A 64,600-nucleotide genomic window follows, 5' to 3' on the forward strand; every position below is an offset into this window, starting at 1 on the left:
AATTCCATTTATATCCCGCCCTTCTCCGAAGACTCAGGGCGGCTTACAAGCTTAGCAGTAGCCTTCATTCTATGTATATGCCTGCTTATTAGGGCTTTCACACACACACCCAAGCGGCATAGTTTTGTTCCATACAGTATTAACCTTGTGAACTCTAAAGCTTCCTCCTTCCGTTATGTATTCAAGATGGACAGTGATTAATGTTACTTACCGGTATATGTAAGGGTGTAGGTTTATACATTTTGTATATAGTATGTTTAAATGTGTTATGTATGTTTATACTTTGAGAGCAAACAACTAAATTTCATTTTTAATGTGTGCCATTGTGCCCACAGTAAAAATGACAAGTCTATCTATCTATCTATCTATCTATCTATCTATCTATCTATCTATCTATCTATCTATCTATGTAATGTTGTCAGTATATCTCAAACTATTAGGTTCTAACTCCTGCTATTGTATTTTTTTCTTTTTTCCATTCTTATATTTGCTGCACAACTGTGGCAAGAAAGGTCGTAAAATGGGACAAAATTCACTTAACAACTTAGCAACATAAACGTTGGGCTCAACTGTGGTCGTAATTCGAGGATTACCTGTACAATTTTTTTAAACAAATATCCAACCCAGGCAATCTGCTGAAGCTGCCACCACTAACATCCACGCAGACAAATCGTTTCCCTTCTCGTTTGAAGCTGTTTATAAAATCTCAGTCTTCTGGAAAACAAAATCATGCAGCCGTAACTTCTTATTCCCCGTGAGACGCCGCCCTAGGCGAAGCTCAATCACTGGATACATTCTAGGAAATCACTTTACTACTCATTTCCTTGAGATTCGGAAGCGTCTCTATCATTCACTGAATCTATGACCATTTCCACTTGGTTCTCTTCCAAAGGACTACCGTAAGCAAAGAGCGCATGCGACGAGATAGACCCGGATGTTGTTACAGCTCCGCGGTAAGCGGGCTGTGCCACGCGTAGCGGTCTCCTAGAAGGGTCCTACTTGGGAGGGAGAAAGACGATAGAGTTGAGACTTGAGGCTCCACTTCCGTCCACCCAGTTCCGATCGCTGCCGGAGTTCTCTGGGCGAGAAAGGCTAAAAGGCGGAGGCAACCGGTCCAAGCAGAGTTTTCTCAAGCGCTCCCGGCAGAGTAGCAGGAAGGAAGTGGGTGACCGACGGTGAGAGAGAGAGAGAGAGAGAGAGGTGAGCCGGTTAGCGGCAGTCTTGGCTCTTCGCCGGGGATGGGAGCTGGGAAGAAGCGGGTGGCCGGGAGGTAGCGGGGCAGCAACTAAGTTTTCCCCGTGTCTGCGTTGCTCGTGGAGACGGTCCAAGGCTTGCGGTCGAGGAATGGGGGTGGTGGTGGTGGTATGCCCTTCCTCTGGCATCTTAATCTTATTAGCTGTAAGATTCCCATGAGGTCATCGGGGGCAGCTTTTTTTCTGCATGAAGACGGACTGATGGAGAAAGTTTGGCTCATTTCACAAACAGTCGCTTCTCACTTTTTTAAGAAAACAAACAAACCTGGACCTTTACCAGGAGAACGAGGCAATCCTGCTACACACCCGGATTTATTATCTACCCTGAAGCAGGCGGGGCGGTAATGATGCGGAAACAGGAGGAAGTACTGTACTCTTGTTGATCAGAGACCTTCAGCTTACTTGTGAATGCCCTGGATAGTTTTCCATCTCTTTCCTGCTTGCTTGCTTTGCTTTGCTTTTCAATTGCTTGGTGTTTAGGCATTCTGATCAAATGTTTGGGACTGAAATGTCTGTGCTGTAGTCCTCTTAAGTTGGCAGTAATTTTTGTTGAAAGGTGCAAAAAGTGAGTTGGCTAGAAATAGAATATGCTGTAATCTTACACCCAGTCGTTTCTTTGATTTTGGATATCTGTTACGTTATATAGTGCCAATATTAGCAACAGGTGGAAAAGTGCCTGAGATTCTCTTGGGTGGCTTATTACATTTTTGCAATGTGCCTGAATAGGATCTTAGCTTTGAAAGCTACTCTCTCTTTACAACACTGTAATACCATTATTTAGTGGATGTTTTGTGGGAGAGGTCCCGTTAGATCCAATTGTCAGTTAAATCTAAATTCATATCACTTGGAATTAATATGTCATCTGATAATTAAAGACACTATTTGAAGTAAAATCTCAGTTTGACATTAAACGGGGTGAACTGCAAATGATAAATTTATCTGTTGTGTCCATAGTCTAATGAACTAAGGTCAATTAACACTAAGGATTTAATGTATTTTTTAAAAGTTTTGTATCGGTAGCAACTTGGTGATTAAATATGACATTGCTTTTGAGATATATACTGATTAGACTTAAAACTAAGTTTATTTGAACTTTAATAAAGCTAAACTTCTGAATAGCATGTATGAAACTGTAGCTTTATTTGTATAAGGAAAGATGTACTGTATTATCTTGTCTGTACATTGTAAATATGTATCATGATTTATATCCTTGTAAAAGTATAAGGAAAAACTAGTGTAAAGAGAAAGTAGGTATATGCTATATATCTTTTTAGATTTTTAGACTTTATTACTAAGTCTGTTAAATATTTCAAGATACATATAAAAAAGTAAAAAGGAGATTCAAACTTTTTAGAGAGAGAATTTTGTGGATTTATACCTAGTGAAAATGCTCTAGTGGTTCTCGATCTTTTCTTCATCACGGAAACCTCTTTAAATACCTTTTGTGGTCATGGGCCATGGTCACCTTCAACCAAGACTTAAGATTTAAAACATAGCATTTTTAAAATCCTTCATGGACCCACTGTGATGACAGTGTGGTGGTTTGTGGATCACAGGCTGACAATCACTGCTCTAAGTACAATAATGATGTATATTTTATAGCAGGAAGCACGATGAGAACTTCCTATGGAAAGTAATGCTAGATAAATTGCTTAGAGACAGAGTGTGCTGCAAATTAATTCCAATTACTTGAAAATACCCTCAACATTCTGAATGAAATTGCATAAAGCTGTAATTTCACCAGGTTATTGTGCTCCTTTAATGCCTTTAATAAGTACACCAGTGACCTTTTTGAAAATGTAAGGGACTGTATTGTTTTGGTCCTCCACAATCAAAATAATAAAAAATAGTTTGGCATCAACAGAGCCCTATCGGATACTGTGCAGAAGTTAACTACTTCTATTACAACAGTTGTAATAATAGAATATTGCAAGTCTGAATGTGCTACCTTTCCTGTATCTTTTATCTACATGAGAATTTGGAGGAGGTAGACAGAGCCATTTGCATGGATTACAGTACTTTTTTGGTTTGGGTTAAGATTTGTTTATCTGATTGTTGCCTTGGTAGCAGATCTTCCTTTTGTCCTTCAAGGCCATCCTTTTTATCCACTACAATAGACCAAACTAAGCTAAACTTATAAAAATACAGCTAGCAAGTATATAGAATCTGGTAACAGTCAGAAAGCACTTCTTATTGATAAAATACAAGTAAACATCTTGTGTTTACTTGCCTTCATCTGCTCTGTTTCACACATAGCTGCAGTGGTCAATATTGAACAGTAATGCAAAAATGGCAACCCACAGGCTCAAGATTGGTGGATGATAGGTAAATGATCTTTAAAATAATTCTATAGTTTTTGATAGTAAAAAAAAATCAGACCTTCGGCACATCTTCCCACACCTTTCCTGACCCACACCCTTCCTGACCCATGCTGTGACCCACATGCACTGTCCATGATCTGTGCAGCACTTTTAAGCACTGCCCAGCACTCCCAGCACCTCCTAATCCACACCATCTCCAACTAGTGCAGTACCTCTCACACACCTCTGCAATCCCCAAGCATTCTTCTTGACCTGTGCTACCTTTCCACATGTTGTACTTGATCTGCGTTGCAACTCTTACACATCCCCGTGAGTCCCACGAGCCCTTCTTGACCTGCACCACCCTCTACCTGAACCGCACTGCACTCTTGTCCCAGGCACCCTTCCCGACCTTTGCAGTTTATATGCTCTTCACAACTCACATAGTATCTCTGGTGCACACCCATACACCCTTTCCAAACAAGGAAGATAGATTTCTGATGCTCCCTGCTAGCTTTTCATAAGGCACCTCAGTGAGGAAGCTGTTAGGAAGTTGGAAGACACTGCCATTCCAGCTGCTTTTTTGCCCACTTGCGATAATTCTGCTTTGCTCTTTATATAAAGAAAAATGTCTAAATGATGACCCAATGGGAATGAATTATCTAGTAATATTAAAAAAATCCTAATTTACTTGTGCTTCCATTATTAGTCGTCTTCTGAGCAGCTATAAAAGCCCAAAACATTTTAGTTTACTGTTTCTTGCCTCTGTGCTGCAAAAATGTTTTAAAGTCATAGTATTTAGTTTACATCATCCTGTAAATGTGTGTTGAATGGTTCAACCAATGTAATTTTATTTCTATGTTTCAGCTTCTAAGAAGTGTTTAAGTAGAAATTTACAGAGAAGTTTTTAGCTTTGAAAGAGTGTTGTTGCTGTGTTTAATTTTGTAACTAGTTCCTAGTTTTCATTTCATCCAAGGAAGTAAAAGGATTGCTTAAGGTTTGAAGTTTCTCACTTTGGTAATTGTAAAGATAGTAAATTAATTTAATATAGTTGCAAAACGACTAGCACGCATGTGCGGGGGAACCTTTACCTTTACTTTTTATATTTTAAGGATAGATATAAAAATGTCAACATAAAACATTTTTATATATGTTCTCAGGTGCATGCAGCATAATAAAAACATTGTCTAATACTTTATACTGTGGTAATCTCTTAACTCAGTTCCTGAACTCTGTTCTTTAGCTGGCAATTTAATTTTTAAAATGTGCTACGGTAGAAGCAGTTCCTGTACTTTGAAATTAAGACAGAACAGCTTGCAACTCATAAAGTATTTGTTCTAGCTTATCCAGCCTAGAATAAAGGCTTGTAATGGTGCTCAGAAATTGTATAAGAGCGAGTTCCATGAGAGGAAGAAGAAAGCAGGGGTTTTTCTTTCTAATCCTTTAAAACAGGGATCTTCAAAAGGGCCAAGTTTGAAGATCCCTGCTTTAAAACCTCATTTTATTCTAATAATCAGTAGATTAATTAAAGCTATTATTTATAGGCCTACATACCACTGAAACTCTTTAACCAAGTTGATAAATATCAGCATAAGTAAAGTTTGGAGAATTTCTGAAATCTTTCTGTATTGTGTGAGGGAAAATATAACCTTGTTAGTGAGCATGTCTTGATGTAAATTCTTTCTCCAATTTATTTCACCGGCTAAATAGTGTAAATCAGTACTCCACAATCCGTCCTAAGTTTGAGTGAGCTTGAGTACTCACAGTGGGACCATTACATTAAAAAAATAGTTAACTCCATTTAAGAGTCAAAAACCCAATCCACTCCATATATTAGGCAAAGTTCCAGGGGAGAAAATGAGAAATGATGGAGGCCGGCCTTTGAAGAGTGAATACATCAATGTGATGCAACAGGCAACCAGAATTTAGTCTTTATACACAGGCTCATAAGCAACTAATCTGGTCTTAGCTAATTTTATAATAGAACTTGAATTATCCTGTATTATTTAATGATGCTGTACTCTGGATCACAAGGTAATTTAGACAGGGGCTACTTTTGACTAGATTTTAATTTCTAAGTTGCTGTGACTTACAAGTCCTGTGGCAGCTCCCTTTGTGATAGCACCTCTCACATGGGTTAAGCATTGCATAAAAGGTAAAGGTTCCCCCGCACATGCATCCTAGTCGTTTCCGACTCTAGGGGCCGGTGCTCATCTCTGTTTCAAAGCCGAAGAGCCCGCGCTTGTCCGAGGACGTCTCCGTGGTCATGTGGCCGGCATGACTAGACACCAAAGGCGCACGGAACGCTGTTACCTTCCCACCATAGTTGTTCCTATTTTTCTACTTGCATTTTTATGTGCTTTCGAACTGCTAGGTTGGCAGAAGCTGGGACGAGTAACAGGCGCTCACTCTGTTACACGGCACTTGGGATTCAACCCACCAAACTGCCGACCTGATCGACAAGCTCAGCGTCCTAACCCACTGAGCCACCGCGTCCCTAGTATTGCATAAGTGAGCGTAAATCAGAGTCTTCCTGATCTATTGTGTAATGATTCTGGCTCAAATCCTAGGCTTAACCTTGCTGAGTTGGCTCAATAGGACTTTTGGCTCAGTAGGATTGTCTAAGAATTATTTTCAGATGACTCCATGATAGGAACTATCAACAAGGCCAGGCCAGCTGTTTGCAGTCAAACACTGGACAGTGTCCAGTTCAGGAAGATTATAAGTTTTTAAGACTCATTTTAGACAGTTTCTTTATCACTCCCAAAATTGCTTTTTGGGATATGTTCATTATTTAACATTTAATACTTAAACTAAAAAGATTTTTAGAACTACCAACAGAAATCATGGGGAAAAGAAATCAAGTTCCTAAAATAGTAGAGCATCTGAAGCAGAACATTCCTAACTTTATAACCTTGTATTTCTTGTATTTATTTAGTTATTTTGATATATTTTATTTATATTTTATTTTTATTTTATTAAATTTATATACCGCCCTATTCCCATAGGACTCAGGGCGGTTTACAGGGAAGGTTAAAAACATAACATACAAAAATTAAAATCAGATTAAAACAAGTAGATCTTGCATTTTTTTTTGGCTTTTTCCCCCAGTCAGGTTAAACAGATGGCACTGCCATAAACAACTTCCTCTACTTCTTTTTCCCCTTCCTTGATTGCTATGGTCTGCAACCCGCGGCTCCGGAGCCGCATGCGGCTCTTTCAGCCGTCTCCTGCGGCTCCCAGTCCTCTGCTATGTGTACTCCAAAAAAAAAGTGAGACTAAAAAATTTCAGCCAATCAATTCAAATATGCAGGGTAGGTGCATATCTCACCTTGGCTCCACTCTTCAGTCAAACTCTGTTCTGCGCATGCGCGCATGTATGCACATGCGCACACATTTTTTGCGGCTCCCAGTTTTTCCTTTTGTGAGGGAACCGGTTCCGAGTGGCTCTTTCACTGTTTCAGGTTGCTGACCCCTGGATTAGGGTTTAAAAGAAGTAGGGACAATATCTAAAAAGATTTTGTCTGTCCAGTTTGCAAATATTCTCCTTCCTCTTGGTCCCTTCAGTCATAACCCATCCAAAAGGTATTGCTGGAATGTATAATAATATTAATAACATAACACTATTACTATTGTATTATTAGATTTTTATCCTGCCTTTTTTATAAATTACTGAACATGATGAACCCACTTTATACTCTTTCCTCCTCCTATTTTCCCAAACAATCCTGTGAACTGTTTTGGGCTGAAAGAGAGTTTTTATGTACTTTTATGCCTAAGGGAGGCCTAGAATTCACAGGCTCTAGGACTGTGTAGTAATGACTACACCAAGCTGGCTTTCATATATGTTATGGTGTGGAGTGGCGAGGTGTGTGTTATGTTACATTATGTTAATACATACTTATATATACATATATATTATAAAGCAGATATAAGTTCTTGTAGGAGCTTATTAGAATACATTTAGTTACTTTAAAAAAAATAATACACACTCAACTTGTTTCATTTTCAGATGTCAGAACACAGCAAGAGTTCCCCAACGGTTGATGAACTTCATCAAGCTCCAGAAGGAATCCAGTCTGACTCTGAGGTGATTGGGTGATACATATAGTGATAGTTATTCAGAAATCAACCAATCCTTTAACAGGCTCAGACTGGAAAAACAAATTTAATTCAATCTCTATTATATGGATGTTGATCCAATATTCCTACTTTTTTGGGAGGAACTATTGGCATTACTGACAGGTTTGCAGAATGGGTGCATATTGATCTAGAGATGGTTTCAATGCATACCAATGAATTCGTTCATTCGTAGGTAACCACATCCTCTCTCCTACTTTGACAGGATTTTATGTTGCTCTTCTGGGTGCATTCTCATGAGGTAGATGGTTGGCTTTTCTCATCCCATGTTTGAGGAACAGTTACTTTTTCTGTAGGAGAGTCAGTTTCTCTTAGTTTGAAGAATAGCTTATTTGGTTCCTGTTTAGCTTCTTGCAAAGTAACCTAATGTGATGCATAGAAGACACTAGATTGTGTTACAGTATTAATGAACAGTTTTAAACATCATTCAGATTAAGCAAAAATGTTTTTCAAGTAATATACAGCATTGTTGCTATACAGGTAGTCTCAAGTTACAACCACAATTGAGCCCAAAATTTCTGTTGCTAAGCGAAGTATTTGTTAAATGAATTATGCCCCATTTTAATACCTTTCTTTCCACACTTGTTAAGTGAATCCCTGCAATTGCTAAGTTAGTAACACAGTTGTTAAGGGAATCTGGTGTCCCCATTGACTTTGCAACCATCATAAATATGTGTCAGTTGCCAAATGTCTGAATTTTGTTCATGTGACCATGGAGATGCAGTTGTAAGTGTGAAAAATGGTCATAAGTCACTTTTTTCATATTAATTTCAAATGGCCACTAAACAAACTCTTGTATGTCAGGGACTACCTGTATCAGTTGTGCTCATTGTGCCTAAATGTAAGGATAGAGTCTCTTTGATTGTGGTATTACACAAGGCTTTTATAATCTGTCTACTTAGGCGTAAACATATAGCATTTGGAAAGTTCTGGATTTCTTTTAAACATTTGAAAAATGTATTTATACTTTTAATAAATGCGGTTAGTAAATGCTGAAAACCATGGCTGGTTAAACTGGTATGATTAATAACACCGAGTGTATTTGTTGTTCTGAAAAAGCTTACCATAAGGTACCCAAATAGCTCCTGCACTATTTATTTTTAGGAAGACCATTACAATTATTCTGTTTCACCAAACATTTGTAATTCAAGTAAGAGTTAAGAATGGCTGCGGTTTTATTTCTTTATTTCTTATTTAATTTTTATATTTATTTTTAGCAGTATACTCTTAAAATTTTGGGGTTTAGAGTTTATGTACTATTTAAATTGTTTTTTTGATTGTGAACTTTGAAACTTGTCATTGTAACAAATCTTGTGATTCAGGTGAATATAAATATTAAAATTAATTATATTAATTAATTTTTGTGAAATATGTCCCACATTATGTCTATTCTAATGTTTAATTGTTTGAAATAAGATATATTTTTTCTAAAAGTAAATCATTTGGGCATATGAGCCACATGTTTGAAAATAATACCTGATTTACCACATTTCCTTCTAACGTGGCAATAATATGGAATAACTGGATAGGTAGAAAAAGCCAAAGGCCTAACTTAATGCATAGTCTTGTAAATTTAAAAACTTAATTAGTTGGCAGTTCAAAATTTCTTCTCTTGGGCATTGTAATTAGCTTAGCGATCCACCTTGCTGTTAATTTTAGTGAGAATATCATGATTATTAAAACCATGTAAACAGCCTAGAATGTCTACAGTAGCAATAACGTGTACAGGGCGTCTCCATCTTAAGAACAAATTTGTTCTTAAGTTTGTCTTTAACTCAAATTTGTATACAAATCAGAGTTTGTACTTATGAATGGATTGCCTATTACTAAAAATGGCAGACTTTTCTTCTTCCTTGAGCTGCAAAACTGCTGAATTGCTGAAAACAGGTTTTGTATTAAAAATGTGTGACTTCAGTGGTTCATGAAAATATTGCGTGGCTTTAGTGATTTATTGGCTTGAGGAAGGAGAATGCCATCCACCATTTTGAATAATAAACCTGGTCATATGTACAAGTTATCTATAAATCAAATGTTCTTAATACAGGCACTGCCTGTATTACAAAGTAATATTTTGGGAAATTCTGAACTCAAGGCAGGTTACAGTCTCCCAGTACCATACTGAGAGCCAAGGAGAAATGCAGTTCTCTCCAAAGACTTGAGTGTGGCCCAAAAGATTTTACTTAATTACAATATTTAATGTAATAGAATAGGGAAATTATTAAATACAGGGGGAATAATTTCATAATCTGTAATCCATATTATTCCAATAAATTGTTTGAATACAGATTCTAATATTCTCCTTAGCCTGAAAAAGTTTACCTTTGCTTTGAGTCTTCAGTTCTACCAATCTGAATTGTTCATTCTCTTTCCACTGAAACACTACAACTAATATTTAAATGAAAGCCCTTGAGTGTTCAACGGCTTCCACATGAGGGCACTCTGGGACCATTTAAATTGTTTTCAATTCAATATTCCTATGACCTTTAGCTGGTTTTAGCCCATTATATAAATAAAACATATAGAATTGTTTATGTGATATAAATTGTATACCAATCTAGATCCTACATTCTTGAAAAATAGTCATTGAAAGAGGAAAAAGGAATAGTAGTAATAATAATGATTGCAAATATGAGCTATAAAATACGTGTATATTTTTAAAATTTAAATAAGTAGCTTCATTTCAGTAATAAATTCAAGAGCATCCTCAATTATTATAAGAATGTCAGTTCAGTATTGTTGAATTGTTGAAAGACATGTTAAGCACACACAATCTTTGTCATTAGCTGCTTGTTTAGAGCAAATAATTACTTCTAGCCAAGTAGTTTGCCAAATATTTGTGCAAACCACTGCGATACATTCTGCTTAACACTAGAAAACTTTTTTTTCTTTCCCAAACAGGTTGGACAAACACATAGTTTATAATATGCAGTTTGTTGCTAATGCATATTTCCCCAATAATATTAGGGTGGCACTGAATAATTTCAAATGATACTTGTGGAGAATTCTAGCACAACAGGATTTTTTGCAATCTGCAGTTCTGTAATGTAGCCAACAGTACTGTATTTAGAATTACTTGTTTATAAGTTTCAATATATTTAAATGGAATATTTGTGTTTTTTAAAAGCAAAGAACTAGAAACTTGAGCACAGAGGTTCACTTGCATGAAAGGGATGGCTCCAAAATTCTGCAGGTGTTGCAAAAGAAATAAATAATGCTGAACAGAGTAGACTCAAAAGATAATGACTGTTGCCTGATTAAAGCTATAACAAAGTACAGTACCTCATACTATTCTTGGGAATTCTTATCTTTGTGTGGCATTTTTAAGAATTAAGTGTGAGATTAGGTTCAGGACCAGAGGATTGGAAAGTGACACAAACTTTATTTGTGTATATAACTAGATAGCAGTCTCAAAAGTATAGTAGATACATTAGTAGATTATCATTATTTCAGAGTGGGAAAAATAACATCCAAGTTATGATGGAATGTATGCAGAGTTTTGGAAACAGGTAAAACAAACTGGCAATTCTGAGAGTTATAAATTCAACATATCTGGAAAGCATAGGATCATGGAATTGGATAATGCCATCAGCATTAAACCTTTGTCCTTGTGTAGGCCACAGTTGGGACAAGCAACTTGGTTCTTAAGCAAAGTCACTAAATGAAAAATCATGTGACCATGACTGTGCTTACAATTTTGCACTTTCTTTTGCTTTACAATGCAGAAGGATGTGACCCAAACAGCCGAGTGAGCCCAAACAGTAAGGAGCAACTCAACTCATGAGGAAGCTAGGTGAAAGGGCAAATCCTACAGCCCCTTTTCCCAACCCCCTGCCCTTTGGAATGCTCACCCCAGCATTGGGATAATTAGCAAGAAAAGAATTAATGTTTGCATTTACCTTCATTGGAAAGGAAGGGATTACAAGAGACTAAGTCATACAGTGAGGTATACACATTGAAAAGAGTGTGCTACTACCAGTTGTTTGAACTGCTAGCCATTTAGGAGGCAAAAAAAAGTCTAGTATGAAACTGATTGGGTCAGGGAGGTTTCTAATTTCTCTCACAGAACTGAGCTTTTTAACTTGCCCTTGGCGCTTTTTAGGGAGATGGTTCTTTGTTTAAGAACACTTGTTTAAGCAATCTCTCTGCAAGATGGGAGAAAAAAACAAGTCAGGTAGAGGATAACAGATACTGGCTGACTGAAAATGTGAGTGAAAAAAAAGGCATTACAAAGATTGTAAATGTAGTCATTGTAACTGTTCTTAAAGTATCCCAGAGATGAAGAAACAACCACAAGCTCCATAGATAGGCTGTGTTACAGTTATTATCAGAATTTTTCATATTTGGATGACTATAACTAATGCCTATTAGTCAGTCCTCCCTCATGCTAGTAAGCAAAAAAAGCTTATTAGCAAGCAAGTAAAAAAAGGAAAAAGATCCCTGTTTAAGTGCATGTTTTGTGAAGTGAGCTATTACCACAAACAGTAACTGTAGAATAGTTACAGATTAATTAAATCTATTTTTTGTAATCTGTAAAAATATGGTAGCAGGATTTGGCTCATAAAATCAGCATATGTTAAAGAAAATATGATTTTTCAAGAAATTATTCGACTGATTGTATATAAACTCTTTGTAATTACATAGACAGGTTTTCTCCAGGATGGTACTCTGGCAACAGAGGCCTTGCAGTGATGCATGCATTGTTGGTATAGTCAAGCCCATCAGGCTCACTTCTAATTTTTCTCTTTCCCTTAGATGCCAATTTTTATTTATACAAAAAGTTACAGGGAAAACCATTGCCTACCTGATTCAGATTTTTGTACATACAGATACATTATGACATCTGAATTTTTTTGGAGCCCTCTGTTGATACCTGAGCAAGTGCTACATAGCATATTTCTTCAGTGCCGGTCCCTTAATGTTGGTACTGAATCTCAAAGAAATAAAAGAAGCAATTAAAAAAAATCAGACTTGGATGGGTTGAGAGCTAAATATTATAAAGAATTTGAGAAGAACTGTTGCAACCAATGACAAACACAAGGAATAAAATTAAAGAGACAAAGACAATACTGCCAATATGGGAAGAGGCATGTATGGTTATAAATTACAAAGAACAGAATGATCCAGAGGAAACACAGTTATACAGACCAATTTCTTTGTTGAATGCAGATTATAATTTTTTGCAACAATGCTAGTTGAATATCTAAAGCACAGGTCTGCAGGAGACGGCTCCCAGTCCTCTGCCATGTGCAGTCCCCCCCCACAAAGTGGGACTAAAAAAGTTCAATCCAATCAATTCAAATATGCAGGGTAGGTGCATATCTCGCCTTGGCTCCACTCTTCAAACCCTGTTCTGCGCATGTACGTGCATGTGCACACATTTTTTGCAGCTCCCAGTTTTTCCTTTTGTGAGGGAACCGGTTCCGAGTGGCTCTTTCACTGTTTCAGGTTGCTGACCCCTGATCTAAAGAAATGTATCCTAGATATAATACCCATGGACCAAATAGGTTATATGTAATCTTCAGTTAACTGCCATAATTGGGACCAGAATTCTGTCACTGTGTGATATCATATAGCATAAAAGTTACATGACCATACTAACTTACGATGGCAGTTCTGGTTGCTGTTGTTAATTGGACCATGGTTTATTAAGCATGATATCACATGACCATAGCTTGCAACTTCCTGCTGGCTTTATTTTTTAATTTTTTTTATTTTAATTCCATTTATATCCCGCCCTTCTCCGAAGACTCAGGACGGCTTACAAGCTTAGCAATAGCCTTCATTCTATGTATATGCCTGCTTATTAGGGCTTTCACACACACCCCAAGCGGCATTATTACAAAGTCAGCTTAATTGCCCCCAACAATCTGGGTCCTCATTTTTACCTACCTCGGAAGGATGGAAGGCTGAGTCAACCTTGAGCCTGGTGGGATGCGAACCTGCACTAATTGCAGGCAGCTGGTGTTACTTAAGGAGGCATTAGCCCACTGCTTTGCCTTTTGGAAGCTGCAATGAAGGTTGTGAATAGCAATCATGTTAGTATGGGGCATTGCAAGTGTTGTAATTATGCACTGGTTGCCAAGTGCCTGAATTTAAGGATTGGCCATAAGACTCGTCATTCAGCACCATTGCAACTTTGAATGGCCACTGAACCGGTAATCGCTAAGTGAGAACTACCTGTATTACTCAAAAAAAAATAGCAAGATAATAACGGTTTATAATTAGTGTAACAGACAATATCAACAAACAAAAAAGACAGAAACAGTACACCACATACCTGTTGTCATTAGTTTGGTTTTCTATGTTTTTAATCTTAATCCCATTTTTTCCACTGTGCTTCTTGATTTTCTGTCAGCTTTTTTAGCTCATCTTCCTTACTCAATATCTTTTCATTACTAGAGCTTGCAGATCATTTGCATTTTCATCATCAGCACAGAGCAGATTATTGATGTTTTGCCTCCAGTGTTAAAACCATGCTCATCTTCCAATCCAGTCTTCCTCAATATATATTCAGCATATAAATTGGATAAATAAGGAAAGAATATGTAGTTATATACTAGTATAGGCTTTCATAGCAGGCATCAATTAAATAGTAATAAGTTTTCAGGCTGAATGGCTGTTGTCTAAATGGCCAAACTAGACCATGGCCTTTCAGCCCAAAATCTCATTACTGTTTAAGTATGCATTCTTTTACCAACCTGGAATCAATCTGTGTTGCCAGGTTCTGCCTAAACAGTGGCTTCCTAACCTATGTATAAGTTTTTTTATGAGGACAGGGAGGCATTTTGGGATTCCCATTTTCATAAGGATATTCCATAGCTTCATGTCAACGTAATTTAACACCATTCTGTAATCAATTTAGCACATATTTATTTTTTCCTTTGGTTTTCTCAATTATCTAGTGTGCAGCTACAATAATATCTTTTGTTTCTTGTCCTTTTCTAAAACCATCTTGAACATCCAATATCTGCCTTTCCATACATGGGTCTAATTTGCACAGGAAGATACTAAATATTATTTTGATACCATGTGAAATTAATTACGGTATATGATAGTTTGCACAGTCTGTTAAGTCTCCTTTCTTTGGCATTGATATGTATGCTTACATCTTTTAATTGATTGTCCAGACTATCAGTCTCCAGATTTGTTAGCATAGTTTGGTCGGTACCTTGACTGGTTCATCTTCTGTTGCTTGCTGTATTTCTGTAGCCTTTACTAATTTTTGTTGTGAGCTGCCCAGAGTTGCACTCTGAGATGGGGTGATCATTCAAATCTAATAAATAAATAATGACTAGAGTGTTAATCTAACTTCATCTTCTGGAACTAGGTAAAGGTAAAGGTTCCCCCGCACATGCGTGCTAGTCGTTTCCAACTCTAGGGGCCGGTGCTCATCTCCGTTTCAAAGCCGAAGAGCCCACGCTTGTCCAAGGACGTCTCTGTGCTCATGTGGCCGGCATAACTTGACACCAAAGGCGCATGGAACGCTGTTACCTTCCCACCGTAGTGGTCCCTATTTTTCTACTTGCATTTTTACGTGCTTTCAAACTGCTAGGTTGGCAGAATCTGGGATGAGTAACAGGCACTCACTCTGTTACGTGGCACTTAGGATTTGACCTGCCAAACTGCCGACCTTCTGATCGACAAGCTCAGCATCCTAACCCACTGAGCCACCGCGTCCCTTTTTCTGGAACTAGAGCTTCTTGTAAATAAGGAATATCTTTTAAAGCAGAGTTTCTAAACTTTTTACGATCATACATCTCTTTAATATAACCTTCACATATACACTGTCCCTAAAAATCTAAATACCAAGAAGAGCACGAATGAAATCAATATTGTGAAACTTTGGGAAAAGTGGATTTATTATAATGATGTACTAAAAGGTTCTTCACACTTCCCCTGGCTGGACTCTTTCTACATCTCCTCAAGGAAAATACACCTCACAGTTTGGAAAACTATTTTAAGGAATCTTGAATGTTAACAAATTTATTGTACAGAATTTCAGTATACTTCTTCCCTCTTCATTTCATCTTATTGGAATCCCTTGCTATTTGTCTATTGGTGTCCTTTCGCATACCAATTTGAAGTTGAAAAGTCTTCTTGTGTTTGGAAATCTTTTGGAAATCCTCCCTCTTCCTATATTTGGTATCTTTACTTGTCTCTTGTAACAGCTCTCTGAAACTCTTCGTTAAAAATCCTCCCTGTGATCTTTATCTTTTTTGGCTTTGGTTTCTCTACTTGGCAATTTTCATAATTTATTATGATATTATATTTGCTCTCTTCTATTTCTTAGTCTTTTGTAATCTATTTTCATATTCATCCTTAACAACCTTGATTTCATTCTATAGTTCCTCTGGTTCTCTAATAATGAATTTCAGCCCTAATGTGGGGTTTCAAAATGTGTATATTGTATATACTTATGATAATATATAGGAAATTAATTGGTTTTGCTTTGTTCTGCTATTGCTTGACTTGAAACTTGCACATGATTACTTCATAATGTATTCCACTATCAGTCCCTGGCCATGTTTTTACTGTTAAAACAGCATTTCCACTTTCTTCTACTACTAATATTGTCATTTTTCTTTCGGTGTATACCTTCTAGTATATGTAGATGTCATTTTGATTGCTTGAATACTATAATAGCAATGAAGAAATAATTGAGTTGGCTTCATTTCTATTTCCTAGATCCATCTACATTTTCTTCCCTATTATTTCAAACTTTGATATTCCACTCTCCAACTACAAGGGCCACTTCTTGCTTGCATGGTCTGTTGACCATAAAACTTATCAACCTCCTCTTTTCCATCAGTGGCATATACTAAAGAGCTGTCCACACAATCTGTTTGATAATATTTGGTCATTGACTATATTGTCTCCAAGTAATGCCTTACTATATTCCACCTAACTATGAAAACAGTGCAGTTTCATCTTTATTTTTCATGTTCTGAATATTAAACTATGAACTTCTGAATGAAGATATCTAATTCCATTCTGATTCAATTCACTTCTTAAGATATTATTATATAATTGGTTCTTTTCATCTTAACTATATTTTCCAGTGGTGTCAGATAATAAGCCATTCTTACTCCTAAAGGTCCTAAGTTCTTCCTCAGTAGCATGTTGAATACTATGCAGCGGAGAGGCCAGTTATCTGGCATTATGTTGTCAGTTACTTTAACTCATCTATCCATGTAATTTTGTTAGTAAAATACAGGATCACTTTCTCCTGTTAATGCTGCCTGTTATAGGTGCCTGTCTGCTTTAGTTGTGTACCTAGGATCGCCTTCATGCCTTGGGTGATCCTGTTGGTAGTACATAGTTTTGATTTATAATCTGAGTATTTTTCACTCATCCCAGCAAACACCCTCAGAAAGACAATGAGGTAACATTTGTTGTAAACATTATTATTTGTTCAGACTGGGGCACTAAACCCTCCTGAGGTTTCTAATGTACATCTTTTATCAGTACTAGTCAGAATAGCTAATGATGAGGGATGCTGGAAGTTGTGGTTCATTCTAAGCATTCCAAGACTCACATGGATCAAGAGAACTATAGTGATCGTCTTTTAGTCCTCTGTAAGTTTGAAGCGAGAAATTGAGCAATACAATTTCATGGGCCATCGAGACTGTCTATTTTGCATGATCAGATATGCTTATAACACATAATTTAATTAACATATAACATTAATACCTATTACTTAATAAGTATTAAGTTATTAATACTTATGGTGTGATTCACTTATATACTTTCAGCATGATTTATTCATAACCACTGTGCTAGATTAATAATTTTATATTGTGATTATATGTTATCCTACATATGCCATATGCTAGGGGTAACTTTATAAATTTCATAAAGAAATAAATATACTATTGTGGTGGGGAACCCTGACAATGAATGCATAGTTGCTTATTTAGATTCCAGTAACATGGTAACAGAAAATCTGTTTGGTATAGTGGTTAAGGGATCTGGCTAGAAACCAAGGGACTATAAGTTCAAGTCCTGTGCTAGCCATGGTGACCTTGGACCAGACACTCACTCTCAGCCCAAGGAAGAAGCAATGGCAAAGTACTTCTGAAAAAGCTTGCCAAAAAATTAGTAACGACTAGTCCAAGCAGTCACCAAGAGTCAACAGACTTGAAGGTTCAAAAACAAAACTTAGTAATAGCATGTTTCATAACACTCTTATATAAGAGTCTCAAGATACACCTGGGATATAGCAAGATTTCCTCCATTTCCTGCCCCAGCAGGAAAAAAATTACTGAATATCCAAAAGCTGAATATTGATTATGCTTGAGGAAAGCTAATGAATTTTTTTCATATTGTAGGCGTGCTCAATGGCTCAAGAGTCCCCCAAAACTTCAGCAGCAGAGATTTCTGTGACAAGCAATGGAGAATTGGAAGATATGCATGAGCACAACTATAACAGGGTATGAATCTATAAATATCCCCTGAATTGCCTTGCAATAATCCAGTTTTACTAACGATTAAGCAATCCAAGAGCTGGAGAACGTGTGTCAGGGTAGCCAAGATTTCCCTGATGGGAGAAGCCTTATTCATTAAAAATGGGTATTTTATTTCTAGAGCTATACATAAAATAGAATAAACTAAAACTGGACGGCCATTTGTATTTATTTTGTTTTTAAAATGTAGAGGGTTTAAAAAGGAACCTTAATCTAGCAGCATGAGTGAAATTTAAAATAAAATTGATGATAAAATTGAAGTGAGAAATGCTAGACAGTTTCCCAAAGCAGGATAAAGGGGTAAAATTGAAAAGGTAACTTTCTGGATTAATTTTGAATTGCGTCCAAATAGGAACAACAGATTTAATTTGCTCAGTTCATTGTCATAAATTCCAGTTGCTAGCCCCCAACTCTATAAGTCATTGTACTTGCCCCACTGCCATTTTGCTGAACGGAGAAATTTCATCAACAGAAAAAAAAGAGTGCAGATTCTGTACAAAGATTACTAGTTTACTGTTCAAATACTTATTTTCAGAATGGCTGAAAGAAAAGGATTATTAGCATTGACTCTCAGAATATTTTAAACGATCTAAGATTTTTGTATCTGCGATCTACATAAGTTTGCATTGAGTTTTTGATACAAAGACCTAGTTTACAGCTTTAACTTTTCTATCTAAGCAATCACAGTTGTTTAATTAAACTATTGGATAATGGCAGTTTGATCCATAAATGTATCTGTGATTGATCTCAGCTCTTCAAATAGTTCACCCTGTATTAGGAAACACTTCTTGCAGAAGGCTTGATAAGAGTTAGCTAGATTAGTTTTTTTACTGGAAATAAGAAGCAATACACAGAATATCTGCTTATTGCACTAAGTAACATTCAAGGTATCAGTCTTGAAAAATGCCTTCCAGTTTGGAATCAATCAGTGCTCTAGAATTTTTCCTCCTGTTTTTTCAAAGGTATGCTGGACTGTTCTCTTTAGGGTCAGGGGAAGCGTCTAGACTACACAAGGGGTCTCTTAAACCTGGAAACTGTTGTAATTGAGCATTGTGTTGTCATTAAAATAGAACATCATGACACCATAAAATAGATTCCAAACTACAGAACACATTTTTCAAGATGACTTAAAGACTGCTATTATGCCTAAGTGTTCCCTTATTTGGGATTTTTACATGGATATTCCCTTTTATTCAAACATTTCTAAGGAGTTGAAGCGTTCTTTGCCAGCTGGACTTGGCTTGTCTGAAACACAGATCACAACTCATGGCTTTGACAGTACCGAGGAGGGGACTATTGGAGTTGGACCTTTTCAAGGTAACAGAATTCAGTGTGTATTATTGATAAATAGGGAGCATCCTGTAACCTTCAATTTAAATACAGTGATTTCAGCAGTAAAATGTACATGCTAGCAGTAATTGGTAACAGTGGTTGAGAATCTAATGGGTGTACACAAAATAGCTCTCTATGTGATTTAATCACCTTATGAAGAATGTAATAGATTGCCTTTTATTTAAATGTGAAGTCTAATTCACTTCAAGTTTTGCTTCAGTTTCACCCAGTATTTTGTGCATTAAAAATATATTGATTAAATGAAGATGGATGTTGATGGCATATGTCCCATTTCCAGGTCCCTCATCATTACCCATGTCTCCTGTTATATCGCCTAGCAGTGCAGCAGCCTGCAGACTGGCTGGACAAGGGAATGATTTAGTTATTCCCAAAGGTATTCAGAGGTCTAAGCAGTTAATGGCTTTGCTGATATAATCCTAACTCCCACGTTTGCCTATACTTCCTTGACTTGTGATTAATTGCTATGGCTAAGTAGAATGCTGCCTTTTATGCTGCTTTGGCTTGCCAAATAACTACCTTTTCTGTTCTGCATACTATCTTCCCTCAGTATTAAGCATGTCCAGAGAGGCATTCAGTAAAATGAATTGTGAGAAATGTTAATTAAAATGAAATTTTGTGTTAAATTTTATCATCATAATACTAAATAATGATTGTGTTGAGGAATCCATTGTAATGGAAATACAATTTACAAATCTATATCTATACAAATTTGAGAATTTCTGCTGGTGTCTGTACCTTCTTTTAAAGTAAATAACAGAATGATTCTTGGTTTTATGAAAATTATATTACCACTTTTGAAGTGCATCATAAGATGAATAAAAATAGATTCAAAAAGATACTAAAACTACTGGTATATTTAAAACACTAAAATAATAACATTTGAAAAAAGGCAGGAAAATAAAGAATTTACTGGGGGTGTGCAAAATATTTCAAACTCAAAATTATGGAATCATTTTGCAATTGAATCAAAGTTGACTAGCTTAGAAGTGTTTCAGGCTCAAAACAATGAGGTTTTGAACTCAAAACTACTTGCAGAAATGATAGCTAGTTTTGCATTCAGAGCAACTTCTTCACTTTCAAAGTGGCTTGGTGTTCAAAATGATTTGTACTTCCCTAGTATTATTTTGGTGTTGAAAGGTTTATAATATAGGTGCCAAGCAAGCTCTTCTGGATGTGCTGGTATCCAAATGTCAACCCCCCAAAATATTCTGTATTGTAAGCACAGGCTTGACTTTATTTGATTCATCACATTTGGAAAAGAATTTCTAAGTTTTAAATAAACCTTTGAAATGGCAAAGCAATGATGTATTATAATTGCATTGACAGGTGTCAAGTTAAAAGTAACCAGGATGTGAATATTACAATTAGGTTATCTCTATCCATATATCAAGCTAAACCAGGAGTGCGAAACTTGCAAGTCACATGACGTGTCATGATGTATCACAACTTTTTCTTGACTTCAGTGTGCTTCATGTTGTCAGCTTGAAGGATACCCAAGTATTTGTATTAATCTTCCTCATCCAGACTCTTAATGTTATTTCCATGGGGCATCTTGATTCCTTCAGTTTTCACTATTTTTCCTTGTTTGAGAGTAAGTGTGGCACATTTGTCCAAGCCAAACTCCATTGCAATATCTTGGCTATATATACGGACAGTGTGCAGTAGCAATTCTATTTCAGATGATGTTTTTCCATATAGCTTCAGTTCATCCATGTAAAGGAGATGGGATAGTCTAGCTGGTGTTTTTGATGTTTGATAGCCATGTCCTGAGTTATTCAGTATTGTTGACAGAGGAAACAGTGCAATAACAAATAGTAGTGGTGATAATGAATCTCCTGGAAATATTCCTCTCTTGATATTAACCTCTCCCAGTCTTTCACCATTGACCTGCAGTTGTGTCTTCCATTGTTCCATCGATCTTTGCACAAATTTTCTGCTGTTTCTACTGACTCCTGTTATTTCTAGGCACTTGATTATCCAGTCATGTGGCAGAGAGTCAAATGCCTTTTTGTAGTCAATCCATGACACATTCAGGTTGGTCTTCCTTTTCTTGCAGTTTTCCAAGATCATTTTGTCTATTAGGAGTTGTTCTTTTGTTCCTCTGCTATTGGGGCGGTTTCCTTTCTGCTCGGGTGGAAAGAGATTGTTTTCAACTAGATGCTGTTGTACTGCATCAACTACCACACCAGTTAGCAAGTTGTTGGTAAGCAGGTAATTGGCCTGTAGTTGCCTGGTGTTGCCCCTTTTGCTGGATTTTTCATTATTAGGTAGGTTTTCCCAGTTGTTAGCCACTTTTCAATTTCTCCTCCTTGTAGTATATTGTGAACTGCTTGGCAGTGAGTGGGTATATAACAGTTAGATGTTTCAGCCAAAACCCATGCAGTTCATCTTCAACTGGTGCTGACCAATTTTTGATCTTCCTTGCTCTTTTTTCTACCATTTTTGTTGTTATTACTAGTTCTTTCATTTCAACTTCTGTTTTATTTGCATCCACCTCTTTTAACCAAGCCGCATCCTTTTTGTGTTTCTTTGGGTTATCCCATATCTGCTTCCAGATCTGCACTGTTTCTTCCTTGTCAGGTACTCACTAATTATTGTTGTTTTTGTTGTTGCTGCTGCTGCTGCTGCTGCTACCAACATACAGAGGCATAAACCATGATTCATTGTTTATGCCTCTGTATGGTAGTAATAGTAGTAGTAGTAATCATCATCATCACTGACCCTGTTGGGTTGAGACAGTTCCTCAGATAGTCTAGACGAGGTGTGTCAAACTCACAACGTCACGTGACGCATCACGACATATTGCGACTTTTTTCCATTGCTGGCAATGGGGTAGGCGTGGTTTCGGCATGATGCATCCAGCCCATGGGCCAGCAGTTTGACACCCCTGGTCTACACCCATGTCATACAGGGCTTTAAAAGAAATTGCCAACATCTGGAATTGCACCCAGAATCAAACTGGTAGCCAATGTAGCTTGTAGAGCAGCAGTGTTACATGGACATTGAGAGTCCCAAGAACTTTCTGTGCTGCTGCATTCTGCACCCAATTGTAGCTTCCAAATACTCTTCAAGGATAGCCCTATGTAGACCAAATATTCCAGGTCTTAGATGACTAGGGCTTGAATGTCTGAGTGCAGGAACTCCCAATCCAGGAATGGATGCAACTGGCACACAACAGGAAGTTTGCAAAAACTCTTCTGACCATTGACTGCCACCTGCTCTTCGAACAGTAGGCGAGAGTACAGAAGTACCCTAAGTTGGGCACCAGGTTTGTTTGGGGGTAGTGCAACCCATCCAAAACTAAAGATGTTAAAGAGTCCCAGATCTCGGAGCTCCATGCTCCCAAAGCTATTCGGTCTTGCCAGGGTGTAGTCAAAGCTTATTGTCCCCCATCCAGGCCCCTACAGCTTCCAGCATTGCAAGAAGACAGTGACAGCATCAATTGGTCACTAAGGGTAGAGGTGTAAAGTTGCGTATTATTGGCATATTGATGATACCTTAAGCCCTGGTAGCAGATAATCTCACCCAGTAGCTTCACGTAGATGTTAAAAAGGAGTGGAGAGAGTACTGAGCCCTGCGGCATTCCACAAAGGAGCAGCATTGGGCTGAACCTCTCAATCCTTATCACAAAACATAGTGTTTGATTCATGGTGGCTTTACCTTGCTGAAAAGGAGTGGCCTGTTAGTTTGGGTAAAACATAAGTGTGATGAAAACAGAAGAGATGATGTGCCTTTCTGCACATTTCTGGGAGAATTATTTATATTTAATATTTAATTGTCCCGTAATGCAACATATGAGAATCTTGCAGAATGTTTTGTAGTCGCTTAATTCTAAATTACTGCTAGCTATGATTTAAATGCAAGCAATGTTATTTTTTAGACTTTACCATAACCAAATTATTGTGCTGTTTTCTTTAGTACAACAACAACTTTATTAATTAACCCTTGGTCCATATCAAAGTGCGAAGTTCCAGCAACAAATTGTTACTAAAATTTGATAAAGGCAATTTAAAATGGAATTTGATAAAATACAATTTAAAATGGAATTTGAAAAAATACAATTTAAAATGGAATTAAAATAAAATACAATTTAAGATGAAATAGTAATAAAATACAATCTAAAATGAAATTAGTGTACAATAATTTAAAATATAGATAAAATATGATAACATATTTCGGAATCGCCCTTGCAATCTACCCCAATTAGTCCCACATATGCAGATCTCAACCGGATCATTTTGTTTAAGTACTGTGCTACGTTAAATGTTATTTTCAAGTTCTGGCCGGACATAAGGTAAGTTATTTTGATGTGGGGATCCCAATGGGTCATTCATTTGGTATATAGACCAAGATACCTGTCTCTCACCCTCTTATACAGACAACAGTCAAATAGGATGTGAGCCAGGTCCTCTACCTCTGCCGCTCCGCAAATGCAGAGACGTTCATTGTACGGTATAACATGAAATCTCCCATATCTGACCATTGTGTCAAGCTGTTCGAATCTCGCTCTCGTAAATATCTCCCTAACATGTTTTGGGAGTTGTAACTTCAAATAACTGTCTACTTGAATAGTACGTTTGTATTTACTCAGCCATTTCAAGTTACCCACCTTACTAAGGATAGCTATATCAGTTTGTGCTTCTATATCCTTAATTCTTTGGGCAACTTTTTTTTTAGATTGTTCTCCTGTTACGCAAGAGACAGGAAGGCCACAGCTTCTTAAAAAAATTGTTAGTTTGGTGATCCAGGAGATTTGTGATTGTAGTTTTATTTGCTCTAGTAGGCATAATTTGGGGAGTCTATCAGTCTCCATTTCATTAACTTTGCACCAGTAGCTCTAATTTTAGATAATGCCTGACTTGTATGAATTCCCAATTCAGCTCTAACTGCTGCAGCAGATGTTCTTGGATCTACACCCAAAATACATCTCAAATGCTGGGACTGTTTTTGTTCTAGTACTGTGGTTGAGTAAAGACCCCAAGTTTCTGTTCCATACAAGAGCATTGTGGTAACCTTAGCCTTATAAATAAACCTTGATTAATGGGGCTAGGGACCCTGGGTAACTATGGTTCTTTAATTTGAGCAATAAATTCAAATGGGCTTTTGTTCTAAATTTACTTTGTTGATGATGGTAGGCCCAAGATCCAGTCTTGGAAAAAGTTATGCCCAAATATACAAAGTTGTTAACTTGTTCAATTGGTTCACCATCTGATTGCCACTTATGTCTCTGATGGTTTCTTCCAATCACCATTGTTTTCGATTTAGATTTGCTAATGATTAGGGAGTTACCCTGGCAGTAAGAGCTGAATCTTCTTAATAGCCTATGTAATCCTACTTGTGAGTATGATAATAAAATCATATGATCAGCATAAAGCAAGCTGTTACAGTAAGTATTTAGGATCATCGGCATGTGTACCATGGTATCCTTCATTAACCCTGGCAAGTCATTGATGTATAAATTAAATAATAATGGGGCCAGGATACACCCTTGCCTTATTTATTTTATTTATTTTATTTTATTGGATTTGTATACCGCCCTATTCCTGTAGGATTCAGGGCGGTTTACAGGGCAGTTAAATCCATGAATACAAAAAATTAAAAAAAATTAAAACCAATTAAAACAATTAAATTAAATTCAAGCCCCAAGAGTAAATCTAAAACCCAGTTAAATTAACAACCCCACAGTCTGGACCAAACAGATCGAAGTTTTCAGGTCCCGGCGAAATGAGCGAAGGTCGGGGGCAGTCCTAAGTTCTGTGGGTAGTTGGTTCCATAGGGCAGGCGCACCCACAGAGAACGCCCTTCCCCTGGGAATAACCTGCCAGCATTCATTAACCGGCAGTACCCTGAGAAGGCCCTCCCTGTGGGGGCACACAGGATGATGGGAAGATGATGCCGGCAGCAGGTGTTCCCTTAGATAGTCCAGACCCAAGCCATTTAGGGCTTTATAGGTCATTACCAGCACCTTGAATCTCACCCGGAGGGCAACCGGAAGCCAATGTAGCTCACGGAGAAGAGGTGTTACACGGGAGTATCGGGAAGCTCCCATCAAAACTCGCGCGGCTGAATTCTGCACCAGTTGAAGCCTTCAGGTGGTCCTCAAGGGCAGCCCCATGTAGAGGGCATTGCAGTAGTCTAACCGGGAGGTCACGAGCGCATGAGTGACTGTACATAGAGCATCTCGGTCCAGATAGGGACGCAACTGGCGCACCAGGCGAATCTGGGCAAAAGCCCCCCTGGTCACGGCTCCTATATGATCTTCCAAACTGAGCCGTGAATCCAGGAGGACTGCCAAGTTGCGAGCCCTATCAACAGGGGGTAATACCTCATCCCCTATTGTTAATGATGGAGAAGGCTGGTCAGCCCGAGATGCCGGTATGAACAGCCACTCAGTTTTGTCAGGATTGAGACGAAGCCTGTTTCTCCCCATCCAAACCCGGACCGCCTCCAGGTAACGGGACATCACGGTGAGGGCATCACTGGGTTGGGTCAGGGTGGAAAGAAAAAGTTGGGTATCATCAGCGTACTGGTGATACCCCACCCCAAAACCACGAATGAGCTCACCCAGCGGCTTCATGTAGATGTTGAACAGGAGGGGAGAGAGGACCGACCCCTGAGGGATTCCACAAACGAGAGATCTCGGGGTCGACCTCTGTCCTCCCGTCAACACCGACTGCGAGCGGCCCAGGAGGTAGGAGGAGAACCTACCTTCATTTGTGTGAATCCTATTAGTCAGGGCCCCATTAACTCCATACCGTACCCTCAAACAGGTACTTGTGTTAAGGGCTTTAATCAAAGCCAGGAGTCTGGGTTCTATTTTAAGAGATGTCAATTTACTCCATAGTACATCTCTACCATATCAAATGCTGCTGTAAGGTGTATGAAAGCAGCAAACAGGGGTCTCCTCTTATAGGCATATTTGGCGATTAGATGGTTCAAGACAAAACAGTTATCAATAGTAGATCTGTTTTGCCTAAAACCTGCTTGTTCTTCTGTGAGGATGTTGTTTTCCTCTACCCAGATTTCAATTCTGTTCAAAAGGTACCTAGCATATATTTTTGCTACAATGTCAATCAGGCTGATGGGCCTATAATTACTAGGATCCTTTTTATTCCCTTTTTTATATATGGGGACAGCTATTGCCCTCTTCCACCCATCTGGTATATGGCAGGTGTTTATGTGTGTAAAAAGACCTGCTAATACAGGGCCCCACCAGTTGGAAAATTTCTTAAATAATTCTGCTGGTAAAAAATCCTCGCCTGGGGCTTTATTGCTCTTTAAGCTTTTAATGATGGACTGTATCTCCTTTTCTGATACTGGTGGCCAAGGGGGGGAGTTCTAGGGTTTACCAAATCACTGTTTAAAAATAATTAGGTGGGGGCAAACAAGCACTGATAATAATTCTCCCAGTCCACAGCAGAGATTGGTATGTCAAATGCAAATCTCCGTTCCTTCAGGATACCTGCTACAGAGTGCCAAAATAATACTGAGTTATGACTTCTGGCAGCCAACTCAAGTTCTGACCAGATTGAAATGGCAAAATGTTTTTTCTTTAATGTTACAGTTTTTTTATATTCCCTTCTTGTGTGCAGCATCTTAGCTTGTATATGGGCAGTAGGATTCCTCTGGGCAAGCCTTATGGCTGCCTTCAATTTCTTTTTCAGTCGCTGGCAATCAGGATCAAACCAGCGAGGTCTACCCACTTGGGCTCTTTATCTAGTAGGTTTAGCTGTTAGGTGTTTCTTCAGTATGTTACAAAGATTGGAGAATGCATTGAAGGCTGACATCCAGTCAGTAGTAGATGACTGGATTGTTCTAGCCCACTTAGTAGCATTCTCTGTTTTAAGGCATTCTAATATAGCCTTAGTATCAACTTTGGCCTAAATTAACCTTTTATTTTGGGTCACCTCTACCTTTTTGGTGAGCCTTCTGTCAGCCATGTTATATGGTCTTAAATCTGAGCGGCCTCGCAATGTCACACAGGCTGATGGTTGCTATTGTCGCTAAGGTGTACTGTGATCTCCAAGAAGAGGTCAGCCTTATCTCTAGATACAGAAAAGAGATCCAGTACACTACTTGAATTGGCTGAGTGGTATGTATAAGGGTATGTGTAATTCTTGTCCTTTCCTCCCAAAATTTGGAGATTACCCTTAAAAATTAAGGAGACTAGGAGCATGCCAGCGGCATTACTTTTACAGTCTCTCGAGAGCCACTGAGGATGGTTATCAAAGAACTTCCCTGGGATTCCCTTCTTCTGGGCAAGCTCATACAGAGAGGGACCCAGTCTAGCGTTCAGACCTCCTAATAAAACCATTATGGACTGAGGGTACAGTACAGATATATCTTCTAGGATAACTTCCAAGCCCATCCAATATTCAGAATTAAAAGTGCTGGGATGTGCTTGGAGGAATGTACACATTTACCAATATTAACTCAAACTGGTCATATTCAAATTTGACAGCTAGAAAGTATGGATATTTATCTTCGTTATATAATTTCTCTCCCTGCCATTACAACTCTTGCTTTATAAGAATGCATAGCCCACCAGAGGGTCTCCCTTTGTTCTTTGTTTTTAGGGCTGGGGAGGCCCATCCCTGAAAGCCTGGCAGTTGTACTGGTTCGTCCACTTCGGTTATCCAGTTTTCTTGAAAGGCTATTACGTCAAATCTAGAGAGAAAGCTCATTAGTCCACTATGAACCATCCCTTTCCAGCCAGCTATGTTCCAGGTCATCAACTGTATGGGGTTCTCAGAGGCAAGGTGGTCTGGCTTGGTTGATTGGCTAGATGGTAAAAATGCCAGATGTCAACTTGACATTGGAGCTGGGTCGATATCATCTAAGCTTCCCATATAAACACAGTTGTTGTGAGGTTCAATATTTATTCTCATGGGTTGCAGAACTTGTTGTTGCTCCTCTATATCTCGGTTGCCAGTGTGCCTCTGCTCTTGCTCCAAGAATGATTTTTTTTCCAGTGGGCAGGTACTCTGGCGTAAGTCTATAAATGTAGATTTATGTCCATTTTTGGAGGGGCATAGCTGAGGATTCATCTTGTGGAAAGATGTGGGAACTTCTAAATCAAATGAGGATGGAAGCTGGATTATATCCTTAGTGTTTGTCAGCTTAGGGGGCACTGTGTGATGAAGCCCTTTGTCTTTCAGTTGTTTCTCAGAGGCTGGGTGAGTCAGTGCAGTTACCCCACTGTCAGCCTGTGTGACAGTACCTTTTTTTACTGTTGAGGTAAAGGCAGATTGTTGATTAAATATCTTGTCACAAGGTTGCGTGGTTAGTGGAGCCAAATTAAATAGAGGCTTTGCTGTAGATTGAGTTGTCAGTGCCTCTTTTAGGTCATCCAATCTTTGAATGATGTTAACTTGCTCAGGTTCTGGCAATGCACTGAATAGGTCAATCATCATTTCCTCTGGCACATCCTCAGCAGTTCCTGCAGCTGTGGGTAACACAGTTTGTATATTACTTCTTTGCTTTCTCAGGGTCAGTTCAGTTGCAGCAGCCTCAGGCTTAGTAGTGTGAGGGCTGTTGCAGCCTAGATTTAAAGCGACAGTTCCCTCTTGGTGACGCTGTTTCAGGAGTGGGCACACTTTTTCTGAGCAAAAGACCCTTATTGGAAATATTGAGAAGGTGCTCAGAAAGGGCTTCATTCTGAAGAGCATGGAGGGAATTGTGGGCTGCTTGAACGATAGGAGAATTCTCATACATTGTGTTCTTGCTGGCAGCCACTCTGCATGTAGTAGATCTATCAGAGTGAATTCACAGCGGAGCAGCTGGCTCAGGGACAGCCTAATAGCTTCTCTATTGCTCCAACGCCCTCTATTTACTTTCTTGTCATAAATTTGCAAAGTAACCTGGTTAGTTTGCAGACTGTAGTTATATTGGTCATCTCTTAGGCCTTTGTCTGATTGAGTGTTTTCTCTGTGGTTGTTCAAATTTTTGGGAGGAAAACAAGGTCCTTCTCTAGTTTCATTTTCTGAGTTAGCCATCCCATGTCTGTCCATGGTTATCCTCCCAAATCCTTCTACAGTATTTGGGTGGGTCCTAATAAACTTTGCAAAAGATTCTTTCAGGCAGTCGACCTTATTTATGACAATTGACAAAAGATCATATATTGAGTTTACAGTTTGAGCTGTAAGCAAACATTGTCTAGAGAGGAAGTCTGTCACATTTTCCCCCTTTAAATTTGTTACATCTCCCTCCTGTGCAAAAAAGGCTGTTGCTGTGTTCCAAGGAGGGGAACCATTCTCCGAGAGGGAGGAGGACAGCTCTACACACTTCGGTTTGTAAGTCCCATTCCAATGAGTCACATAAATTAAATTTATCTGATAAGGTGCCTGCGAATGAGTTACTTACTGGAGCAGACTGTCTGTTTGCAATATAATCTTCCATTTTCTGCTGCTTCAAAGGCTTGGATAAACTCTCTGCTGCAGAGTGCTGTCTCTTCCTTCTTTTCCCCATTCACGTTTGTTAAAACAGGTTTAAAAATAAGTTTAAAACTATGTTTTAAAAGGTTAAAATGGGTTAAAATGGGTTAAAAAGGGGTAGGTTAAAAATACAATATTAAAAGAGGTTAAAAAATAAAAATAAAAATAAAGTAAAATAAAATAAAACTTTTGCTTTTGGAGGAGCTCTTTACAGCCTTTGCTGCCTCTCCATCATCTTGTTTTCTTTAGTACGATGCTGAAAATAAAGTTGTCTTATCTCTTTAATCCATTGAAAGAGCTCTAAATATGCCTTGATACACTTACCTGTGTTTTCTAAGTAGGCAATCCAAGAGTACAGCAGAAAAGTGGACCGGTTGTTTTAGCAGAGGAAGTAAAGAGTCCAGCTATGGAAAAATTGGAGCTTGTAAGAAAATGGAGTTTAAATACATACAAGGTTTGTATTAATTTCATTGCAGTAGCCAAATGATTCAGGTATTTCACATGCCGTGAAATTTTGCATTTTCCAACTTGAAGGCTGATATGCAGTTTAAAACAATAACCTTCCTCTTCAACAGTAACTTAATGGGAAGAAACGTTTTGTAGCAATGGTATTTAACAAGGAAAGCAATTTGTTTCGTATAGTTAATTTTTCTAAGGTTATTTTTAAGCCTGTGTTGCTTTTCTTGGATTCAAATGAGACATTGAGATATTATAAAAAAATGATGTTGCTGAGCAGCCATAAATAAATGGGTTAAAGCAAGACTTGGGGTCATTCTAAGTATTCACCTGACAAACTTATATCATTGCTCGTACTTGCTTGTGGCTGCCCTTTCTTGGTATCTGCAGGTTGCAGGGGCGTGGATGGGGGACAATAGGCCTCAGCTGAATCCTAATAAGACAAGAGTGGCTGTGGGCAAGTGTGGTCTCAGGATCTGGAGGTTTATTATTTTTGTTCTGATTGGGTAGCACTACCACAGACCCTGTATGCCACTTTGGGGTTCTGCTAGACTCACAACTCCTACTTGAAGAGCAGGTGGCAGTCGTGGCTAAGAGAGCCTTTGCACAACTTTATTGATGCACCAATTACCACCTTTTCTTGATCACCCTTTAAGAATATTTGTAAGCTACAATTGGTCCAGAATGCAGCAGCGCAGACAGTTTTGGAGGCCCCTAGGGTGGCACATGTAACACCACTGTTACACAAACTGCACTGGCTTCCAATTTACTCTCAGGGGACATTCAAGATGTTTATCTTTAAAGCCCTTTATGGCCTGGGTCCAGGATATCTGTGGCTCCATCTTTCCCCAATGAGATCAGCTCGCCCCACTTGTGCTGGCAGAAGGGGCCTATTGCAGATCCCATCCAAGGAATTTTGGCTGGTGAGATCCAAAGAACAGCCTTTTCTGCCATGGCTCCACCCTTTGGAATATCTTGCCACAGGACATAAGATCCACCCTCTCTTTTAGTTGTCAAGAAAAGCCTTAAAACCTGCCATGGGCTCCGGAAGGAGAAGCAATTGGCTGGAGATAGTTGGTACCCTTAACAGAGAAGGCATCCCCACCTCTCCCATCCAAACCCATGTTTCCAAAATTACTTTAATAGATAAGTAATTTTCAATAAGTTGTCATATTCGTATTTTATGATATTTGTAAATTGTTTGGATATTTGTATATTTTACTTTACTGTAAGCTGTGCAGTTATTTCAAACTGCAAGATGAGTGGTAAATAAATTTGATAATAAAAGAAATATTCACTACATAGCAAGTTTCATTGTTCTTTATGGTGTTACAGTATGCAGGTAGTCCTCGACTTACAACAGTTTATTTACTGACCATTCAAAGTTACAACATCACTGAAAAAGTAACTTATAACCGTTTTTCACACTTATGACTATTGCAGCATCTCCATGGTCACATGATCAAAATTCAGATGCTTGGCAAGTGACTCACATTTATGGCGTTTGCAGTGTCCCGGAGGTCAAGTGATCCCCTTTTGCAACCTTCTAGCAAGCAATGTTAATGGGGGAAACCAGATTTACTTAACAACCATGTTACTAATTTAAGAACTGCAGTGACTCACTTAACAATGGTGACAAGAAAGGTCATAAAATGGGGCAAAATTCATTTAACAACTGTCTCACTTAGCAACAAATATGTTGGGCTTGAGGACTACCTATATAGCGATTACAAAATGCAAGATAATTTATGTTAATAATTTAGAGTAGAGAATTTTTTATGTCACCATGCAGAAGGTTTCCAGTGAGTTTCTTTGTCATTATGTACTTTAATTTGGAAGAATTAGTTCTTTATTATAACTATCCTACCCTTAAGGTACACATGTATCTACAATCAAAATGGGTGAAAAGCATTTTATTTCTGCAGATTTTCATCTTATCTAACAATTGTCATCTAAATCTTTAATGGAATGAAAATATTCTTCTCAACCTGGGAATACTCTGTCGGATTGGTAAACCTTTCATTTTAGGAAGATATAGTATAAGCCACAAGTGGTCTTTTCTTTTGTTTTTGTCTGTTTGTAGAGATTATGATATCTAGTTCTCTTTTTTCAGGGGGGGCGGCAAAAAGTCACAAAATCCCACTTATTGAAAAAAAAACCTTAAAAATATATTTGTATCATTTATGAATGAGTATATACCAAATATATTACTGAGCAGATTGTGTTCACTTTATCCCCATAAAGAAGGTATGGAGAAGGGAACAAAATATAAAGACTAGCAGATAGAAATAGAACGACAAAATAAGCAAGGATAGTACCAATAGGTGCTTTGGGTGCAATCCCAAAACAAGTGTAGTACCATTTGAATATCATCAACGTTGACAAAACCACCATCAGTCAATTGCAAAAGGCAGCTTTGCTCAGAACAGGTGGCATCCTGCAATGATACGTTTAACACCATCAATAAATATCTGAGCTTTTTAAATTCTTAATTATATTTCTAAGAAGCAATGCAATTCAGTTTTTAAAAATCCATATGCACCTTCCCTCTAGACATTAACATGTTGTAGTAGACAGTTTGCATAATTTATTTACATCCATGTAGGATTGGTACAATTTTGCAGCCATTTCCAATAAGAATAAGTCTCCCGGGTGAGGATATCTACACACAAAATTAAAGAATTTCTGTTTTGGGGGAAAAATGAATTGCAAATGGTCAGTACATTCATTGTGCTTTACAACTTGGACTTGTTCAGTTAAAGATTTTTTCTACTTAAATCTATCCAAATAAATACTTGAAAATCATCTAAGTTCCATTTTAGAAGATATGATACTTTAAGATATTTCTATCTTAAAACACCCCATAGTAGCAATCATGCAAAATGACTTAACTGTAGTCAAACAAATATGCATATTTTTCTTTGTAGACTAAATCCACTTAAACCATCTCAATATATCTAGAAGATAGTTGGATAAATTGGTTCAAGGAAACATGTTTTGCATATTCCATAGCTTTAGTGACTTGTTATCGAGTAGTTTAATAACTATTATTGTTATATTCAAGAACCGTGCTAAGGTTTGTTGATTCAAATACAATAGGCAACTGAGTTACAGTAAGATTTGTAATGTCTCTGATCTGAACAGAGAAAAGATCTCCCAGTAAACGATTCAGTTGATTAACTGTAATGTCCTCCTATTCCCAAATTGGGAGCAGATTTGAAAACAAGATTCAACAGATCTTCCCAATGCTTGGTCAGTAATAGAGTGACTGAATGATGCTATATGTCCTACAGAAATAGGTGACTCTTTTAGCCACTGCTTAGAACCACATATTTTGCTGTCATATACAGTTGGCAGCCAGATATGTTGAATTTGAAATCAGGTAAAGCTTATACTTCCCATATTGCAAATGTTAATATTTATGGCCTGCGACATATTATTTTAGTGCCTTAAGAATTGTATGTGCATTCGTTACTAGAAGGTTTTATTAGTACCTTGTTCAGTTGATTTTCAGCACAGCTTCCCCCCCCCCCGGATATTAGATGAACTTATGGTTTAAAATAGTTAAACTTTAGGAAGAAGTATGTAGAGAATTTTAAAAAGCAAATGCAATATTTTCAGAATAATTTTATACTAATTCTATAACGTGAATGATGTTATTTTAAATAAACTGAAAAACTTAATTTAAGCTTCTCAAATTTTACAGTGTACTCGTCAAATAATCTCCGAGAAGCTGGGGCGGGGATCACGAACTGTAGACCTTGAATTAGAAGCTCAAATTGAAGTATTGAGGGAGAACAAAAAGAAGTATGAGAATGTCCTGAAACTGGCGCAAACTCTATCAACTCAACTTTCTCAAATGGTGCACACTCAACGACAACTTGGAGATGTTTTTGCAGACTTAAGTTTGAAATCATTAGAACTCCATGTAAGATTTCATTTGCATTAATTATCTTTGTTATCTGCTGAAATGCCTACATTTGTATTTACTCCAGCTTGTAAAGACATTGGGTGATAACTGGTAGCTTAATGGAAATAAATCCAATAATATGCACCTTCCATGTTGAATACCAATACGAATTAATACTGCTAATTTCAGTGTTCTCACAAGATGTTCTAGGATTGGAGATGGTTATTTTAAGACAGACATGTCAAACACAAGGCCCGGGGGCCGGATCCGGCCCGCGAAATGGTTTCATGTGGCCCGCGAAGCCATCCTGGAAACAGTGAGGGAATGGCCCCCACTGCCTTGGCCCTGGCCCAGAGACCCTCCTTCTGCCAGAGACCCTCAGATCTGTCAGACCCTCAGATCCTGCCCAGGCCCCCATAGGCACCCTTGATGCAAACAATGTAGAGCTGGCCACGCCCACCCAGTAGGCCACACGCACTCTAGCCATGCCCACCCAGTAGGCCACGCCCACCCTGGCCATACCCACCCGGCCCCCTGAGGGCAACCGCAATGCTGATGCGGCCCTCAATGAAATTGAGTTTGACACCCCTGTTTTAAGACACTGACCTTACTATTTTGTAACCTTATTTTGTATTTCATGGATTTTATATCCAGAAATAAAAGTAACCCATTCATGCTTTATTGAAATCAAGAAGCATGTGCTAAGATTCTGGGAATACTTGGAGAATGAAGAACATAGTTGCAATGATACAAACATATTGCAGATCAATAAGCTAACTGGGCTGCTTTCATATTGATAATTACAATATCTTGGCTACTGTTATAATGCCAGTACCATTTAGTAAAGAAGAATTAACTGTTCAAAAATTATATATTAACAGGAGGAATTTGGATACAATGCAGATACTCAGAAGTTGCTTGCTAAAAATGGTGAAACTCTGCTTGGTGCGATTAATTTTTTTATAGCTAGTGTGAACACTTTGGTAAATAAAACCATTGAGGACACCCTAGTGACAGTAAAGCAGTATGAAAGTGCCAGGTAATGGATTATATATTACTATTTATTTTAATTTAAGTAGTTATTTATTGAACATTGAATATACTTTTTAACACAGTGTAATGTTGGGTCAGAAATACATTCTAAAAGCAATTTTGTTAAATAAAAATTTAGTAATTCATAAACAATAAAGGTATGGCTGATTTTTAAAGTTTTATTTTTATTCATTTGTTTCCTGCTTCAATCACAAAGTGATTGCAGGGAGTTATGCAACAGGATCAAAACATAAAATAAAAATAATAAAACATTGAACAAGGTTCTGACAACTTTTGCAACAGAGTATAGTCTTTGGTCACTACAAAGTTTTATAACTATGATATAAAGTTAAGTTTCATTTTACTAGATTTATGTTCTCCCTTTGTGACAGAAGCTCAAAACAACATACAGAACTTTCAATTGTTTTTCCTAATAACCATTTAGAACTTGGGCCTCCCCACTTGTAGCTCAGCACCATAACCCCTGTTGCATATTAGCTCTGTAATTAAATGTTGCAGTTCTGTGAATATTTGTACATGTTAATTCTTTTATTCTCAGGATTGAATATGATGCTTACCGTACAGATCTAGAAGAACTGAATCTTGGCCCCCGTGATGCTAATACTTTGCCAAAGATAGAGCAATCACAACAACTATTCCAAATACATAAAGAGAAATATGATAAAATGCGCAATGATGTATCAGTTAAATTGAAATTTTTGGAGGAAAATAAGGTAATGAAATGTTTTAAATTTCTGTCAGAGATCAGTTAATTTTCGTTGTTTAAATATGAATAATATGGGAAACATAACCTTAGCTCTGAGTTCACTGGGCCTGTTTCTGCTTCAAATAAATTTTACCTACTGTGCATAAATATTAATAAGTATTGATTGATTATCTGCCCTCAAGCCATTTTTAACTCCTAATGACTACATAGGTTTTTTCCATGACAATCTAACCCCAACTTTATCTTTCAAGTCTCCCAACTGTGTACTTTTTGCCACTTTAACTGAGTCCAGCCATTTTGTTGATGGTCAGCCCCTTCTCTTTCCTTCCACCTTCCTCAACTTTAGAACATAATTTGAGCCTGGTCATTTGTGCCTCTAGTAAGAACTCTGGGTTGATTTGTTCAGTTTATCTATTTGGTGTTGTTTTTTTTGGCTGTCTTGGTATCAATTCTAAGTTCTTACTGTAAGTAAAGGATTAGGGAATGATACTCTACTTTGGAACAGCTCTATATTGTAACAGTTCGTAGTAGAAAATAACCATTCTTATAGTTTAACAAATACCAACTGAAGTAAAAAAGATGTATTTATTGAATAAATGAGTAAATAAAAATAGTTTAAGAGGCTAAGCTATAGGAAAAAGGACAAACATTTTATTCCCTGTCATTAGTAGAAGCATTTTGAGAAGCATGTGATAGTAATTCAATATGCTATTAACATAAGTAATTACTATTATATTTCAAAACAGAACATGACCAAACAGGACTAATTTAAATCTAGTAATTCTAATCTTGTTTATGCATTTGTTTTCATATCTGCCAAATATAAATCTTGGTTTCTTTCCAGCATGGATAATTACTGTAGAATTGTTTTCATTTTTGTTCATATTGCAGTTTTATGAGAAAGAAGGTCAAAACACACAAAATAGTAATTATGGCCTCATGATTGAAACCTCGCCCCTTTAAATATGTGTGTGACATCCATGCACACACAAAAGGAATGGAGCTTCAATAATCCATGAATTTCCAGTTTCATACCCATTCCCCTGATCGTGTGTGTGTGTGTGTGTGTGTGTGTGTGTGTGTGTGTGTGTAAATTTTTTGGCTTGCTAACAAAATATATATATATGTATGTATGTATGTATATGTATACGTATATATGTATACACACACACACACACACACACACACACACACACACAGAGAGAGAGAGAGATTCATGGCAGTTTTCAAGAATAAACCAATACATTCATAGCAGTTAAAAATATAAACAAATTAAAACAATTAATGAAGGGTATTACAATGCAATGTTCAATTAAAATTATTGAGATAATAAATAACCAAATCATAACAGAACCAAATAAAATAATAGCAATAATTACATCAATATGGTTGATACATGGAGTTCTATGAAAAAGAAAGCAAATCAATTTGAAACATTTTATTAGAAGATAAGTGTGTTTCCAATACTGTTCCATTTCTTTGATATGTTACCAGTCATGCAATTCTTCAGATATTAATGTGAATTATTATTGTCTTCCCAATATATGTGCACAAACTAAGCACAAATAATGTCAAGAATCCCTGAGAACTATTACCACTATTATTTGAGCCTAATATATATTTTCAGGGTTTATGTTTTATTAAGTGCAAATTTCATTTCCATATTTCCAGGCATCTGTAATTCTTCATAGCGAGCATGAAAGAAATGAAAACAGGTAGTCCTTGACCTATGACTAGTCAGTAAGTGAGTATTTCAGGTTATGATGGCACAGAAGAATTTTTTTACCAGTCCCCACAGTCTGGCTGCCTCAGCATCCCTGTAGTCACATGATCGTGATCTGTGTGCTTGGCAATTCATTTGTACTTTCAACTAGTTGCCAAGCACCCTGCAATCGCATGATTGCTATTTGCAGTCATCTCTGCCAACTTCCCCAGAATGGAAGATCTCAGGTAAATCTCTCCTCCCACATACCCTCTCCTCACCCGTTGCACCTGTTCCAATCCCTTATGCACTCCAGGCACTTCCCCAACCCATTCAGGCACCTCTCATGCACCCTCCCTGACCCATGCAGTATTTCCTGAACCTCCCTTGTGCATTCTTCTGACCCACATGATGCCTTTCATGCATCCATTTACCCCTTTGCACCCCTTCCCCACGTCATATCTCTTGTGTACCCTCCCCAACCCTTCCCCACACCATCTCATTCTTTTCCTACTTATCTATCTGTGGGCTTGTGACTTGCAACTTCCTGCCAGTTTTCGCACTGATTTTGTTGTGGAAAGCCAGCAAGAGGTTGCCTTGCCTAATGATCATAGAATTCAGTCAACAATGCCCTCCAAGACAGCGGGGATTGCTATCCCTAAACGATGTGAGCATGCTTTATAACCATATTGCTTAGAGATAACAATTCAGATCCCAATTGCCATCGTCAGTCAAGGACAACCTGTATTCTGAAATGTCGAATTCCCACAGTTGGTAGAAATAGTTTTCCAGTGAAGCAAGGAGTGCCAGTTTAGAAGTTTTGGTATGTGCTTCTAGCTAAGTGTAGTCCTCTGAGGTTAGGGGAAAATCCTCAAAGAGTGTTATATGACAGTTCTTTTAAACGCCAAAGTTTATTTTTATACAGAAATCTTCAGTGAATTGATGGTCTCAAGACACATGGAACTACAGTTTCTACTGTTACTTGAAACTGCTGATGTGGGACTCATTTCTACATATTTTTCTGATGAATAGAGGAGCAGACAGCAGAGGGGGAAAAATCTGTCCTAATTTTCTCTATGATATATTTGATTTTCATTAGTTTCAGAAGGAGCAATTCTTCTTGTAAATCCCTACTTCTAGTCTAAAATAATTATAGATTCCTTTTTAGCTATCTAAGGTTGATGATTCATATGTTAAAGGAAATTATAGGTTTTATTAGAACCTATAATTGTAACTGAAAGGAAGATCCTAACTGCTAAACTATAGTGGATTATTTTACTGGTCTGTGGATTATAAAACTTTTCATTCAAGCAGTTTTTTTGTGGATATAATGGAACTTGTAGAATGATCTGCTTTTCCCAACCCCAAAGGAACAGTGTGTTTTTTTGCAGTCTCATCATGGTAAATTATAGCCACAGGTACTCTGTATATGAATGAAAAACTTTACAGATCAATTTTGTTCCAAAGTTTTGAATAATCAGTTGATAGATTTGTGGACTTTTTTGCATTTAATTGTTAAATATAGCAAGCAATTTGTTTTTGTTTCTCCTTGTGATATTTCCCCCCCCCCCAAATCAAGATTTAAAAACTCAAAAGTCTCTGGAAATGAGAGGGCCTGTTTTCCTTACCTTATGCTTGCCTCAAGAGCTTTTCTTCCTTCGAACAAGCAAAAAAGGCACGTATGTCCTGTTTTGCCGGCAAGTCTGCAGGAAATGTTATTTATGTGTTAAGCTTTGGTGGTGCAGGAAAGGACGTCTATCTAAATTCACACCTTTCTCAAATGTCTTGCTTTGACTTATAGTAAGTGCTCATTAGTAGCCAATGTGTGTATAATATTCTACTGCTAGAACCTTGATTGACTTGTTGAAGGAATTTTGATTTCACAATCAAAAAGGAGCTTGTCAACTGTATTGTACTGGTCATTTCAATGAAACTCACAACTAGGTTACTACCGTATTAACTGGGTAAAGCTAGATGCAATATATATTTATTTATGTTTTCCCCTTTTCTGTTACTTATTTTTCCCAGTCCTAAATATTAAGTCTTGTGCTGAAGGAGGTCATAGTGCCAAACCAGCTGGTTTATACTGCAGACATAAAAAGTGAGAGCAAGGGGATTCATAGAGTTATTTCCATGCCCAGATCTGTACTTCATTTCATTTCATTATTATGTTATGTTATATTCATTATTCTATGGGTAAATTGCGGACAACTATTAACATAAATTAATGAAGAATGTTTTAAAATAGTCTGCCTACTAATGTAGGTAGCTTAGTATAGCTGTCAATGTCTAGATTGACTTATCTAGAATATGAACCTTAGAAAATTAAAAATTTTGACTCATAAATTCAATGCCAAATTAATTATGCATCTGGGGACATGTGTGTACCAAATTTCATTTTCCTTGGTTCAAGTTTCTTATGCATGTTTTTGAGAGCACTTTGGGAGAAAATATATAAATTATATAAATATCCAACTTTTAGATACTGACAGGCATCACAAGCCGGAATGAACCATTTAGACAAGCTCACAAAAGATCCAATCCAGCTAGGAAATAATGGGAAATTGTAACAGCAACATTTCAACAATTACTGTGTTTTCAGGAATAAGGCCTTTGTACTGTATAAGCCTTTATTCAAAATGTATTTCATATTTTTTTCTTTCCTGCCCTGTATGTCAAACTTCACGGCCCTTTCTGTTGGGCAAGCTAAGCTGTTTCTGTTTGTTTCTGCAGCTGTCAGATTTGTTATCAAGCTATTCTTTGCTGTCCGAAATGTAAATTGTGCACATATTACAGTAATGTTATATTCCTCAAAGGGTTAAGTGACCCAGTAAGTAAATACAAATACTAATGCTTTATCTTTGAAAGTATCTATAAAAATGTGACAATCCTGTCATGTAGTGTACGTAAAAATAAATTGAGCTTTACCCTAAAAACATTTCAGCTGTTAGCTCACTTCCAGTTCCAGGGTGCACATATTTATGTAATTGCGGTGCCCAATAGCTCTCTTAGTCAGGGTGCGTTGCCAGTCCTGTGATTGGAATACCGCTATCAGCTGCAGCATATTGTTTCCTGTGCCTTGTTTGTTCAGGAATGCCACTTGGGTGACTGCTGTCAAGAGAATGCTGAATGATCAGGGATAAAACTTAAGTTGGGCCCTGAAAGTCTTTCTAATTAAGTAACTGAATTATGAACCCAAAACTAGCTATGCAAATTATGTTTTGTTGTATAATGTTATGGAGTATATATATATATATATATATATATATATATATATATATATATATATATCCATGTTTTAATTATTCCTGGGAAAGGGATAGGGCAAGGGTAGGCAACCTTGGCTCTTTCATGACTCGTGGACTTCAACTCCCAGAATTCCTGAGCCAGCATGGCTGGCTCAGGAATTCTGGGAATTGAAGTCCACGAGTCATGAAAGAGCCAAGGTTGCCTACCCTTGGGATAGGGCATCCCTGATTCAGTTGAAAAGCAGGAGCAAAATCAGTATAAAGTTGCTTCTAATTCTTCATTTGGTTGGAATGGAACTTAATATTTTCTGCAAGCAAATTATTCACTTTGGTATCACTTTACTACCTGTAACAGTTTCTGAACTATGATTAGACAATTGGGCCTTTAGGGGGCAGAAGTTCTTTCGGAAGGCCCAGTAGATTTGCAAGTAGATACTGCTGATTCCGTGAACTTGCATTTATCTCAAAAGGCTAGATAGGGTACTTTTGCATATATTGAGAAAGCATATAACTATTGTATGTATTAACCTTTTAAGATAGTTATCATTTGGAAAAGCGTTGTCCTGAACGTCCAGAATTTACTTCTCAGATTGAGTTTTATAATTATAAATTTCTTGTAATTTTAAATGAGAAATGTTAATGGATACAATAGGTATCTTGCCTATGAACAAGATGAAAACAGAAGACTTTGGTAGAAGAAAACATTTTTCCATTGTGAAATGAAGTCATAAAGCATGAAATTATGCTGTGAAAATTCAGGTTTGAATTTTGTAAGAAAAGGGATTGCATATAAAAAAGAACCAACAAGAGGAAAAAAAGAATTAAGCAAAAATATTCCATTAAATGGTACTTTATAATAGCTACAAAAGAGTATTTTTCTTTTGTAATTATAGTCAAATGTATGATGTTCTCATGCATTGAGTTACTAGGTAGTACAGTCTAAGAGCAACAATGCAAGAGGGACTTTATGAGGATATCAACAATGTGAAGTAGCTAAATAGAATATGAAAGTTTCATTGGCAGCAGATTGGATGGAAGGCAAAAATGTTGGAACAAGTTAAATTGATTCAAATTTTTGCAGTGCTATTATTTATGTCCTGTTTGTCTAGATTGTTAATAGTACCGTTCATCTTTCATCACTAGTTAGCCAATAGTGTGGAAGCACTAGTTGTTTAACTGCCTGGAATGTAACTCAATAAAGTCACTATGAGCTTTTCACTTGTGTTTTTTTCCTGATGTTTTGTGCATAACCCACTCCAGTATCTTTGCCATGAAAACCCCATGGACAGTACAAAAAGGACCTCCTGGAGGAACATTGTCCATGGGGTCGTGATGGGTCGGACACGACTTCACAACTAACAACAACAAAAAGAAGTATTGCCAGAACTATAATGGGATATGTCTTAATCACGTAATGCATTATAACTGCATACATATGTCTAATTCATAAAACTGGATTTTAAAATCCTGTTCAGTCAGTAAAACATAGTGGTGTCTAGGTTTGCTGTCTGATTATTGTAATTGCAAATTACTTTTAAGTATGGCCATCCCACATGTTTCACACACAAATCTGCTTTCTCAGTCTGTAGTTATAAGCATGTAACAGACACAGACAAGCAAAAATTGTGGAAGACTTAGTTATGGAGTATAAACACTTTTATTTATTTGATTTATGAACACCTCACTTTTAGCACACTTAATCTTACTGTAACGTTTTGCAACATTCCTGTAATACCTCTTATAGAGTTGGAAATATGCTTACTAAAATCTTGTAATCTTGACTATTGAGATATTGAAAGCTTTAGGATGGATAGTTACATTGTAACATTTTAACTTGATTATGAAATTGACTGGAGTGATAGATAGGTGTTAGAACAATCTCCAGCTTGTCCTTCAGAATAGTATTGAAATATTCCAGTAGAATGTCCAGAAAAACCATTTTTGTTTCAACCTCAGCTCAAATTACTGTTTTTAAGGTTTCAAACAGACTGCAAAGTACTCAAGACATCCAGGGCTGTACTGAGAGTGGGTTTTAAAAAAGCTCAACTGAAAAATTGAAAGGATTTTCTATGGGGTTTGATCTTAGATATGAAAAGGGAGATTGGAGACAATAAAAATGTTACTCATGAGGAAGTTGGCCATGTGTCTGGATTGAATTAAATTGGCTGACCTAAAGATTTCCCTTGAGTTATGCTAGCAGGGTGGAGACTTGCAATCAAGCATTTGCAGGTACTTGCATTTCTCTGGGAAATTCTTTTCTGTCTGATTTATTAGAGGATGTGCATACTCTTCCTTAGCTTAATCAACTACAAAAAATATAACAATAACAATATAACAATTATTGTCTCTTATTCTTCAGGGTAACTATAGCTTCCTTTTTCCAATATCTTATTTTCAAAGAAAGAATTTTTTGTCCCAGCATACTTTGGTAATGATAATGTGAAAAATTCCAAAATATGCATGACTGGAGGATCAGCGTAAATTACTTCTCATCCAGGGTCTATCTGTGAGTAGGGCAGATCTAATATTACACATGTAGCAGAGCAGTATCATGTCTTTAGTGGTTAGTTTTTTAATATAATAATGTGTGCTTGGAAATTACAATAGGATAAGGCTGAATTAAGGCTCATAATTTGATGACTTGATTGTGGATGAGAAGACTGACCTGCCATGTATTACTGAAACCTGGCCATGCCCAAGTGGGGCAGTCCTCTGTGCCCAGCTGGGTTTCAGATGCGACATCAGCCAAGACCACATGGTAGGGGTAGTAAGGTGGAAGTGATCATCTGAAATACTTGGGAGGCACCCAGAAACACTGTCCACACAGATACAAGTTGCTGGGTAAAATAGCAAAGGTAAAGGAGTCCCTATGGATTGTATTCTGTTAGTAGTAGCTGACTTTAGGGGGCAGTGCTCATCTCCATTTCTAAGCCATTAAACCAGCTCTATCTAAAGGTGTTTCTGCAGTCATGTGGCATCACGCTGCAATGCAGAGTATGCAATGAAACATGGAGTGCTGTTGCCTTCTCACTGAAGTGGGATCTATTTGTCTGTTTGCATTTACATGCTTTCAAACTGCTAGGTTGGCAGGAGTTGAGGCAAATGACGGGAGCTCACTCCCTCATGCAGGGGTAGGGCTCGAACTGCTAGAGTATAGACCTTCTCTAGCATCTTTTAAGCCATTAAGCCACTGCACCTCTTAAATTGCTGGATGCAAGGTCCTATTTGTTAAGTTGGGCTCTAGGGATTAGTAGGACTGTTGCTATTGTATCTACCCTCCTGCTGCATAGTATTCTTCCTGCCTGAGCATTTTGACTCCGTGTGGGTTGGCAGTGGGGTTTCTTAGGCTTATGGTCTTGTCTTGTTACTTGAGGGGCCGTTTCTTCCCAATTATTTCTACCATTCAATCCAGTCAGGCAAGATAAGTATGCTTGGGGTCCCATTGGCCAAAGAATGTCAGTTGGCAGGGCCTAGATGTGCCTTTTCTACTATAGCACCCACCCGATGAAACACTACCTTCTGAAGATCAGGATGGCCCTAACCATGCAGATTTTTTGTATGGCCCTGAAGAACTGGTTCTGGGACCCACTTCTTGGTTATGCTAGTTATTTGGGCTGATCTTTATCAAATGCTTTGTATTTTAATTTTTGAAATGTATACAATTGTTTGCATTTTAACTTTGCTGTCTTGTTACTTGTTAAAATGAGCAGCCATATGAATTGGATAAATAAATACATAATTTATTTTAGTAAATTGGGCCTGATGGTAATGTGTCGGTGCCCATTGATGGTCTTCCAATACACTTTTCAGAGCTGAAGAAAGAGGTTGTGGTTAGGAAAATATTCAGTGTTTAGTACATCTTCAAAATATTAAAAGTTGAGTACATTTCTTCTACATCACAAAAGCAGGCAGACAGTTCCCTATTCCCTCAAAAGGAAACTATCAAGAGGCTGAAGGATTATGTACCCTAATCAATTTAAAGATAATTAGGTTAGTAAAGTAAATATATTCATTTTACAATGAATATCATCCTTTTTGTCCTTTCAATAAATCTGGTTAATAAGACACAGGAGAATCTAGCTTGTTATCAAATATTACCACATGTATCAGGTAAAAAGCTTCACCATCAAAAAAAATACTCCGCATAATGACTTAAGACAACGTATGAGCCCAGCCAGTGAGTAGCCAAGAGCCTAACTAGGAAGCTTCATGACCAAGTGGGGTTTTAAGTCTAGATTTCCTTAGTGTTACTCAGATATTTGAATTGCAGGTAATCCTTGACTTACAACCACAATTGAGCCCAGCAGTTTTGTTTTTAAGTGAAACATTAAGTCAGTTTTGCCCCATTTTATGACTTTTCTTGCCATAATTGTTAAGTGAATCGGTGAAGTTGTTTTTTTTATTGAAAAGTTTTTCAATACATTTTATCTTTAACAATCCCTAACCCTCCCCCCTCCCCCCACCCAACCCTTCCTAACCCTCCCTAACCCTCCCCCCACCCCTTCCCCCCTCCCCCCTCCCCGACTTCCCAGAGCTAAATACAAGGTATAAAAGTAAAAACAATCATAAACAACCATGTGTTAACAACAATAAACTATTAAGTCTATCGCACTCTAGCTCATATAAAATGACTACAAGCAATACTAATATCACATCAAAACTTATACAAATGCTAAATGAAACTTTTTAGTCCCATATTTGTTCTGGATGTAATCAATCCACCTTTTCCACTCCATAATGGAAAAGGTGGATTGTTGTTGCGAATGGTCTTTCAAATAAGCCGAAATCTCTAAAAGTTTCTGACCTGGCGGAAATGGCAAAGAAATCGGTGAAGTTGTTAAGTTAGTAACACAGTTGTTAAATGAATCTGGATTCCCCATATACTTTGCTTGTCAGAAGATCACAGAAGGTGATCATGAGACTCAAGGACACTATAACGGTCATAAATATGAGTCAGTTCCCAAGCATCTGAATTCTCATCATGTGACCACAGGGATGCTGCAATGGTCATAAGTGTAAAAAACAATCATAACTCACTTTTTTTCAATCCCATTGTAACTTCAAACAGTCTCTAAATGAACTGTTGTAAGCTGAAGACTACCTGTACATATTATAGTGGCTCTCACTATTATAGACACTACTTTGTGTATAGATTATAGATCTACTTTGTTCCCACTATACATATTTTTGTCTTTATTTTCTTTGGCTGAATTAAAACTTGATCAAATGATAATTGCGATGTCTTGAAATAATCGGTACAATTTCAATATTTACAAATTATCCTTACATAGCTCTATCCAACTGATAAGCTTACCCCAATATTTTCCTTAATTGGTTGATGGTTGCTAACAAATGCAATAATAAAATATACTAATATCCTTATCAGAAAACAAAATAGACAAATAGATGCAACTGATAAAAACAGACACATGATCAGTGTATCTATTGGGCAAAATAATCACCTACCTAAACAATCTTTTTGACATGTTGATGAACAATTCTTAGAGCAACGAGCAAACAAAACAATGGGCGTATTTGTGTGTGGTGATAAGATGTAACATGGATGACTACAAATGAGCAAGATTGCGCACACAGCCCTCCAAATTAGGTATGATTTATGTCATTCGTAGTTCATTCGGTGCACCCACTCACAGGAAGAGCCTGTGGCAGGGTTCTGCTCATCTGTCACTAAGCCAAATTATGCTTAACAGGTCATGTGAGTATAGTCAGTTAAGTGCAGCTATGCAGGTAAGGTTATATTTATCATACACAGCCTCTTCATTTAATTTGGCTGTTGGTATTAATGGTAGTTGATATTTGCTTCTGTTGGTGAAACTGATTTTTTTGTTTTCAATCTGATTGTTTCACTATAGAGAAAGACAAATTGTATATATATATATATATATATATATCTTGGGTGTCAGCTTTCAAATTTGATCTTTCTCCACAGGTGAAGGTGCTGCACAATCAACTAGTTCTGTTCCACAATGCCATTGCAGCCTATTTTTCAGGAAATCAGAAACAGCTTGAACAGACCCTTAAACTATTCCATATCAAATTGAAAATACCTGGAGTGGATGCTCCTTCTTGGCTCGAAGATCAGTAATCGAACCACGCACAGATATCAATTGTTCGGCCTAGGATCTTCTATATCCAGGGAGAATCAAGCAACTTTTCCATAAGAAGGACTGTTTGTAATGATACTTGCACAAGCAGCTTTAATTCCTCCCCCCCTCCAATAATGAATACTACAATAATTTGGCAGGGTGGATGGATGTAACCAAATTAACTTGTCATTTCAGAATCAAAATGTTTTTTATTTAAGGGTGAGTGGTTTTCTGTAGTAGGGAAGTATAAATTTGCACTGACATAAATATTTGTGATCTTTGGTAACTGTGGCAAGTAGGTGAGAAATTTTCCAAAGGAGATGCTCATGATTTATACCAATATCTGATATTTTATATAAATGAATTAAAACTCTACAGATTCTTTTTCATGTAACTGTTCAAAAACTATTTTTTTAAAAGAAAAACATTAAGCCCTTTAAACAGGTTCATTCACAAAATCAGTGGCTTACTGACAATGTGAAATTGCAAAAAAATGCCATTTTTTACACCAGAATCTTTCTAACGTATGCTTTAAAAATACTAGATGTCGAGTTTCCATTTTGAGCTGAATCCTTTTTTTATCATTATAAAGAACCACCTTGAGCAAGTAGTCTTAGTTGTACTACTTCAATGTTTAACTTTCTATGAAATCATACCTTACTTGTCTGAAATTCAAAAGTGCCTTTTGAAATACTCTTTCTACTCTTCTATACAAAATATATCTTTACAAAACCCTTTCTAGATTTATGGTTTTTTTTAAAGAGACTAAGGCCAGTCTAGTTGGTATTCTTCTGTTTGACTCACAGACCATGTTACTTGACTGGGACAGAGTCTGTTTTTTTAATCAGAAGCTGTTACAAGTACAGGTTTGTTACTTTATCATAGCCAGTCAAAAATTATTGTTTTGGAGCATCATTGTTTGCACACTTTCTACTGCTTTTTCTGTTTATATAAATGAAGTACTTAAAATAACTTATCTCAACTAAATGAATTGTATAATTATGTATTATATGTTGAAACAAATTCAGTTGCTTCTTTAATGGTTTTGTTTCAATCTTAAAGTAAAACGTTTATCAAGTATACCCTAAATCATTCCTCATTGCATTCTTGTCCATTATGTTTTTGTTGCTGGGTTCTGTCTTGAAGCAAAGTTAGTTTCCCAGAGTATGTTTCATTATTAGCGCTTATTCATACTAACAGAAATTAGCACAATGCATATATACCTAGAAGTAACATCCTTCTAGAGTCTTGCGTAAAACAAATGAAAATACTTTGTAGGCTTTTCCATTTACTTCATTGGAGTATTGCATTTAAAATCTGTTTGTTTCTTGCAACTAGAGATTAAATGCTTTAATTTTTATTAACCCCGAGGAACAAGGTGTCTTGTATTGTTTTTGTGAGCCTGCTAATTACAATAAAAGAAGCAAACCTCACCTCACTTATTCTCCAAGTATAAGGCATACTTGAACATTTCTATCACATCTATTCTGGTGAAGGCTTCCTGATTATAACAGAAGTATTTAGTTGACCACCCTTTTTTGCTAAAGGGAAACTTTTTGTGACTATGGGTAGTCCTTGAGTTACAAATGTAATGGAGCCTGCCCATTTCATTCGCAACTTGAGGGCTTGTAGGAGTCAATATCATACCTTGAACACAATTCATTCCCAGCTTTTGCCCATGCATTCACTAATTTAACCGTTTTAATTTCACTTTAAAATATTTTCCTGGGGGCAAGAACTTTTTGGCTGATGCCCTATCTAGAATGCCCCAGTTCAAGAGTCACTGAGAGGAAGTAATTAACTCCCATCATTCCTCCACTTCTCAAATAACAATCGGATTGCAGACACGGAGACCCCCTCATGGTCCTGGTCCTGATGGTCGCTCACAAAAGGAATTGAAGGAGAAGCCAGAGATTGATGCCCGGTTTAAAGATAACAAATTATTTTAACCCTAAGGGGGGGACTAGCTTGGATAGGTTCCAAGTTATACCTCCCAGATGGCCTCAGACTCCAAGCATTGCAACAGAGCCATGATGCTAAACAAGCAGGTCACTTTGGGTTTATAAAGACATTGCATCTGGTGCGGGGGCAATTCTGGTGGCCAGGAGTGGAAAAAGACATTGAGGGTTATGTTAACAGTTGTGCCACCTGTGCTGCCATGAAAAGGCATCCTGGAAAACCCCCAGGATTGAAACAAGTTGCCGAGCCCTCTCAGCCTTGGGAGAAGATAGCAATGGATTTTATAGTGGAATTACCTGAGAGCAAGGGAAACACTGTAATATGGACTGTGATCGATTTATTTTCCAAACAGGCGTATTTCATCCCTTGTTCGGGACTTCCCTCTGCCCAGAAGCTAACCAATCTGTTTTTGAAACACATATTCTGACTCCATGGTGCCCCAAAGCAGATTATTTCAGAAAGAGGGGTCCAGTTTACTGCTAAATTCTGGAGGGAGTTCGTTAAACTGATTGGGTCCTCCCAGGGGCTTTCATCAGCTTTTCATCCAAATATTAATGGAGCTGCTAAGAAAGCTAATGCAATGGTGGAGCAGCCTCAGATGTTATGTAAATTACCAGCAGACTAATTGGGCTGATCTCTTGCCTTTCACAGAGGTAGCCTACAACAATACTGTGCACAGTAGCGCTGGTCTCACCCCATTCAAAATAGTAACAGGCCGAGATTTTGTGTCCATGCCTGAGTTCCCACAGGAGCCTCATTATTATTATTATTATTATTATTATTATTATTATTATTATTATTATTATTATTATTATTATTATTATTATTAATTTTATTTGTATAACGCCCTTCTCTCGAAGGACTCAGGGCGGTGAACAGGGCAATACATATTAAAAAACAAGATACAAAAATTAAAAACGATTGAAACAAAATGCCCACGAATAAGTTAAAACACATTAAAAAGTAGGTTAAAACAGATTAGTAAAACCCAACCCCATCCCATCAGGCCAGGCCAACTTGTTCGAAAAGGTAGGTTTTGAGATTGCGCCGGAAGGAGCGGAGGTCAGGCCCCATCCGGAGCTCGACCAGAAGATGGTTCCATAAATCCGGCGCGCCCACAGAGAACGCCCTCCCCCTGGGGGCCACCAGTTGACATTCTTTGACCAGTGGCACCCTGAGGAGGCCCTCTCTGTGGGAGCGTACTGGGCAGAGGGAAGTTGACGCCGGCCGCAGGTGCTCCCCAAGGTATTCCGGACCCATGCCATGTAGGGCTTTGTAGGTCATTACCAACACCTTGAATCTCACCCGGAAGACAACTGGAAGCCAATGCAGCTCGCGGAGCAGAGGTGTAACATGGGAGTGTCGGGAAACTCCCAACACAACTCTCGCGGCTGCATTCTGTACCAGCTGGAGCCTCCGAGTGGTCTTCAAGGGTAGCCCCATGTAGAGAGCGTTGCAGTAGTCCAGACGAGAGGTCACGAGGGCATGAGTGACCGTACGTAAGGTATCCCGGTCTAGATAGGGCCGCAACTGGCGCACCAGGCGAACCTGGGCGAAGGCCCCCCTAGTCACAGCTACTATATGGTCTTCTAGGGAAAGCTGTGAATCTAGGAGGACTCCCAAGTTGCGAGCCCTATCTACGGGGGGTAATAACTCACCCCCATAGAGGGAGATGGGATATCCTGAATATCCTGAGATGCCGGTACGCACAGTCACTCGGTCTTGTCAGGGTTGAGTTGAAGCCTGTTCCTCCCCATCCAGACCCGAACTGCCTCCAGGCAGCGGGACATCACGTTGGGGGCATCACTGGGGTGGTTTGGGGTCGAAATGAAAAGCTGATGTATGCTGATGATACCCAACTCCAAAACCACGAATGATCTCACCCAGCGGTTTCATGTAGATTTTGAACAGGAGAGGTGAGAGGACCGACCCCTGAGGGATTCCACAAGCGAGAGGCCTCGAGGTCGACCTCTGCCCCCCTGCCAACACCAACTGTGAGCGTCCCAGGAGATAGGAGGAGAACCACTGAAGGACCGTGCCTCCCAATCCCCTGAGACGCCGCAGCAAGGTACCATGGTCGATGGTATCAAAAGCTGCTGAGAGGTCTAATAGGACTAAGACAGAGGAATATCCCCTGTCCCGAGCCCTCCAGAGATCATTCACCAGAGCGACCAATGCTGTCTCCGTGCTGTACCCGGGCCTAAAGCCCGATTTGTACGGGTCTAGATAATCCGCTTCATCCAGAACCAGAGGAAGCTGATGCGCCACCACACTCTCAACAACCTTCGCAAGAAAGCGAAGGTTGGAGACCAGACGAAAGTTATTTAACACAGCTGGGTCCAAGGCAGTCTTCTTGAGGAGAGGTCTCACCACCGCCTCCTTCAAGGCGGCGGGGAAACTACCCTCACTCAAAGAGGCAGATATAACTGCCTGGAACCAGCCTCGTGTCCCCTCCCGGGCTGCATAAGCCAGCCAGGAAGGGCACGGGTCCAATAAACATGTGGAGCTCAGCCTCCCCATAATCCTGTCCACTTCCTCCGGAGTCACAGGATCGAACTCCTCCCAGATAACATTGACAAGACCACCCGTGTCCTGATTGTCAGACTCTGCCCAGTCGGAGTCCAAACCGGTCCGAATCCGAGCAATTTTGTCCAACAGATGTTGACTAAACTCCTCGGCACGCCCCTGCAAGGGTTCCTCCCTCACCTCCTGATTGAGGAGGGAGCGGGTCACCCTAAACAGGGTGGCTGGGCGATTATCTTCCCAGACTTTGGACCAGTGGGTGACATCCTTCCAGGGGGTTTCGGTGAACTTGAAAGAGGCATTGACCAAGGCCACCAAGGTTTACAAGGAGCAAGCAGATAAACAATGCTCCCCTCAGAAACCTTTTTATGTTGAACAATTTTATCTTTCAATGAAATATTTAAGGTTAAAGTTACCCAGTAGAAAATTGGGTCCAAAATTCCCCCATCCTTTTCCCATCACAAAGATCATAAACCTGTCACAGTGGAATTGCAACTTCCCGATTTTTGGGAAAAATTCACCCTGTGTTTCATTTCAGTTTATTAAAACCTGTGTCAAGAGTCCTCTGTAAGACTGTCCCAAAGGAGCTGTTGGGTCAAGTAGTGGTAGAGGGGGAGACGCATTATGAAATAAAATGAATTCTTGATTCTAGGTTGTACAAGGGAAAATTACAGTACCTCATTCAGTGGACAGGCTACCCCCTTTCAGAAGCTACATGGGTGAAATGTACAAATGTGAAAGCAGATAGATTAATACAAAAAGTTTTACAACAAATACCCTCACAAGCCTAGAGGGAATACTTAACCTACTTTTTGTTTCCCCTCCAGAAGACTTTCTGAGAGGGGCAGACTGTCAACTACAAACGAGCATGGCTGCAGCCATTTTTCCTACTCATTTTTGGTTGCCACATAGAACGGAAGGAGGGAGGTTGCCCAGGTGCTTTGCTAATCTAAATAATCTTTTGTCTCATGGGAACCAAGGTCATCGGATGCTCCTGAGACTGCAGGCTGGGTGTTGCTTAAAAAACCTGCCAAGAAGATGTATTGGGGAACGTAGTTGCTTGCATAGTTTTAGGGGTGGGTTTTTTTAACTTTGTATTAGGGAATTGTTATTTGTGTCTCCAGACTTGGTTTCACTTTTGACATGCTGATACTTTGTAACTAATAAACATGTTTTTTGAGGAATTTGCAAGCCTCAGAGTTCTGCTTTATTCATCTCTGTTGGAACCATGACATTAAAACTGCCAAGCAATAAATGTTAAATGGTTACCATGGATTTCTGTCTTGGGTTTGTTTTACTGAATTAAACCTACAGCAATATGAATATTTATATTGATAATTAATACTTTTATAGGCTTCTGATAATAGATTTGCAGTATTAAAAGAGAAACTGATTTCTTAATTACTTAAATTAAGATTTTTAAAAAATTATGTGTTTCATTTGTCTCTGAATACAGTATTTGGTATTTCAACACGTATCTGAAATACAGTGAATTTATTTAATATTAGGATTTATCACATAGTAATGATTCGTGTAACAGTAATAATTTCTTTATAAAGAATTATAAAAAGTCACTGATGACAAATTATTTCATCCTCCATACATCTGAAATAGTAAAAATGTATTGCCTCATTATGACTAAAATAGAATCCCAGTGTGACATCTCACATTTTCTGGCTTCTGCAATCCCACATGGCTTGCCTGCGGCCATCATTGTCTTGTTTGAAGATTATTTTACAGCAATAACTTTTGCCTGCATTTTATCAGCAAAACAAATATAATTGTTATTTTAATTAGTCTCAGTGGAATTCACTGTAATATCAAAACCTTGAACCCAGGATAAACAACTGAGTGCCTGGTAACTTTGGGGTGAACGCACACAACCTCCTTTGGAGCTTCATGCCCACTTGATTTTTTACAAAGATTCTTTTTATTAAAAATAAGGAATATTGCAAGACAAAACACGAGCCTGTATTTTTGTCCATAAATTCCTTTGAACCACAAAACAATATATGTGAGGTAGCATTTAACTACAGTTAAATTAAAGGTAAAATTATAAATTAAAGGAAACATCGGAAGTGAATCAGCACAGTAACAAACAGAGTTGAACTGGATAAATTAATGGAGGATGGGTTTATCAAGTGCTTTTGATCTTTAAGATTCACTGTTAACTAGAAAGTTGAATAGAATATCTCCATACTGTACTTAGTTGCCTGTTGGCCACCGGGTCACGGGAATAGCTGGCAACGCCCCCGCACTTGTAGTAGCACCATTGTGCAGGTGCTATTGACCCCATTTGCGCAGACATGGGGGTGCTATCACTGCCACCAGCATCAAGTGGGTGCTAGCAGCCCGTTTGCACATGTGTGTGGGCACCAGCAGCTCACTTGCGCACATGTGTGGGCACCATTGCAGGTGAATGTGGCCTGATTCCACATGCACGCGCTAGCATCAGGATAGCAGGTGCAGCCACATGATTGAAGCTCCATCCCCTTAAGAGTGTTATTGTATGCACTTAAAAGGAGGCTTATACCAATATAAGCTTATATCTGCTGATATTGGTAGAAGCCTCCTTTTATGTGCTATAAAACGTCTCTGAAGACCAATCTGAAATGAACATTAAATGCACTGCTTGGGTTCATTTACTCAATGAATTGTGAGCTCATCTAACAGTAGTATCATGTAGACCAAATTTTTATCACTTTATTAAGAAAAATATTCTGAGAGGTTTTATTTTAGGCTTTGGTATGGCCATTTACCTGAAGCTAAAACTCAAATACTTTGGCCACCTAATGAGAAGGAAGGACTCACTGGAGAAGAGCCTAATGGTGGGAAAGAATGAGGGCAACAGAAGAAGGGGACGACAGAGAATGAGGTGGCTGGATGGAGTCACTGAAGCAGTAGGCGTGATCCTAAATGGACTCCAGAAGATGGTAGAGGACAGGAAGGCCTGGAGGAACGTTGTCCATAGGGTCGCAATGGGTCGGACATGACTTTGCAGCTAACAACAACAACATGGCCATTTATGTCTACAGCATTCCCTGATTTACTAGATTAGTAATTTCATCAAAGAATATAGATTAATTAGTTTACTTAAAAGAAACTTCTTGTGAGTTCTGTTAATTGTAGCATGCATATCGAACACCAACATGTTGTTTAATAATTTTAACAATCTTTTCAATAACTTTGCTCAGCTGATAATTCTGTTGTTTCCTGGGTGGTCCTCCTTCAATTTTTGAAAATTGAGATATTTGGTCGTCTTTATTCTTCTAGAACACTGCCAGTCCTACAGGAGATCCTAAATATTTCTGACAGTGATTCTACTAGCACTTTGTTACTGTAATATGTAATGTGTGGCTGTGGAGACTTGAATTTGCTTAAATTAGTCAAGTTCTTTCTTACCCTCTTCTTTTCTTTCCTAAGTTATAGTTTTCTTTTCTTCCTAATGAATAACAATGAGGAAAGACACAAAAACAGCAGCTACAAACAGCTGTATTGAACAACTTTCGTCCAGTCTCCAACCTTCGCTTTCTTGCGAAGGTTGTTGAGAGTGTGGTGGCGCATCAGCTCCCTCTGGTCCTGGATGAAGTGGATTATTTGGACCCCTACCAATCGGGTTTCAGGCCTGGGTACAGCACGGAGACGGCATTGGTCGCTCTGGTGAATGATCTCTGGAGGGCTCGGGATAGGGGATATTCCTCTGTCCTAGTCCTATTAGACCTCTCGGCGGCTTTCGATACCATCGACCATGGTATCTTGCTGCGGCGTCTCAGGGGACTGGGAGTGGGAGGCACAGTTCTTCAGTGGTTCTCCTCCTATCTCCTGGGACGCTCGCAGTCGGTGTTGGCAGGGGGGCAGAGATCGGCCCCTAGGTCTCTCGTTTGTGGAGTTCCTCAGGGGTCGGTTCTCTCGCCTCTCCTGTTCAACATCTATATGAAACCGCTGGGTGAGATCATTCGTGGTTTTGGAGTTGGGTATCATCAATATGCCGATGATACCCAACTTTTCTTTTCTACCCCAAACCACCCCAGTGATGCCCTCGCTGTGATGTCTCGTTGCCTGGAGGCGGTTCGGGTCTGGATGGGGAGGAACAGACTTCAACTCAACCCTGACAAGACTGAGTGGCTGTACATTCCGGCATCCCGGGACATCCAAAATGTTCCATCTCTTTCTATGGGGGGGTGAGCTTTTACCCCCCGTGGATAGGGCGCGCAACTTGGGAGTCCTCCTAGATTCACGGCTTACTCTGGAAGACCACATAGTGGCCGTGACTAGGGGGGCTTTCGCCCAGGTTCGCCTGGTGCGCCAGTTGCGGCCCTATCTGGACCGGGATGCTCTGTGTACGGTCACTCATGCGCTCGTGACCTCTCGCCTTGACTACTGTAATGCTCTCTACATGGGGCTTCCCTTGAAGACCACTCGGAGGCTCCAACTGGTACAGAATGCGGCCGCGAGAGTTGTCCTGGGAGTTTCCCAGTACTCCCATGTTACACCTTTGCTCCGCGAGCTGCATTGGTTACCAGTTGTCTTCCGGGTGAGGTTCAAGGTCCTAGTTATGATCTTTAAGTCCTTACATGGCATGGGTCCGGGTTACCTTGGGGACCACCTGCTGCCGGCGTCAACTTCCCTCACTCAAAGAAGCAGATATAACCGCCTGGAGCCAGCCTCGTGTCCCCTCCCTAGCTGCATAAACCAGCCAGGAAGGGCACGGGTCCAATAAACATGTGGTAGAGCTCAGCCTCCCCATAATCCTGTCCACTTCATCAGGGGTCACAGCATCAAACTCTTCCCAGATAACATTGACAAGACCGCCCGTGTCCTGATCACCAGACTCTGCCCAGCTGGAGTCCAAACCGGTCCGAATCCGAGCGATTTTATCCGACAGATGTTGACTAAATTCCTCGGCACGACCCTGTAAGGGATCCTCCCTCACCTCCTGATTAAGAAGTGAGCGAGTCACCCTAAACAGGGCAGCCGGGCGATTCTCTGCGGACGCGATGAGGGTGGAGAAGTAATTACACCTCGCCACCCTCATCGCTGCGAGATAAGACCTAATATGGGTTCTTAACCGCAACCGGTCGGGTTCGGATCGGCTAGACCTCCAACAACTCTCTAGGCCCCGATTCCAACGCTTCATCTCCCGGAGCTCCGAGGAGAACCATGGAGCTCGCTGGGATCTGCACCGGGTCAGGGGCCGCAAGGGTACAACCCGGTCAAGTGCCTCAGTGGCTGCCCTTTCCCAGGCTCCCACTAAGGCATCCGCCGAGCTGTGAGCAGTGGAGGCAGGTGGGGACCCCAGCGCCGCTTGGAATCTATCAGGATCCATTAAGCGTCTGGGGCGGTACCATCTAATTGGCTCCGTACCCCCACGGTGGGGGGTGGCAAAACGGAAGACCAGCCGCAGGAGATGATGATCGGTCCATGACAGGGGCATAATAAATGGAGAGCCCCCACCAAGATCATCCAACCACCGTCCAGATTAAAAAATCAGGTCAAGGGTGTGGCCTCCCTCATGAGTAGGTTCAGAAATTACTTGCGTCAGGTCCATGGCCGTCATGGAAGCCATGAACTCCCGAGCTAGCTCAGATGAGCCTCCCAGGGATGGTAGATTGAAGTCTCCCAAAACAATGAGTTTGGGAAACTCAACCACCAACCCCGAGAGGATATCGAGCAGCTCGGGCAGGGCTGCCGCTGTGCGACTAGGCGAAATGTACACCAGCAGCAAGCCCAACCAAATCTCACAAAGAGAGACTCACACCCGACTATCTGAGGAACGGTGGCCTCCCGCGGACATAAGGTCTCCCTCATAGTCACCGCCACACCCCCACCCCTACCATGAGTTCGTGGCCGATGTAGCACCCGGAAACCTGGTGGGCAGAGGTCAACCAAAGGGACCCCACCCTCTGGGCCCAACCAAGTCTCCGTGATGCAAGCCAGGTCACCCTCAACTAAATCCCTGACGAGGGGAGCTTTGTTAACCACAAACCTGGCATTCAGGTACACCAGCCGGAGCTCAGGAGGCTGCACATCCTCGCCCCCGGAACCTCGAGGAAGAGGCAGAGGGTCGGAGCGCCTCACCGCTTGCAAATAGCGGAGACGGCCCTCCCGGTAACGATACGGCCCTCTGTCTATCCACCTGCTGCCATTCCCCATCGTGGGAATCGGTAATCCCACGACCCGCTCATGAGCCCCGGAGACAACCACACCCCGTTCTCCCCCCGGGCGGTCGGACCCAAGTCTGGCCTGAGCCATGGTTGATTGGCCACCCCCCAAAGCCAAACAACCCTTATCACCCACCCCTCTCCCTAGCCCTATAAAAAATTTAGATAAAAAAATGATCAGAGGCCTTCTATTAAATTTATGTTGACGGCCCCTGCCCCTGCCCAGCCATCTCTCAGGGTCCCAAAACTCGGGCCCGTCATCGAGGTTGAAAGTGTTTAAGGAGGCGGGTTGCACCCAGGAGAGGGGGGCTCCCCTGAGGGCATACAAGTCCGTGCTAGTATATTTTCGCATGGGTCTAGCAAGTCCAGGATAGGCGTCCCATTAGTTGTGTCCATGGGAGGATCGAAGCATAAAGACAGATATCTAGGTCCCCACCCAACTTCACTGCCACTCAGTTAGGCGCCCCCAGAGACAGGCCACCCCCCGCCCTCTCACGATGGGTTGCAACTCTGTTCCTGGAGGTGGACCAGATATCCTCTGGGTAGGCAAACCCCATAGAGCTCCCACCTCCATGGGGCTGCAAATGGAAAAAGTCAAGCCACTCTCCCACCGTGGCCGATACCCAGGTGTGTCCAAAATCCAAGGGGAGAGGGGGGAGGGTAGGCAGGAAGATGATAAATATGTATGTCCATATGTCCGAGGCAAAAAGGGTAGGCAGGCCAGGATAGTGAAGATGGTCCAAAATCGCCATCGTCGCTGCAAAAGCAGTCCAAAAGCGGTGCAGGAACCACGTCATCTTTGCACCATTATGATGATCCGCGGTCGTCTTCTCCGCCACTAAATAGACTGACGACGCCGTCGCCGCCAAGATGACTAACAATCGCCCTCTCCACCGTCGAAACGGCCCGAGGGCGACATTGCCGCTAAAAAGCGGCCCAAGGCAACCTAGGGCAACGTGGGGACCCCACCGCCGGTGAGAGGGCCAAAAGCCCAAAAAGCGCAAAGCCAGCCACCGGCCACCGCAAACGGGCACACAGTCCCAGGAGCGCCGGTGCCGCCGAAAGCAATCCGAAAGCAGGCCCCCGAAACGTCTCACCAGCTGTTGGCCGCCGAAGACGGCCAGAACACACCATCTTCGCCGTCGCCACCGAACACATATTGCCGCTGCTGCCGCCGAGCACAGGCCGCCGTCGGCGCCAGGCGCGGCCCAAAGACCACCGCAGCCAGTGCCAGAGACGCCGCCCACGCCGTCGCCGCCATTGCCGCCATCACCGCCATCGTCGTCGCCCGAAATCGCCGCCGCCCGAGCAGACTCACCGGCGTCCACCTCAACAACCGGGACCAGTCCAGGAGCGCCTAGGCGGCCCAAAACGGCCCAAAGTGCAGGAAAAACGCCGGCGTCGGCCATGAGCAGCCGCAGACAAACCTGGAAGGAACAGCTCGGCAAGAAAGAAAACAGCCGGCGTCGGCCCCAAGCAGCCGCAAATGGTCCGGAAAGGCAGCAGCAAAGAAAACAGCCGGAGGACAGCAGGAAGCAGCCGGAAAACAGCAGGGCCAGCAGACGGGCAGCTCGGCAGATGAAGTAGGTCACTGCCAGCTTCGTCGACCTCCTAATTGTCTCGCTGCCTAATCCCCCAATCCCCATTCTCAAAAAGCCCAAAGGCTCATGAGGGGCTCCCAAGAGACGCCTAGCAGCTGGTGCTCGCGGAGCTCAGCCGAGCACGTCCGCCATCTTGGGTGGCGGCTTTTTAAGGGTCCCACAGACTGGAAGGCTGGGAACTAGACTTAGAATACGAAAATCAGTGTCCCAAATATGTTGCCTGAGGATCCTTGTGGTATTTTCAAAGCTTAAAGGGCAAAGGCTGTCCAGCTAAGGTCTTAGGGAATAAAGCTTGCCAAAAACTTTTATCCCCTTGATATCACGATGTCAAGAAAATAGAATTCCTTGTTCTTTCTTCACCTTTCTAAGAAATGTTGTTGGAGAGGACAAAAATTCGATAGTTTTCTGTTTCTTGGCAGAGTTAGCTCACTGGCAGGCAGATGTCAGGATTTTATATTTGTATTTTATTTAGAATATGTATTGCAGTTAAAGATTCTAGGGTGATTCACAATAATCCAATAAATAAAAATGTACCATTAGTTGCTTTCTAGGAACTGTATTTCTAGTTTAAGCTAGCAGGTTGTACAAATCAAGAAAATTGGTTTAATTAATTGAGGTATTATTTTAAATATATTTTATTATTTTAAACAATCTGGGTATAATAATACATGGTGTACATGTTTGCATTATGTCATGGGTTGGGTACATCCTTTTAATTGAAATACTGAGCAGGGATGAGGCTGCTCGGAGTTGTAATCCAAACAAGTCTGCCAGGGATCTTCTTTGGGAAGGTTGACAATAGACAGCCAGTTGCACTGAGCAGCCCTGGATTCTGAAAAGTCACTATTTCAAGATTAAAAAATGGCAGATGTGAGATTAAAGTTATTCAATAAAACGCCTTTTGGTTGTATTCAAATGTTATATAAGTTTGCACATCAGAATAATGATTCCCCTGGATTCCACGTACTACATGCTTTCAAAACCTCTTTCCCAAAATTCTCTTTCAAAGCAGTTATTAAGCAAGACCAAATGATGATGATAACTTTATTGTCACTTTGAATGTACACCAATCGGCATACATCAAAATGAAATTTCGTTGCATACAGCTCTCAAAGGGTCACCACCTCCGATATATACTCCTTGTTCGGGGCCCGCTCAAATTTCACATTGTCCATTTTAGTCTCTAGGGAGTGAACGATGGCAAACAGGACAGATGGAAATGGGGCTCCATGTGGATTAGCCCTCAAGTTAGCTTGTATTCTGACAACCTCGCCTTCTTTCCTTTTTCTGATCCTGACTCTTCCACCCTTTCCTTAAAGAGGCCTTGCTTCTTTTCGCCCCTGGAGCACGCTGCTGCCGCCGCCACCAACTCCTCCAAAAGCCTCTCTCTCTTCCACTGGGCCTGCCGACAGCCTCATCCAGTTCCTTCGCTCCATAAGCTCCAGGTCCTCTCTGCCTCCTCTGGAAACAGCCCTGATTTGCAGTAGAATCCATCACTGGACCAGCAGTCAGATCTTGCTGCTGGCAGAACAAATTCAAACAGCGCCAACGACTTTTAACGGTCTCACCAACAGTTCCAAAACAACTAGAAACTCGCCAGGCCAGCAAAGATTGTCGGTCGTATGTCGTATGTTACCTTAGTTCCACCATGTTGCTCAAACATGTTAAAATCTTCCTGATCATGTGGCTTATAGCCCTTACTATCCCTCCCAAAACTATTCGCTTTCAAGAGCCAATGCAGCCGCAGCCATTCCAGGCGCCGCCATCTTAGAAATCTGACATGAAGACAATGAAAGGAGAAAAAGAAACAGAAAGAAGTTCAAGACGCAACAAAGCACAAATTCTTAGTGAAAACAGTGGCTGAAAACGGCAGGAAGAAAACAGCAGCCAGGAACAGAACTTGTGCAATAGTCTGTTTCAGATGAGTCTTCTATATATACCCCAGTGGCGTAGCGTGGGGGGTGCAGGGGGGGCCGGCCGCACCGGGCGCAACATCTGGGGGGGCGCCCATTAAGCTCACCGGAGGGGGACGATTCCGCTTCACCGAGGGTCGGAGGAGCGAGCAAGTGGGCGGAGCGTAGAAAGCAACCGCATTTGCTGCGCCCAGCCAGAGCGGGATCCCGTCCTCTCGCGGCTGCGGATCGCCTCCTTTCTCGGGTGGGGGTGGGGAGGCTTGGCGGCGTCTCGCCTCCCTCTCTTTCTCCCGCCGCGGCTCTCCTCCGCTTGGCTCTCAACCTGCAAGCCCGCCCCCCCCGACCCAGCTCCCGCCCCCGTCTCCTCCTTTCCCGGAGGTAAAGCTAACAACTGCAGCCGCCGCACCTGCGGCTGCTTGCTGCTCCTCCTCCTCCTCCTGCCGTATTGACTCTCTGCGGCCACTCAGTTCCCCCTGCAGGAGGCGATTGGGACGCCCCCCCCCGACACACGTTGCCAGCAGCGAGAGTTTCCAGCCAGTCCGGCGAATCTTTGGGGCGAGGTGCCAAAGAGAAGGAGGTGGCTTGGCTTGGATAAGCAGCGTCTGGGCAGAAAATAGGTCAGGCACCACAGCAAGTATGAACTCCTGGGGTTCAGCCTAAGCAGGCAAAGCTGCAGGGTGGGTTGGTTGGCTTTTCCGGCTTTGGAATAACCTTGGGAAGCTGAGGCATTGTAAGTTGGAAGTCATTGTTTGTTGCCTAACATGTTGGGTCACCCCACACCTCATGCTAAGCCATAAACCGTGGTTGGTATCCAGGGTTTAGGACAAGATGGAGAAAACTAGCCAATTGTGGGATCATAAATCTTGATGAAGCCCATCATCGCTCCATGTGATGTATGCACTCAATCTACAAACGTAGTCCAAGCCTATTCACATCTGTTGTAAGGTCATTCTCTCGTGGGGTTTATCTTGACATCCACTAAGAGTGGAACAAACATGCCCCATTAACCATTTTCAACGCCATGTCCTCTCTTTGTCTCATCCTAAATCACAGCTGAGGCACCTTAAAGTTGCCTTGTTTCAGTTTTAAACTAGCATTTTCCCTCTTCTCCAGAGACCCTTTTTTGCCTTGAACCTAACTCAAGGGTAGGCAACCTTGGCTCTTTTATGACTCATGGACTTCAACTCCCAGAATTCCTGAGCTAGTGGAAGAGACTCGAGTGCTAAAATCCACGGGTTAGGGGGCGCAAATTACTTGCCTTGCCCCGGGTGCTGACAACCCATGCTACGCCACTGATATACCCATAGACCGATGGTAATAGAAAAATCTTCCTCTCTAAGGGGTTTGCCTCTGGCACAAGTTTGGTCTAATGATCCCTTCATCCCTGTATATTTCAAAGGCATTTATTTTATGCATGTATAAGGATGATTGAGTAAAAAGTGTGGAATGTCAAGAATGTATCTTAATTAGAATTTAAATTGTTGCTCAACTGCCTTAGTAGGTATCAAAACTCACAATTAATCTTCACATTAGGCAATTTTTAACCTATTGTATTTGTTTATTTTTGAGAAATTACCGCATTTTTCTCTTTCACATTCAAATCCTTACTTTTGAATTTTTTGCCTCTTTTGCTTTCTTCTTGCGGGATAATTGCCAATTTTATTCTTAAATGCTGGACAACTCAATGCCACAATGCGCTAGGGCATTTGGGAAGTTGAAAACCAACCCTCCTGGAGGCTAGAAAAAAACCCCTATCTTTTTCCTGATAAAAGTATTTCTTGTCCTGTTTTGAAGAATTATCTTTTCGAAGTACCCATTAAAGAAAATTCACCAGCAGTAATAGCTTCAACTCTGTGATGCCCAAACAAGCAGAATGGATTCTGACCTTACAAATAAGTAAAGCGGACGGAGGATTTCTTTCATTCACACCAATTGAGTCCAACTAAGTGCAAAATGGTTTCTTATATCTAGGCCCTCAACATCAGAAACTTTAATCCAGTATTACCAGGTAAGCTTTTCTGCTCCCTGTGTGATATAGTTCCCGTTTGCTTGGGTTGGATAATCATAGCCAATGTGGCATGCTAACCATACTTCGTTACATTAGCATTATGGTTACAACCACAGAATATTAGACTAGGTGAGATAGAGTATTTCTTAGATGGAGTGTTGATTCAATTCAAATGACTCTCCAACAAAGTTTCATGTGGATAGTAAGTTTGATCTGTTCTTTTAGAGTAGTTCCTATGTTGCATTATATTGCACTAAACCATAATGTAATACATTTAGATTTGTCTTAGTGTAATATGTAATTCTATCCATTATGAATTGTTGAACAAACCATTATTTTAATGGACCAGTAACTATATCACATTGAAGCAGTATTTTCACAAAATGTTAGCCCTTAATAGCTTGTAGAATTAAGCTGGTTCCGCAGGTAACTGAATCAAACCATTTAGGCTTATATTAGGCTAAAGACTGTGGCAAAAACAAACTTCACTATACCTTGGCATAACATGAGAATCCTGCCTATTGTCCGTTACACATTACATTTGTCTTAAACAGTGACCCGCTAACCAGACAGTTGTGTTTCAATTTAGCATTTTGTTCAAATCCAGAATCTTTTAATATTAACTAAAGGGGGTCACAGGAGACTTGCTTTCCCACAGAGACTTGATCTTTGTGTGCTAGATTTTGTATCCACCTCTTAGAAAAGGTTTAGATGGATGTCCACAAGAGGGATTTGAGGGCATCAGATTGTCTTATGATCTTTGAGGTTCCAAGCCTGCTCTTTGCCCCAGGCCCTTCTAGGACTTTAAAGGCTTCCTGACAAGTTGTTCAAGGAATCCCTTCCTTAGTCTCACCTTATCCAACAGCATTTGTACCCTATTCTTCCTTTTTTTCCCCTTTCTTTACAGAAGTCAGAGGCCCAAAGGCCCAGAGTCTGTGGGAGGGGGAGAAAATTTTTAGATACTTAAGAAACTCCTAGGAACCTAGCCATACTGCCTTGAATAAAAAAAGATCAATTAATTAAAATATCGGAAAAGAATTAAAATGGGGACTCCTCTGTATCTGCTAGGATCCACTTTGGGTTTTTGTTTTTGTTTTTTGCACATCACAGAATCAGCAGGTAAAGGCAGGGACTGCATAATGCAAAAGAATAAACCTTTCTCACACAGCTCTAGGACTACAGACAGGAAGTCCTCAACTTACGACTACAATTGACCTTGAAATTTATGTTGCTAAGCGAGAAATTTGTTAAGTGAGTCCTGCCCCATTTTACAATTTTTCTCACCACATTTGTTAAGTGAGTCATCGTAGT

General features: G+C 39.8%; 1 protein-coding gene across 5 annotated transcripts; it reads left to right on the forward strand.

The window, feature by feature from the left end:
* Positions 1 to 1,034: 1,034 nt before the first annotated feature.
* Positions 1,035 to 48,494, forward strand: ARFIP1 (ARF interacting protein 1; the record flags this gene model as incomplete). 5 transcript variants are annotated; one of them, XM_083367426.1, is made up of 10 exons in its annotated part: positions 1,035 to 1,208; positions 7,573 to 7,643; positions 18,022 to 18,123; positions 19,365 to 19,473; positions 19,787 to 19,882; positions 30,281 to 30,396; positions 34,105 to 34,326; positions 35,190 to 35,347; positions 35,900 to 36,074; positions 46,968 to 48,494. In XM_083367426.1, the coding sequence occupies 8 exons, from the start codon at positions 18,031 to 18,033 to the stop codon at positions 47,121 to 47,123; spliced, it is 1,125 nt and encodes a 374-aa protein (XP_083223552.1). In that variant the 3' UTR covers positions 47,124 to 48,494. The 5 variants fall into 5 exon arrangements, with proteins under 5 accessions (XP_083223552.1, XP_083223555.1, XP_083223553.1 ...); XM_083367429.1 differs by lacking the exon at positions 19,787 to 19,882 and having other exon boundaries at positions 30,284 to 30,396; XM_083367427.1 differs by lacking the exon at positions 7,573 to 7,643 and having other exon boundaries at positions 1,062 to 1,175.
* Positions 48,495 to 64,600: the final 16,106 nt, after the last annotated feature.

The sequence above is a fragment of the Vipera ursinii genome (genome assembly GCF_947247035.1).
Source record: "Vipera ursinii genome assembly, chromosome: 7".
Lineage (NCBI taxonomy): Eukaryota > Metazoa > Chordata > Lepidosauria > Squamata > Viperidae > Vipera > Vipera ursinii.